The sequence below is a fragment of the Lactuca serriola genome, chromosome 1, assembly GCF_051521515.1.
Source record: "Lactuca serriola cultivar US96UC23 chromosome 1, Lser_US96UC23_V15, whole genome shotgun sequence".
NCBI lineage: Eukaryota > Viridiplantae > Streptophyta > Magnoliopsida > Asterales > Asteraceae > Lactuca > Lactuca serriola.
Genome location: NC_136408.1, coordinates 1,657,370 through 1,729,458, shown reverse-complemented (window position 1 = coordinate 1,729,458; position 72,089 = coordinate 1,657,370). Strand labels below are relative to the sequence as shown.

Genomic DNA, 72,089 nt, shown 5'->3' with positions numbered 1-72,089 from the left:
ATGGGTTGTAACATTGGTTTAGCCCAACCTAAAGAATCATGGATCATTGGTCCACACCATAAGAATGATGATTTACCAATCAATCCCCATATATTTATTTAGTCTCTTTTGATCACAAAATTAATTCTAAATTAATTATTGATCAATACTAATTAAATCATATGATTTCATATTAATATATTAGTACTTATAATATATTAACAAATGATAAATAACCTCTTCTCAAAAGGCCATCCTATCAAATTGTCATGGTGATATGCAACCTAAATGGACCATGCTACTCTCGGGTCAAGTACATACCAATTATAGTTATGGGCTTAGACACCTAATCCAACATGATCACCATCATCTTTAACACCATCACCCACCTCATCATCATTACCTTCAGCCCCATCACCATCATCAACATCTCCAGCACCATCCAAATCCATATCATCATCAGATTGGTGATCATTAATGAAATCATTCACAACCTAGTTTAAAAAAATACAATTAGATCATAAAAAAAGAACAAAACAATTGTTAGCTAAAAAAGGAAAGATATCTTACTAGCTTAACTGGTGGGGAATCATCCAATTCCAATTGTACCCCTGGCATGGCTTCTATTTTTGCAATCCTATAACCAGCTTCTAACGTATATACAATGTCTACAAGGCCCAATTGTATCTTCTTTAGGAGAATATCATCCTTTCTACCCTTAGTAAACTCAATCACATCATTATCTTCCACCATAATTTCACCATTAGTTGTATTTGACTGTGTTTTGTTTTTGTTTTGGAAGTTAACCACTTGTAAGATTACATCAATAGCTTGTTCAATTTCATCATGAATTGAGTTAAGCTCCCTAACAATACTGCATCCTAGTTTCCCAAAAGTATCACTACTTTGCATCACACTTTTTTGAGTAGTAGTAACACCTGTATTCATCATATTGTTATCCTGCACCACACCTTCTTCTACACCATTATCACCTTCTTGCATGACATTATCACCCACAGTAACACCTTCATGCTTCATATGATCATCCTAAACCACACCTTCTTGCATATCACCCATATTAGGAACCTCTACATTAATATCATCTTCGTGCATCACATTTTCACCCTCATCATCAACTAGAACATCTTGATTAGTAGCTGCAATAGGATTATCATTCACACTTTCTTGAGCACCTACAATTGGAGTAGCATTCCCACGTTTTGCCGTACCAATCCTCCCACCACCTCTCCTTGTGCACAACTTCTTCCTACCTACATCAATATTACTCTTCCTCACTATTTTAGAACCTGATTGCTGCTTGGGAACGTTATCAGTTGCTGTGGGAATGGGATGTTTTCTTGGACTCCTCCTCATTGTGTAAGAGCATGAAGGTTGACTTAGGGCATTTGGTTGAGTAGGGATATTTGGTTGATTAGGGCCTATAATAGCTGGTGGTTGGTTCAGAACAGATGCAGTTGAAGGGGAACAATATTTTTTCTTGGCCTTCCTGTCTTCTTTGGTGGGGGAGGAACTTATTCTTTTCTCTCATTCTTACATGCCCTCATGTTATGACTATATTCCAAATAATTGCCACATCGAGTAGTTCTTGGAACCTTCACTTTTGTTGTTGAAAACTTTCTCTCTTTCTCACTGGAATGCCTCCTTCTAATGGTAGCAAGCATACCATCCATCCTCCTAGATATTGGAAACAACGGTGTAATGTATCCAGTTTGGGCCCACAGATTGCTGCCATTAACAGGTTTTATGTTTGTTGAGTAGCATTGCCTAAATTTTTATTTAGAGAAATGTTAAAGGTCTAAACATTTGAGACTTATTGTTGTAACTGTCACACCCTCTTTTGGCCTCAAACACATGCCCTTGACTATGAATCATAAACCAAACCCTATAATCAAGTTTTTAGTTAGTAATAGTCATTGTAATGATTAAGACAAGTGTTAGAAAGCATAAAATGGCACCTAATATTTTTTTTACAAAGAGATTCATTTTCCTCAAAATTGTTGGCCAACATAAGAATTCCATATTTCACTTTCCTCATTCATGTGAGCAAACCTGTCCATGATATAAATCTGTATCACTTTAAGCATGGCGATCAACGGTTTTTTCTAGCATATAATATTATTGAGTTAAAGCACTCTGAGATCACATTCTTAACTGTTTCACATACATAGCCTAATCTGAAAAAGGCTCTACACCATGTCTTTGGCTCTTTTGACATCAAATACTCATATGCAGATGGGCTCAAAATCTTAATGATTTCTGACACGTGTGGAATGTACTAGTTTTAATCCTAACTAACTTAAGCACAAAAACACTCGGAAGGCAGCGGACCTATCGATTACCAGTTTAGTGAAGGTAAGTAGGGTATCGAACACAAGGAACGGTAAACAATTAAAGTTACTACTAATATTCTCTAATTTAAACAATGAATTAATGAGGGGTTTTCTCTAGTTTAACAAGACTAGAAACTTAAGCAATTACTTAAACACTTAGCAAGAACAATTAACGACTAGAAAGAAGAATAAAAGACAACTAGATTCATTAATATTACAGAGACTTCCGTTTAGATTCGATTCACTTATTCCTATGGTTGATTTCGTGGCAAGTGCAATGGATATATATATATATATATATATATATATATATATATCATCATCAATTACCGATTGCTAATGTAATTAGGTTCATGTTCATTATTACTAATCCTTTAGCACACAAATCAATTTAAGCAGTGATCAAGTGATTAAATTAGAGAGTTTACTAGTGTTTAATTTGAATCATGAAAGACTTGTAATAGTAGTTAATTAAATTGGTTTGTTCCATTAACTTATATATGGTTGGTCATTATATATAGATCACACATTAACTTACTTATTTTCTAGTTAACCCTAGGTTATTTTCACAACACTAGGCTTATAATCTTGTTTTCACAAAATCATAAGAGGTTAGAAATCAAGAAAGATGTTCATGCAATCTTAACAACTCATTAATCAACAGAAAATAATTGTCATTAACACATAAGGTTCTTTTAACAAGCTTAACATGATAAATAATCAAATTAATATAATCCAAAGCCACTAAATCAAACCATAATCATAAGTTCCTCTACTCTAAACGAAAGTAGGGTGTTTAACCCATGACTTTAGCAGAAACAATCATAAAAACAAAATTCATCAATGCAACCATAATGTAAACAAAGGAATTAAGTAATTTACTAATAATTTTTTGCCTTAGATCACTTCAATTCAAAGCCTTTAGTCGAATTCTAAAATCCACAGCTCCTAAGGATGTATCTGGCCTTCAAAAGTCGATAAAAACTCCAAGCATTTGTTGGGGTTTTGAACATAAACGATCCTTAAATAGATTATGAAAGTAGGCGCCACACGTCGTGCTAACAGACTCAACATGCCGTGTTGAACATTAAAAATACATGTACAACAAGGCACAATTTTATCGGGATTTTTCAATACAACACACAGTGTTAATGAGGGTAACACGCCATGTTCTTCTGCATTTTCATCTTCTTTCTTCAAATTCCAAGATCCAAGCTTCCAATCGCCAATTCGGCTTCCTTTTCCTCTTGAGTATGTCTTTGTTGCTGAAAATGAAATTTTAAACCAATTAAGTACCTTTTGTTCAATATTTAAAGACAAAAACAACATAAAGCATTAAAATAATGCATGAATTATATGACTAAATATGCCTATATCAAAATACCCCACATTTGACTTTTGCTTTCCCCCAAGCAAAACTGAATTTTAGCACAGTAATACCATATAAGACAATCCCAATTAAATCCAACCGTTATGCCAAGACCTCAACGCATGCATTTGTGTCTAAGTTTTCCTAAGGACCCCCTAACCCTAAATACTCACAATCTTCATAAACACTCGCCCACTTTTTCTGAACAAAGCTTATTTTATGCATCCCTCCGAGTCCATCCACATAAAGCGTTCTTAACCTCAAGGTACATTTGGTTAAACCCCCAAGCATACATATGGAAAAATAACCTATAAAAGAAAATTACATATAAAATAAAAATACAACTTTTGCTTTAAATCTTTGATAATTTGTAGCTCTTCTTCATATCTTCATACTTGTAGATTCTTTCAAACATTTCAACACTTTTTTTTCAAACACACTTTTTTTACTCAAATCTAAAACCTAGAAAAACATATGCTTACGCAAGGAGTTTTAACTTCAACATTTATTGATTAAAGGAATTAGTCTTAGTGTGTAATGACTTCTTAAGCTTTCCTGGATACATTTCAAGTACACGATTCTAAACATGTTGCGTCCCTCAAACTAAGCAAGTTTATGTTTTGTTCCATGATTTCACTAGAATAAAGGAGGCCACAAATGCATTATAACATATATTGGGTCAACTAAATATTTAGGTCCTCAAAGAATCATCAAACACAATACTAGCATGGAATCTTAATTGCTGTACCATAATTTTTTGAATTAACCTAACAATTTTTTTATGTTCAAAATTTTCAAAATTATACCTAGGATTCTAATGTAACTAATGTAACCAACCCCTACCGCACACTTATTTTATGAAATGTCCCCATTGCATGTTATGAAAAATAAAATAAAAAGTAAATAGGGAGAAAAGAAACGGACTCCCCTGGGATAGTAGTAGCGAGGTTGATAATTCTTCTTTTTAGCTCCTTTTTCAGCTGACTTTAGCATGGGCACAGTTTAACCATGCCTTGGGCGTCATACATCTCGTGTGGTTGACAACTCGTAACACAACTAGAAAAAGATTCTTGGAATGCCTAGAGATGGACTTCATAAATGTGGATAATTGCCACCTTGGATAGGATCAAATCAATGACTTGAGAAAATTGACTGGGGTAGCAACACGTCGAGTTGTAGTGGGAAACATGTCGTGTTGAATTTTAACTCAGACATAAATCGTGTTTTTCTTCTGGAACATGCCGTGTTGTGGTATGACCTTGACGTGTTTTAAGGTTCAGATCGTGATTTTTATTCTTTTCTGCTTCAACGCTGATTTTTTGATCAAATAGTGTATTAGCACAATACATCTCTTTATTTCTTCTGTAACGTAACTCCCTTTAGCAATCATAATCACCGGACTCAAAAATGTCGCTCAAAGTCTTCTAAACTCTTGTTAACCTCTCACTTGTTCCTTTCATGCTTTAAATAATTGTTCTATTCTCAACCAAACTTCTGCAAATATCAAAAACAAAAACTACATAATACAAGGAAAATAAACATTAATTTAAAGTTCCTAAATTATCCCTAATTACTATAAGTTTTAAAACAACCAAACTAAACAACCAAACAAAATAAAATAAAAAAAAATAAAATTGTCTTAAACACTTCAAACACAAATAAATAAAAAGGATAGCTAGTCTTCATCTTCTCCCCCAACTCCACTCCCTCCGGCTCCTCCTTGTCCCTCCAAAGATCTTCCCAACTCGGAATGTATGGATAAGCGGGATGAGTATAGTGCTGATGAAGATTCATTTGGAGCATCATGAACTCCAAATTCATGTTTGTATGATTCACACCACGGGACAAATTGTTTTGAAATTGCCTCATAGTCAACTTGTATGGGTCAATGGGCAATTCATCCTCAACGGAATGACCGACGGCTCCTCACGAACTTCCATGGGTTGTAGCCTAACTCTTCTTCCCGGGTGCTCCAGCATCAACACCTCATCATCATTAGGGATAGAAAAATTTCCCCCTCCGTTGTCCTCAAAGTTCCTAGCCTTTTGTAGAGAAGGGGGCTAAAGGGACGTGTGTGCATCACGGTCAAAAAAATTTCGGCCCGTGTCTCAAATAATCCATACGAATGAGCCAATTTAGTTACCAACATGCCACTACAAATGGGCGACCCCTTTCTATTTTTCTCCCCTCTCTCTGCCAAAAACTTCGCTAAACAATATCGTATGTTGCAAAAGACACATGGCGTAAGAACACTCCATAATAAGAACAAATCAAGGTTTGGAACCTTGTCATCATCCTTTTGCATGTTGATTGTGCTTGCAAGGAACCGGTGAATGAGTCGGTGGATTGGTGATCGGATATCACCTTCTTGAGCCACCAAAGATATGTGCACTCTGTTAGCAATTGTGGTCCATAAATTGGTTCCATTTATCCTATCCAGGAACTCCTTGTGACATTGCTCCAAAAATGTGCTAAATGCTTCGGTCATGGCCTCATATCTGTTGTAGATGCCAAACCTCCACACCAACTCAGCCACACTACATTCCCTTCTTACACCACCTAAACAAAAAGTAAAGCCTTTCGGGTCAAACGCATCATTTCCACCTATAAAGTGGACAGTAGCATAAAATTCCAAGCAAAGTTACTTGTAGACCGGTTCGTGCATTTGAAATAATCTCCTCCAACCGGTGCATGTTATTCTCACCCCCTCATTCATAAAAATCTTGGTGAGATACAGGTTCATAGCCTCAACTAATCCAACCTGCTCAAGCCATACCCAGTTTACTTCATTGGTGATGTAGAATTCCTTTCTTTTCATCTTTTCTAGTTTATTCCGCCATTCAGTAAGAACTCTCTGAGAAACAACCTCAGGAAAGTTATACCATGGAAAATCTCCTTGGTCTCTTGGAGCTTCTGGACCTCTTTTCCTTTTCCTCATTGTTTTTTCTGTACAAATAAACAACACAAGATCAAACAAATACCAAAAGAATTTAAAGATAACTTTTTTTAGCAAAACTGGGCTCTCTGAACACCAAACACGCCGTGTTGTATGAACAACACGTCGTGTTTGATGAGCACATCGAACAACACATTCTGGATTGAACCCATACAACCAAATAAACATCAAACAAGTACATGAGTTTGTTTATAACACTATACTATGCATATAATCACAAGAAATAATGGTTGAAACAACCTATAACATACAAAACTGGAACCCTAGAAATTTATGCAAAGTTCAAAAATATCCGATTTATCATTCAAATCAAACACAAAACCCATAAAAACCTTAACTTTAATAGATTTTGGGGTTAAAAGTTTTACCTTTGTTGAAGAAAATCAAAGTAGAACCGAAGGAGTAGAAATTTGGTGTTCTTGAGGGAAAACTTGGTGTGTTCTTGGGGTGGTGGGTGAAAAGTGAACGATTTCTTCCTTTTAGGGTTAAAGACCCATTTTTTACTGAGTTTAAAATTGCTAAAATTTCAGTAACTGAAAGTTAAACACGCCGTGTTGGGGCACCCCAACACGCCATGTTTAAATGTGTTTCGAAGAAAAATCGCAAAAACATGCCCAAACACGGCGTGGGAATAGCTTATACACACCGTGTTGGGTGTTCAGAACAAAAATTTTATGTTTTCCACAAAAGGTTTAACCACACCCCACACTTAAGTCTTTCTTTCCCTCAAGCAACACTTAAATTATTTGAAGACTAAGACTAAAAATCCTTAACAAAACACCAATAAATAAAGGAAATAAAAGACGAAAACGAAAAGAAAGAAAAAGGAAAAGAAAAGCAAACTCAAATGATGGGTTGCCTCTCACAAGCACTTACTTTTTTAGGAGCCTTGAGTTGGACTCCTTCCCGCTCTATGTTGTAGCGGTTTCCTCCAAATCTATGCCCTCTTCAATCCTCTCTTTGTTTGGCATCCCTTCTTCATAATGCTTGACTCGGTGCCCATTGACCTTAAAACTTCACCCATCTTTGTTCCAAATCTCAATTAATCCATAAGTATACAGTTGCTTGATTTTGAATGGCCCGGAACATCGTGTGCGCAAATTTCCAGGAAAAAGTTTCAACCTTGAGTTATAAAGGAGAACTTTTTGACCAAACTCAAATTCTTTGTTTCCTTTTAGCCTTGCATCATGCCACTTTTTTTTTTTTATCTTTGTAGATCAACGAGTTTGTGTATGACTCGTTTCTCAACTCCTCAAAGACATTCATTTGCAAGATCCGATTGGCACACAGTTCACTTGGTTAAAAGTTACAAGTCTTTAAGGCACAATATGCTTTGTGCTCAAGTTCCACCGGTAGATGACAGTTCTTCCCATAAACTAACCTATAAGGCTTAGTCTCAATGGGCGTCTTATGGAACGCCCAAAGTGCATCATCGAGTTTATCCACCCAATCTTTTTTATTGCTACCCACCGACCTTTCCAAGATTCTCTTCAAAGCTCTATTCATAATCTCGATTTGCCCATTCATTTGAGGATGATATGGTGTTGCAAGCCTTTGGTGTACACAATATTTTTGTAACACCTTTGCTAGTTGATCATTAGCAAAATGGGTTCCCCTGTCACTTCTAAGTGATATTGGCACTCCAAATCTAGAAAATTATATTTTCAAAAACTTCATAACTACCCATGCATCATTGGTGGGTAATACCTGTGCTTCAGCCCACTTGGAAATATAATCAACCGCTACAAGGATGTACTTGTTCCCTCTAGATGATGGGAATGGTCCCATAAAATCTATGCCCCATACATCAAACACCTCGCACACTTGGATGTTCCTTTGTGGCATCTCATTCCTTGAAGAAATATTCCCCGACCTTTGGCATGAGTCACACTCTCTCACATAGGTGTTAGCATCCTTGAAGATCGTTGGCCAGTAGAACCCTTCATCAAACACCTTCGTGGCCTTTTATTGAACTCCATGATGTCCTCCTACTGGCCAATTGTGACAATGCCCTAAAATATCATAAATCTCCCTTCCAAACACGCATCTTCTAATAATCCCATCTGTACAACTTCTAAAAAGATATGGCTCATCCCAAAAATGATATTTGATTTCAAAGAAGAGTTTTTTCTTCTGCTCGTGAGTGAGCCCTTTTGGAAGAAAGTTGCATGCCAAGAATTTTGCAATGTTGGCATACCAAGGTTCTTCTCCTACAATCAACATCAAATACTCTTTAGGAAAGCTATCCTTAATGCCCTTGTTGTCTATCTCGTCCCTCTCTGGATTTTCCAATCTTTATAGATAGTTGGCTGCTATGTTTTCCATCCCCTTCTTGTTCTTGATCTTGATGACAAATTCTTGAAGTAAAAGCACCCATCAGATCAGTCTCAGCTTCACATTCTGCTTGGGAAACAAATATTTAATAGCATAATGGTCAGTGAAAACAGTTGTTTTAGACAATATAAGGTTGGGGCGAAACTTGTCAAAGGCATAAACCATGGCCAAAAGTTCCTTTTCAGTAGTAGTATAATTTTCTTGGGTTGGGTTTAAAGTATTGCTTGCGTAGTAGATTTTTTGAAAGTTCTTATCAACCCTTTGACCAAGAACGGCTCCTTAGGCATAGTCACTGGCATCGCACATTATTTCAAAGGAAAAATTCTAATTTGGGCGATAATGGTCGGGCATTAGTTAATTTTTCTTTTAAAATCTCAAAATCTTCTAAGCATTCTTTAGAAAAATTGAAAGGTGCATCTTTTAGAAGTAGTTAAGTCAAAGGTCTCTTTATTTTAGAAAAGTATTTTATAGAACGGTGGTAAAAATCTGTGTGACCTAAAAACTCCTAACGCCCTTTCACATTAGTTGGTGGGGGTAACTTAGCAATAGTATCGATCTTTGCTCGATCCACCTCAATCCCTAATTTGAACACTTTATGACTTAAAACGATTCCTTCCTTCACAATGAGCTGACATTTTTCCCAGTTTAAAACTAAATTGGTCTTTTCACACCTAGCAAGCATCAAATCAAGGTTAGAAAGACAATCATTAAAAGAAGAGCCAAAGACATAAAAGTCGTCCATAAAAACTTCCATAAATGTTTCCACCATGTCATGGAATATAGCCGTTATGCATCGTTGAAAAGTAGCCGGTGCATTGCAAAGCCCAAAAGGCATGCATCGATATGCAAACAATCCACTTGGACAAGTGAATGTCGTCTTCTCTTGATCAATTTGGTTGATGGGAATTTGGATATAACCTGAAAATCCATCTAGAAAACAATATTAGAAATGACCAAACAATCGCTCAAGCATTTGAGCAATAAAAGGAAGAGGGAAATGGTCTTTGCTAATGGCACCGTTTAGCTTTCGGTAATCGATGCACACTCGCCAACCGGTTACCGTTCGTGAAGGTATAGACTCATTCTTCTCGTTCGTTATGACCGTCATCCCTCCTTTGTTTGGAACTAATTGAACCGGACTCAACCATTGACTGTCAGAGATGGATTATATGATCCCTGCATCTAAAATCTTGACAACTTCCTTCTTGACTACCTCTTTCATGTTTGGGTTTAGTCTTCTCTGATGTTGTACTACCAGTTTTGAGCCTTCTTCTAGGTTGATCTTGTGTGAGCAATAGGAAGAACTAATGACTTTAATGTCGGTTATTTTCCAATAAATGGCGCTCTTCCTCTTCTTTAGAACCTCAACGAGACTCTCTTTTTTGGTTGGTTGGAGGTCAGAAGCAATAATCACCGGCTTTTGGTCATCCTCTTCCAGAAAAGCATATTCCAAGTGTTCCGGCAAAGTTTTTAGCTCCAATTGTGTATTCTGAACATTGAACACAACGTATGTATCAACAGAATACGCCATGTGGTACTCATTTTCCCAGTCTGATCGCATTTTTTCCACCCGCCACGTCGTGTTGGTCTCCTCAACACGTCATGTTTGTTCTTCGGAATTTCTTGTGAGTTCTTCAAATTCTATTTCTTTAAGTAACCTATCTATCTATTTCAGATCTTTTTTAGCATCAAAGTCACCTTCTGAAAGGAACGTGAATCCACCCACCCTGTCTTCTTTCCATTCCTCCAACTCTTGTTCCAATAGTTCTTCAATCGTGTCCACTGAGAGACCGTGTCGACTCTAGAACTTGAATGTTTCATCGCCCAATCAACTCCAAAAGTGACTGCATCATCTCGTACCCGAAGAGTAAGTTTTGATTTCCTCACATCCACTGAAGCACAAGCGGTGCTTAAGAAAGGTCTTCCAAGAATAATAGGCACTTGATGGTCTTCTTCCATATCTAGCACTATAAAATTTGCGGGAAACATGAATTTGTTCATTTTTATCGAGAGATCCTCGCAAATTTCTCTCAGGAACGTCACCATCATGTTAGCTAGATGCATTGCCATACGAATGGGTCTTGGTTCCGATAGGTTCAATTTCTTGAAAAATGAATACAACATAAGTTTCACACTAGCTCCCGAATCGGCCAATACAAAACTTGTAGCCGAATTTCCGAATTAACAAGGCAAAGTTAAGCTCCCCGTCCCATTTTCTTCGGTAGTTTATTTAACATGGCGGCTAAGAAATCCTCATTTAGGACCACCTTCGATGCTTCTTCCATCTTTTTTCTATTTGTGAGAAGGTCTTTCAAGAACTTGGCATACTTGGGCATTTGAGCTACCACCTCGATGAATGGAATGATGATTTGGAGGGACTTTATATGTTCCAGAAACTTCTTGTAATCTTCATTCTACTTGTCTTGTCTAGCTCGACTTAGGAATGGCAATGGAGGCTGATATGACTTGATTGGAGAGTTTTTATTTTCTTTAGGTGGAAAACACGTCATGTTCTTCTCATGAACACGCCATGTTGAGTCGTTAGTTTGTGATTCTCAATTTTCTTTTCCTACTTCCCGCACCATTATAGGCATCTTCTTGATCCTTCTTATAAAATGGTATGCCATTCAGTTGAGCGAGTATGTGACCCTTCAATTCAAATTTTGTTGTCACTGGAATGGCGGGTTGAACAAGACATGGTCCAGTATCCTTACGCATCTTCTTCTTGTACTCCTCCATGGATATGTCAAAAATATTCACCATCTCTACTTCTGAGTTGGGTGACTTGGGTGTTTTGGGCTCGTGATCTGCTATCTTTTCTTCTTCAATTTTCTCTAAGCTTTCATAACCACTTAATTCCCCGATTGCTTTGCCTTTCTTTTTGCACAAGATTGATTATGGATCTTCCAATGGTGGCACTATTGTAGAATTAGAGCTCCGGGTCATAAACTAACTAAAACAAAACAGAAAATTACTCATAAAACGAAGAAAAATGATAAAAACAAAAACTAAAAATACATCAAACACGTCGTGTTCAGATTTGACCATGGCGTGTTCAATCACAAAACCGAAAAACAGATACGAAAATTAAAGCATAAAGCTGTAACTTTATATGAGATAAATCTCACGCAAAGGATCAATAACACTATAAAAGAAAATTAACTATTTAGAACTATTCCGCGGAAACGGCGCCAAAAACTTGATACGTGTGGAATGTACTAGTTTTAATCCTAACTAACTTAAACACAAAAACAAACAATTGGAAGGATGTGTATGTAACACCCCGAATCTCAGATATAAACTTTACAACATTATTTTCATTTTGAAAGGTCTACTCGACGAGTTAAATGCCCTGACTCGTCGAGTAGGAACGAATTTGGCCGCATGTGTTAAGTGATCAACTCGACGAGTTGGAGCTGGAGGATGAAACCCTAATTTTTATGGTTTGCACCCTATTTAAAGGACCTTATGTCCCTTCCTCCAGTCCTTCACCACCCCCTTAACGGCTGAGAGAAACCCTAACCAGTCTTGACACGCATGAACTCGACGAGTCAGTTAGGATTTTCCCGACAATTGGACACGCATGAATTGGACGAGTTGCCTGGGAACTCGACGAGTCAACTAGGATCTTCACGATTCTTTGAGTTCTGGAAGGAATCGACAAGTCAGTGAGCTAAACTCGACGAGTTGGGTCAACATGGACTGTTGACCTTGACTGTTGACTTTGCCTTTGACTAAGGGTTGACCAGTTTAACTTTTGGGGTTATTTTGGTAATTTGGGAATTTATGGAATGGGATCATTGATGGGTGTAGGTGGTGGTGTTGGAGCTGTATTTGGAGAAGGTTGATATTATCATTCCGAGCTACTTGAGAGGTGAGTTATCCTCACTATACTAAAGGGTTGAATGCACCAATGCCGACCCATTGGATCTGATATCCTAGTAGTTGGTGTTATGTTGAGTGTGAATTAGTTATGCATGCTAGTTGTTATGCCAGTTTGGTAGATCTGTAGGACTACCTGTGTTACTATCTGATTTTCTATATATGCATTAGTTATGTTATATGTCATCATGTTATGGGGGATGGTTTGAGGTTGTACTGCTCCGTGCGGTAGCCAACAAACCCCAAGAGCATTCCAGATACGAGCTGAGGGACGAGCAGGGCATGCCAGACTCGTACTGTGGCCTCAAGAGCATTCCAGATACAAGCTGAGGGCTGGGCAGGGCATACCTAACTTGTACTATGGGCTCAGTGGCAAGCCAGATGTGAGCTGTAGGCCCGGAAGGCAAGCCAGACTTACACTATGGGCCCAGGGGTAACCCAGTCTGTAAAGCTGTGGACCCATGACATGTTTATATATATATATATATATATATATATATATATATATATATATATATATATATATATATATATATGTTATTTGTTGTGTATCAGTATTTTGGGGGAACTCACTAAGCTTTGGGTTTACAGTTTCAGTTTTGGTTTCAGGTACCTCAGACGATCGCGTGAAGGCAAAGGCGTGATCGTATAGCTCCTCACATTTTAATACTATGTTTCTGGGATAGTCTGATATAGAACTGTTTTGAAAACAAATTTGTAATAACTGTTAGTTTCTAAATGTTTTAAAAAGTTTAAATTTGGTATGATTTTTATGGATGTTACCGTGTACGTATGTTCACAACACTAGGCTTATAATCTTGTTTTCACAAAATCATAAGAGGGTAGCAATGAAGAAAAATGTTCATGCAATCTAAATAACTTATTAATCAAAAGAAAATAATTGTCATCAACACATAAGGTTCTTTTAATAGGCTTAACATGATAAATAATGAAATTGATATAATCCAAATCCACTAAATCAAACCATAATCATAAGATCCTCTACTCTAAACAAAAGTAGGGTGTTTGGCCCATGACTTTAGCAGAAACAAGCATAAAAACGAAATTCATCAATGCAAACATGATGTAAACAAAGGAATTAAATGAGTTACTACTGATTTTTTGCCTTAGATCTCTTCAATTCAAAGCCTCTAGCCGAGTTTTGAAATCCACAGCTCCTAGGGATGTCTCTAGCCTCCAAAAGTCGATTAACTCCAAGCATTCGTTAGGGTTTTGAAAAAAAACGATCCTTAAGTAGATTATGAAAATAGGCGCAACGCATTGTCTTCACGGACTCAACACAACGTGTTTAACATTAAAAATGCGTGTATGGCAAGACACTATTTTATCGGGATCTTTCAATACAACACACTGTGTTGGTGAGGGTAACATGTCGTGTTCTTCTGCATTTTCATCTTCTTTCTTCAAAATCCAAGATCCAAGCTTCCAATCGCCAATTCTGCTTCCTTTTCCTTCCGAGCATGTCTTTGTTGCTGAAAATGAAACTTTAAACTAATTAAGTAACTTTCGTTCAATATTTGAGACAAAAACAACATAAAGTATTAAGATAATTCAGAATTATATGACTAAATATGCCCATATCACTTTCCATACGCCTCTTGAAGTCACCTTCCACACAACTCATAGAGGTAGCCGAAAACAACTTCTTGTACTCTAACCCTGTGAAGGACTTTCTAAAATTGGCATAAATGTGCCTAGCACATTGCCTATGCTCAACATGAGGCAATATATCTTTTACAGATTCATGTAGATCCTACAGGACAATGATTTAATTAGTTTAAGAGAGGACAAGTTTTTAATAAGATAATTATGCATATAAATAAAGGATAAGTATGTATACTGATACCTTGTCTTGGTATGATGTCACTACCAAACCTCTTCTACCGTCAAGCTCTAAATCATCCCTTAGAAGCACAAGAAACCATGTCCAACCTTTACATATAGCTTTGAGACCAATATAAAACCTATGAAAATAGTTTTTCCCTTATGGATTGACAGTTACAGACACCTTACATGTAGAGCCTGGATTGGATCTTAACAACTCTTGTACATAAACACATATTTTTGAATAATGTTAAGTCAATTTACCTTCAATTAGCTCTTTGGCCCATTTCTTTGCTCGATGAAGTTGGCCTATAGACAAAAGAACCTAAACCTTTGTTTAATGTCGGTAATCATCTCTTTTAGCTTCACCTTAGGTTTATTTGCAATTTATGTTACGTAGTGGCAACCTATCCATTTAGGAGTAACCACAGAGCCAAGTTTAAACCTCCTACCACAAAAATGATTAGCTTCTAATCTTTTGATCTCAACAGATCTTTCATTGAATATCCATGAGGCATATAGTCTAAAAGGGCAAGCATTATTCTTATTTCTCTTCCTACATCTTGCAACTATTCTGTTACTATCACACTTTTCAAAGTACAGTTGATACCTGTTGTGGACTCCATAGTTTTGGATACAAAACTTCAGCTGTGTAGTAGTCTCAAAAATTGTTGGGACACATATTTGTGTAGATTTGATGATGCAAAATATATAAATTATAGTTATAGTTTATCTGCTCATTGTAGACAGTCAGTCTTGTCTAAGTAAGTGTAAGTAGCACAACTTAAACAAACTGATCTATCAGAGCTTGTTTAGTTATGTTAATATGAAGATATGCTGATGGAACTTCATATATCAAAGACTAAAGATCATCCCCTGATGAGCTAAAGACACTGAAGGCACTATCAGCACCAAAGGAATTGAAAGTATTTTCAACATGAAGACACCATTCACTGAAGACTGATCAGTGTGTACAGACGTTGATGTTCTTACACTGATGAAAGATGCTGATAGCATGCACTAAAGATTGATGATAGATGTTGATGGTTATAGATGGTGATGGTTATACACTACTGTAGCTGAAGCTGTCTGAGCTGAAGCTGAAGTTGATCACCATGAAATTGATGTTGATGCTCTGATCAATTTCTGATGTTCTCGTGCTGATATTCAAATTTAGAACTAATCAGATTTACTTGGTGAAGACGTATTCTGGAGATCTTATCTGGTATGTTCCTTAAATACCATATAAGTTTATATTTAGATTAGATACAATCATTTTATATTGGGATTTACATTTAATAGATTAAAATCAATCCCTTGATTGACGAGATTCTCTAGAATATTTTAGTATATATTCTTGTATTAGGATTAAACCTTAATTATAGCTTTGTGCGTACTACTTTGTGTAGTCGCTTTCTGTGACCTTCTTTGTGACCTGCTTTGTGCACCTCGTTCTCTTTGTGAAGAACACTTTTCTTAGTGAAAAACCATCTTTGTGATAATATGTTGGTTCTTTTGGTCTTCATTATATCTTGTTTGTATCCAATCAAACAAACCTATGTGTGATATTAGAGTGGCTTTTATGATACATTCAAGATTCAAAAGTTCAAGCATTCTTCTGAAACTCAAAAATCGGATGATGATGATGATGATAAAGCAGAAGAAAAGAGTTCAGACATCTGAAGCTAATGTCTCTTTATCTAATCAAAAATTTTAAAAAGTGAGGTATGTTTCATCATCTAAATTTTTTAGGGTTCATAAGATCTCCTATTAATTCTAGAGATATAAGAGAGATGATAAACTTTGTCAAGTTTATTTTGGTACTTTCTCTCTTTTGGATGAAAGGTTTTATTTTTGGTCAACTTACTAATTTGCAAAAGATTTCTAGAGGTTTTATTTTGTAATGTTTTGTTATGTGACAACTCATTTAAAAGTAAAGGTTTTTCTTGTATGTGTCTCAATCATAGAATACAACAGGTACAACATGTGTCAAGAGTGCTAAATGATGGAGCTTTTATCAAAATGAAAGATAATGTTGACAATACTATGCTGGTATTTTTAATACTATAACTGGGTTTTTTTGAACAAAAACAAGGGTATTATTGTGCGTTTTTTAAAAGCGAATTGTCTTTTGAAAAGTGAATTCAGGTGTTTTGAATCCGTTGAAAGGAGATAACAGCTAGATACAAGTTTGTAAGGAATGGACATGTATGTTGAAAAGTGTCTTCATATGAGCTGTCAAGGAAAAATCTTTGCAGGTGTTTGGTAGCTAAAGTCAAGAAAATAGGTACAATCAAAGAAAACTCAACCACCATTTGCATCTCTTGAAGGGTGCCAGACTGGCCAAATCAAGATCATGACACCTCTTCAGCTTGTCCCAACGTCTCCATTCAAAAGACAATCATAGACTTCTATTTCACATTATGGTAACCTCTCTCTTTATCATGTAGTCTCCAACGAGTCCCCACCTTATATCCACAACCAAACGAACTTTTCCACCTCATCTCAAAAGTTCTTGATGACTTCCATTCACTGATGGGAGACTCTCACTGATTGGACTCTTATTGATGAGACTCACTGAAAATACTTATATTTGCATATGCTTTTCATGAGCTCACCATACTAAAGTTTCCCATGGATCAAGCGTCAAAAGGTGTCTCTCCAGAGAAATAGATTGGATCTTCGATGTGATGTTTTTCACGATTCTTCTTCACCAATCAGCTTCAGGAGCCTTACCAATGCAATTTCATGCAAATCTATGTCCTTTTAGCTTTTCGTATGTCACTCATGTCAATATCAAGATCTAAGATTTTTTTGGATGATTATCTCTCTCTCTCTCTCTCTCTCTCCCTCTCGCTCTCTCTCTACACTGGAATCATCTCACACGCTGCTTCCACTTTACACCTTAACCATTTGCTACCAAACCTTCATCTTCGATCATCTTTGTCCTTATATTACCTGATTACCTCCACCAACACATATCCATGATCGACCCACCTATAAAAACCTCGTACATCATCACCTTTGAGTTTCCTGCAACATCTTTCACTGTTGTGATATTGCTCTTCAGGGAATTGGTCATTTGTTGACGAGTTGATACTGGAGGTTTGCCTGAGAACACAACATAGAAGAGTCATTAGAGAACGACCGGGGGTTCTCTCAGGACTTCACTCTGACGATCAAGTTAGCTTTATTTATGATAGAGATTTGGGTCAAATTGTATATGGAAGAGGATCCTATCCTTCCTTGGGAAGGAAGGGATTCTTTTACACTTGTTGCTAGCGGAATGGGGTGATTATCCCCATGTGGGAGTAAGACATGGCACTTTCCTACCGGGAGAAGTACGCTCACGCCATCTAACAGCCAGGTGATGTCAGTTCTGGGCGTCATCCGAATCTTTGTCATGACCTGATTGGTCATGAGAGAATGAGAGGATTAGGAGGAATATTCTTCCTCATGGGGGAAAGTGAGTTGTCATTCTGGCACTGGATTGTCTAGGCTAAGATCGAGACTTGGCCAAGACCCTGGCGAGATAACGTCCCGTCAGTGCTTTCCATCAGGTTTAACGTGGTCGCATACGGTAACGTTAACAAGTCCCTTAGACCAGTAGGCTTCTGCATTGGGGACGTAGCAGAGTTGTTCTAGTCTAGTCATAGACACGTGGTAGACTGATATTGCTAATCTCTGCAGTTGACAAGACGGAGATGCCGTTGTTCGGCAGTTTCATCATGAGACGGTTCACTGCTCTTTTTGTAGCATTTAAAACCTTGTTTATGCCTTTCTCATTTTGCTTTTGTTGAGTTAAAAACTCTAAAGATCGAATAGATTCAAACAGGTAAAAAAAATCAAAGACAGAATATAAATCAAGAATATGTCAGACGATTAAAAATCACATCCTCAGAAGAGCTCGATTAAGAACTGCTACTGTAGAGGCTACATAGGGTTTACAATGACACGATTAACAAATACACGATACATGCATGCATCTTAAATAATAAAACCCTAATAAATAACTCACGACTGGACATGCCTAACTCAGTTACAAAATAGACTAAATAAAAAGCCCAAAAGATGCAACACTAAGGTGCTCTTTGTTTTTTCGGAGGCAAAATGTCTGCAGTCTGCGGACTACATCTGTAGACCTCTGTAGTAGAAGCGGTGAACCAAACGTCTGTAGTCTGAAAAAGAAGACTGTTTGTTTTTTAACATTTGTGGGCTACTAAAATAAACTGAAATCTAAACAAACTGATTTTTTTAAACTTCAAAGTGATTTTTTTAATATTTTTATGACTTTGTTATAAATAATTAACGAATCTAGATCAACTTTTATGTATTATTGTATAAAAAATAAAAATAAAAATGGTATGAATTAACGTATATATTTGATAAAAACCAACAACTTTGGTTGCAAAGTTATCACTAAACATTATAATTAGTGATCAAAGAATTTGATACATAAATGGATGGAAATAAACTTCGATTTTTTCAAGTAAATCCACTAAAAACGTACCATAAATATTTTCTCGAGAAATTGACGATACTGTATTAAATAATGTTTTACAAAATTTGGCAAAAAAATATAAGAATATATTATGATTTTTTTTTTCATTTTTATATAAACAACTTCAGCGACTATTATTGTAATAAATTTTTATTTATAAATTTGTCAAAAATATCATGTTTGTATCATTAAACGTTTTTTTTTGACTTTTGTAATTTTTTTTTTCAAATTGTATATCATTAGTAAATTTGGAAAAAATATAAATTAAAAAAAACTGAAAAAAAAACTAAGATATATATGTTTTTTTAGGCTAGACGATGTCTGAAGATGTTAGAAGACTCTAGTCCACATCTGCGCCAAGAAGAGGGCGCGCAAACATTTTTAGGTCTGCAGTCTTCAAAAAAACAAACAGCCTGCGAAGGCTAATGTCTGCACGTGGTCTGCGTGGCGCAGACAGAAAAGGCCACGCAGATCTGCAGACAAAAAACAAACACTACCTAAGTACCTAACAATCTCCCCCTTTGCATCGATTGAGGCGAGAGTTCATCATTGCTGAGTTCGCTTTTGCACTTCAAATACATTCAAAATGACGCTGAGCAGAACTTTGCAAACTTGGATATACCATTGAATCATATCCGAAAAGCACTTCTTACTGTCTTTGTTGTTCCATTTGTACTTGTTAACGAAGTCCAAGATATACTTCAGGCACGAAGTGGAGAACAAATGCTTATCAGTAAGAAAGAAGCCAGCTTTATGAAATTCCACTTCAATTCGTTCTTTCATCTGAAAGGACACACACCACCCTTCCTTTTGTACCTTCCCAGGTTTCATTTTATCAAAACCTTATGGGACTTCTTTGGCGAGTACACTTGGCTTCCTTCACAGCACAAAAACAATCTCAACATCCATCTTGCCAACCTCTTAAATGTATGAGATTAACATTTGCTTAAGGTGAGCAACAACGGGCTCATATTTCTATTCATCCCTTAGAAACATGTTGTATAGTATGATCCAGACATACGGGTTTAGGAATGGCAGATCAGTGAGAGTGAATTCGTAGACCTGACTCGACGAACCTCTAGCAACATTAAACTTCTCATTTGGGAAGCTATCGGTTTCAATTAGACCAGTAACCTTCACAACTATAATTTTGCTCGCACTCCACTTCTTGTACTGCGGCTTCATGTGCTTTAGGTAGAATGATAAAAGTAAGTGATTTTCACCGCTGTCTGTTGCTGGGACATTCGCAACTTTCACAAAGCTGTGGAACCTGAAGGCTTTCGGTGTGATCCGAAGATCCAGCTATGAATCTTGTGTATTTTGAAGGTCAAATGACACAACTAGTTCCAAACAATAAATGCTCAGCATATCCACAGCCTCACTAAGAATCCACTTCAAGTTCCATACTGGAAACAAAAGCTTTCGACATTCCAACATGACCGGAGCATCGCGTTCAATTTTTCTTTCTCATCAGCCTCACGAATGATTCTTTGGTGGTCGTCCATCTGAGCTTCATGATATTTTCTTCTTTCGTCAGGCTCTTCATCTTAATTGTTATCAATTAATTGTTCTTCACTGATCAACTTCTCTTTGCCTTTTGGTTCATTTTCGCTTTTAGGCATGACAGTGGGCTTGACTGAAGGTTTGGGGTTTTCCTTCTTGGATTGTTTCAATTCTTTTCTCCCTTGTTTTAGAATTGAGCTAGATTCCAGAACACCTTATAATCTGTGAAGCATTATGAATACTGGCCAGAGCTTTTCGGAGAGATGCTTCTTGACTGTTATCATGATCATCGAGTCATGAGTCTCAATGATGTCTGAAAGTAGCGCATTCACATCTGCTATACAACTTTGCATTACGGCCTTTTCGGAAAGCAGATCATCAATTCGTTTCTTAGCATTCTTTAAATTTACTGTTAATACTTTCACCTTTGTAGTCTTTACAGCGAGAGCATGCATTATCTTACTCTCAGTTACCAAGTCATTTTGAAGTTTCGTGAGCTTGGATGAAATAAAGGAGTTGAACTCAACATTGTCTGTTTGGAGGCCAGTGCGAACCTGTTCGAGTTTCGCCTTCTACGTTTGCATTGGCTGAGTTCCAGACTAATGCCAGGAGGAGAGAGATCGAGCTGGAGATTTAGAACAGGGAGCAGCAAGATCCTGAGGGGACGGACAGGAGACCAGTGTAGTTGCAGCCGGCGATGAAGCAGGCTAATCCTGCTGATTCGAGAGCAGGAGGCCAGAACTGCCGCACTTGTGGCAAGTGCGGCAAGAGTCATGAGGGATCTTGCCGAGCAGGGATTTGCTAAAAATATGGCAAAGAGGGGCATATGGCAAAGGACTGCCCCAAGGTATTTTTGGTTTGCTTTCATTGCAACCAGACGGGCCACCGGAAGGCCGAGTGTCCTCAGCTCACTCAGGGATTAGCCCATGCTACTACTCCTGCTGCTTTACGCGTTATTGCAGAGGAGGTTCGCGCATCACCTGATATTGTTGCTGGTACGTATCTCCTTATTCATGTTATTTTGAGATTGTTTATGCTTATACTGTGTTTCATATAGGTACTTTTCTTGTAAATTTTGTGCATGCCTTGGTGTTATTTGAATCGGGTGCGATTCAATCATTCATGTCTTTATTCTTTAGTCTCCATAATAGTGTTAGACGCGAGGCATTGAGTCAACCGCTAAGGGTTTCTATAGCCGATGAGCATGCGGTTTTTGCGACTGATGTATTCCGGGGATTTGTATTAGAGATTTTCGGTGTTGATTTTTTGATAGATCTGGTGCCGATAGCGATGGGTGATGTCTGTTTCACAGTGGGCATGGATTGGTTGAGTCGGTCTGGAGTCGTGATTGACTGTGAGCGTCAGATGGTGACCATATGAGACCCTAGTGGGGGAGTACTTACTGTGTATGGCGAGGGAACTAGATCGGGATCAGCTTTCTGCTCTGCCGCCAGGGCAAGGCAGAGTCTACAGCAGGAATGCATGGGCTTTTTAGAATACGTGATTGATATGGGAGTTGCCACTGTGAGGGCAAGTTCTATTTCCGATGTGCCAGTAGTATGTGAGTTCCCAGATGTTTTCCCCGAGGAATTGTCGGGTGTGCCTCGTGAGGAAAGGTGGAGTTCCGGATCGATCTGGTTTCGGAGGCGGCACCTGTTACCAAGGCACCTTATTTTCTTGCACCGCCCGAGATTCAAGAGTTTGATGGGTTTTGGTCATAAGAACATCCTATGTGCTCATACAAACCCTAATGCTTGGATCTAGGCTTCTCTATTGTACATGTAAGTTATCTAAGACTATAAACCCTAGATCTAGCATATGACAATCAATATAACATATAATTAGGGTTTAGATCATAACTTGATTGTTATGTAGCAATAACAATCTTAATTCCTCCTTGTATTGACTTTAGAAAGCTTAGAGTCACAAATGTCACCCCTCTAATGGTTCACAAACACCAAGAGCAAGAGGATGAAGAGGAGAGAGGATGGAGGCTGCCCTAAAACATGTGAAACCCTAGAAGGATGCTTAGCCATGTTTTTGGGTCATAAGGGATCTATATATATATATATATATATATATATATATATATATATATATATATATATATATATATATATATATATATATATAGGAGGCTATTAGGGTTATCTAACAAGGAAACCCTAATTTGGATGTGTAATCCCTAAGGAACCCATGGACTCCTTTCTTTAAGGCCTTGGACGATTTCCTCATGGGTTTCCCCATAGAATTCGTCCACTCCTTAATATAAGGCAATCCATGGCCCAAATTGCAATTATCTTATAATTACAATTCCAGTCCTTTAAGTTTAATTAATCTCTTTTTGTCACAAAACTAATTACCAATTAATTATTGAATAATATTAATTAAACAATATGATTTCTCCTTTAATATATTATTCTCATAATATATTAATAAATCATATTTAATCCTTTCTCTCCATAATTCATCCTATCAAGTTGCTTTGGTGAAGGCAACCCAAAAGGACCATGCACCATCGGGTCAAGTACATACCAAAATAGTTTTGGACTTAGACACTAATCCAACAGAGTTATCCTTGCAGATCCAAGAGTCGCTGGGGAAGGGTTTCATTAGATCGAGTAGGTCGCCGTGGGGATCACCGATCCTTTTTGTCAAGAAAAATGATGGTTCACACCAGATGTGCATTGACTACCGGGAGTTGAAAAAGCAGACGGTCAAGAACCGTTATCTACTACCGAGGATCGACGATTTGTTTAATCAGTTGCACAGAGCGTCTTGGTTTTCCAAGATTGATTTGAGATTTGGGTATCATTAGATGAGAGTCTGTGAGGAGGATATTTAGAAGGCTGCCTTTCAAACTCGTTATGGGCATTATGAGTTTGTGGTGATGCCTTTCGGGCTCACTAATGCACTGGCATCATTCATCGACCTCATGAACCGGGTGTGTAGGCCCATGTTGGATAGGTCGGTGATCGTATTCATCGATGACATTTTGGTGCACGTGAGGTCTAGGGAATAACATGAGAAGCATCTGCAAGAGATTATTGGGGTGTTGAGGATGGAGAGGCTTTATGCCAAATTCTCCAAGTGTGATTTCTGTTTACGGGAGGTCTAGCTTTTGGGACACCTTGTTAACCAGAATGAGATTTTGGTCGACCCGGACAAGATTGAGGCAGTTATGCGATGGGAAGTGCCGAGATCCCCATCCGAGATTAGGAGTTTTCTGGGACTGGTGGGTTACTATCAGAGGTTTATCAACGATTTCTCCAAAATTGTTGTTCCTCTTACCAGATTGACCAAAAAGGGTGTTGCTTTTGTTCGGGGGGCTGAGCAGCAGGCTTCATTCGAGAATCTTTGCCAAAGATTGTGCGAAGCTCCAGTATTAGGTCTTACAGAGGGAGTAGAGGACTTTGTAGTCTATTGTGATGCATCCATATCTGGGATGGGTGCCATGTTGATGTAGAGGGGACACGCGATAGCATATGCGTCGAGGCAGCTAAAGCCTCATGAGACGAAGTATCCTACCCATGATTTGGAGCTAGGTGGTGGTATTCACCCTCAAGATTTGGCACCACTATATGTATGGTGTCCAATGTACCATATACACGGACCATAAGAGCATGAAGTACCTTATGGATCAGCCGAACCTGAATATGAGACAGAGGAGGTGGCATGATGTAGTGAAAGACTATGACTGCGAGATTTTGTTTCACCATGGCAAGGCTAATGTGGTAGCCGATGCCCTAAGTCGTAGGGTCGCGAGTGCACCGATCCGAGATGTGTGTAGGAGGATGATGGTGTTGACTCCAGTCTTAGATACCATCCGAGAGGCCCAAGCGGTGGCCATGAGACCAGAGAACCATAAGAGAGAGTGGGTGATTGGGTAGATTTATGAGTTTAAGACTGATAGTCGGGGGCTTATGACCATCCGTGGCTGGATATGGGCGCTATATTCGGGTGGCGCTCGACGTATTTTGATGGAGGAGGCCCATAGGTCGAGATTCTCAATCCATCCTGGGGCCACCAAGATGTATTTGGACTTGAAAAAGGATTATTGGTGGCCCTATATGAAGAGAGATATGGCATGGGTAGTCGAGAGATGCTTGACTTGTCGTCAGGTCAAGGCAGAGCACCAACGTCCCCATGGCCAGTTGCAGCCTTTAGAGGTTCCCCTGCGGAAGTGGTAACAAATCACCATGGATTTTATTACCAAGTTACCAAGGACTGCGTGAGGTGCTGATTCGATATGGGTGATTGTAGATCGGTCAACGAAAAGTGCTCACTTCCTGGCTATAAGTGAGAGCTCTTATGCGGAGAAATTGGTTGAGGTCTACGATCGAGAGGTGTTGGCACGACATGGGGTGCCAACATCGATAGTTTCAGATCGGGATATGCGTTTTACTTCCAAGTTCTTGAAGAAATTTCAAGAGGGGTTGGGTACCCGACTGCATTTCAGCACCGCTTACCACCCACAGAGAGACACGCAGAGCGAATGGACAATTTAGACACTCGAGGACATGCCACACGCATGTGTTATGGATTTTGGTGGGAGTTGGGACACCTACTTGCTCTTGGCTGAGTTTTCATACAACAACAGCCATCACTCCAGTATCAGTATGCCTCCTTTTGAGTTTTTGTATGAGAGGAGGTGTCGGACTCCCATCTGTTGGGGAGAGGTAGGGCAGAGAGTAATGGGGAGCACTGAGATAGTGCTTAATATGAAAGAGAAAATCCAGTAGGTCAGACAGAGGTTACTGATGGCCTAGAGTCGTCAGAAGAGTTATGCAGACCGGAGACGTTCCGAGCTATAATTCGAGGTCGACGATCTTGTCCTCCTAAAGGTATCCCCATGGAAAGGGATGATCTGATTTAGGAAGCGGGCCAAGCTGGTCCCTAGATACATTGGTCCTTTTAGAGTGATTGCTCGAGTATGTAAGGTGGCTTATCGGTTAGAGCTGCCTGCAGAGTTGAGCCAGATCCATAACACCTTCCATGTGTCCCAGTTGATGAAATATGTGGTCGACAGTACGGAAGTGGTCCCTTTATAGGATATTCGGGTTGATAATCGCCTGAACTACATTTAGAAGTCTGTGGAGATTTTGGATAAGAATATGAAGGTCTTGAGGAATAAAGAGGTGCCCTTGGTTTAGGTCTAGTGGTAACATCGAAGGGGATCCGAATGGACTTGGGAGCCGGAGTCCGAGATGCGTGAGCAATACCCAGAGTTGTTTCCGGAGGATGACTTCGAGGTAGAAGTCTGATTCTAGTGCGGGAGAATTGTAACATCCCAACTCCCAGGTACCAATTTAAATCATTATATACTCATTTTGACAAGGCAACTCGACGAGTTGAAGGCCCCAACTCGTCGAGTAGAGATTGAGATAGCTGCTTGGTTTTTAGAATCTACTCGACGAGTCGGAGGACCTGACTCGACGACTAGGAGCTGAGTGTGAAAAACCTAATTTTCAGGGTTTGCACCCTATTTCAAGGACCTTAAGTCCTTTTCCCTGCCTCCCTCATTACCTTAGCACCCTGAGAGAAACCCTAATCGAGTTGTTATCATCTGTGTGTGTGTGAGAGAGAGAGAGAGAGAGGCTAAGAGTGTGTCTTTTGGTGCGTTATTTGAAGGAGCTTGAAGAGTAGAGGGCCTGGAATGAGAAGGAGGCTTTAGATCCTACATTTATTCAGTGGTAGCAGCCCTTTGAAGGTAAAAAGGCATTACCTTGACCAATTGTTTTTCAGATCTCTCCATTATAGAGTTTATGCTCATTTTGATATTCTCTTTGAGTCCTTTAGTTGTTTGAGCATGCCTTGAAGATGAGACTTCAGATCTGGACAATACTAGGTCCCTTAGGCCTAAAGGTTCAAGCTTTGGCCAACTTTCATGCCTTAAACCCTTTTTTGAGTTTTGTGTTGGCAACTTAGTTGTAGATGCTATGCATAGACGTAAAGCTTCCAGCTTTACGTGGTATTTCTACCTTAGAAGGCTATATCTAGAGTATGGGGCCTCAGTTCTGCTTAAAAGCGTCTGAATGAGAGAATGGTCTGAAGGAAATTGACGATTTGCTTAGCGAACTCGACGTGTTGCTTAGGGTTTTCCCCGATAGTCTAGATGCGTTACAAACTCGATGAGTTGGTGAGACAACTCATCGAGCTGAGTTGGATTTTCCCGATATTTTAGAGAAACGAAGGAACTTGATGAGTTGCATAGATCCACTCGACGAATTGGATCAACATGGACTGTTGACTCAAGTGTTGACTTCCGTTGACTTTTAGGGTTTGGTCAAGTTATGGATTATGGAGACGATGGTGGGGTAAAATGGTCTCTCACCCTTTCCGAGAGTTAGAAAAGGGGTTAGCTTAACATCTTTGGAGTTGTTGTTATAAATTGTTAATTAGAGATGATTATGACATGTAGGCAGAGTTTAGACCAATCGTTGAGTACGAGACCTACTTGCTTACTTACGAGGTGAGTCTTCTCACTATACTTACCTGAGTGGTAATATTGTGTGACCGGAGGGTCTTATGTGCTTATATTGAGTTATGTGATATCATGCATTTTGTCTTTGTGATTTATGTTGTATATTATTCTGTGCCTTATTGAGTTAGGACCAGAGGATCCAAGTCGAGTTGTGAGACCGGAGGGTCCTCACTGAGATACTAGACTGTAGGGTCCAACCCGAGTTGTGAGACCGAAGGGTCTTCATTGAGACATATGACCGGAGGGTCCTTATCGAGATATAGCCATGAGAGGCTAATTATTTGTGTGTGGTATTTTAGGGAACTCACTAAGCTTCGTACTTACAATGTTGTGTGAAATATGTTTCAAGTACCTCTCAGGATCTCGGGAAGGTGCTGGCATGATTGTACACACCAGCTAGAGATTATGTTTTGAGGATTCTTGGATATTGTCAAAAATTTTGTGTCTTGTTTTTTGAACAACTTATAAACTTGGGTTTGAGAAATGTGAAAATGTGTTTTGTGTGGTTTCAAAAATGAAAAATTTATTGGAAAAATTTAGAGTGTTACATTAATGATAATATTAAAAAGAAAATAACAATTAAGAAATGAGTATTTAAGGTATTAATAATGATTTTCTAGAATAGGGACTAAAATTGGCTGCTTTGTAACTTTTGGTGCAAAAAAAACGTGTTTGAGGGTAAAAACTGCTATTATGGTAAACTTTGAGGGCTAAAATGGAAATTTAGAATTTACAGCCTTGTGATCGATGGGTGTAGGCCAGATTTGGTCCCTATAAGCATGGACTCCATTCGTCGTCTGAATTTGCTTGATTACTGATTTCTTGAATATACATGTAGTTTTGGGGGTCAACACAATGTTGGTGCGAGTCACAAGTTTTTTGCTAGCCGTAGTAATAACACTCTTAAAAGTGTTTCAAAAAGTATTTTCTTAAAAGGTAAACCATATTTAAATAACCTTTGAAAAATCCAAACATATTTAACGTAAAAGTATCATTTGATATCAACATTTTAGTTTTTCAGATGCATTAACCAGCGCTGCAGTTGAGCAGTTTGATTTGGTTGTCAGTTTACACGTTTGAAAGTAAAGTTTCTTTTGAAATCATACAATAATTGAATTGAACTCATTTATATTTCATTATATGCACTAAAACTGAACAAGTTAAATTACAAACAAATTTACTGTAATTTAGTCATTTGAAATCTATGCCCTAAATTCCGAGATGTCACATTTATGAACAATTTGTATTTTTTTGATTTATAATGTATTGTCTTGTGTTTATTTGTTTTTATTTCATTTCGTTTATATTTATTTTTTCGTATATTAATGTCATTTTCATTATTGATTGTGTTTTGTTTAAAATGTATTCAAATTTATTTTCTATTTTATAAATCATAATTATATTAAGTGTCTTCAAATACATAAGATACATCAGATATTTATATATTTTATAAATTTATGAACAAGTTGTAGTTTTTAATTTATAATGTTTTGTCTTGTGTTTATTTGTTGTTATTGCATTTTGGTCATATTTATTTTTTCGTATATCAATGTCATTTTCATTATTGATTGTGCTTTTGTTTACAATGTATCCAAATTTATCTTCTATTTTATAAACTATATATATATATATATATATATATATATATATATATATATATATATATATATATATATATATATATATATATTGAATAATCAATACATTTTTTTTAAAATACTTAAATCTTATTATATTCTATAAATCTTTTACCCGTTAAAATTATAAAAGAGTTTGTCCCAATCCACCACTAAAACAAATCGGTAACAATTTTTTCTCTAAAATTAGTCGCCAATCCATGCCAAATTTGTGGATATTTGGTTTGTTTAGAAGTAGGATTATTGCTATTTTATTCCGTTGTTGAATATGAAAACATCTGTCACTAAATAGTGGCTAAAGTTTTGACATGCCATTTTATACGACAAATTAACATCTATTGCTTAATTTTACTATCACACACAAATTAGTTTGTGTCTGTTTCCCTATTTTCTAGTAGTGTTGTGAACCATGTGACATGTGATGAAGATTTTATAATCGAGGAAATGATGCTAATGAACAAGAAACATGTCATGTATGTATCTTAATTCGTTATAATGTTACATGGTAACTTGCATTAACGTTCATTTTATGCATTAGTGTTACTGTTACGTTGTGGGACTTCAGGTGCAACACTAATCCATAAATTCAAAACGGTGTAATCGGTAATTCATTAACTACAAGACTTTTTAGAACGACATTAACCACCGGTACCACTTCTAAATTTGCGACAAGAGAAAAAGTGCTGTTAAATAAATTCATTGGATGTGAAGTATTAAAATGCATAACTAATTCCTTAATAATGTTAACGATTTATCATATATGATTGATAAGTAACGCCATAATATTTTTATTTAGGATGTATACAATGTATTGTTTTTCACATTAAGAAATTTTGTTAACAATGGAACTACTAGGACCTTCTAAACGGATATAGTCATACATTACCCCTTGAAAATGAGTCTTATTGCTGGCTTGAGTTAAGTAGATAGAATTCAGTCCATGTGAGTATAGATGGGAGCCTGGTATTTTGATACTGAATAACCAATACAAGCCGTGTATTCCGTGCCTTGCAATTGCATTGTCTCCCCCAATGAATCCAGTTGAAAAGAGCGGATCATTTTTCAGATCGTTAATACGTACCTGAAAAATTAGAATTTTATTTATTGTTTATAATATTTTGCATCTGAATAAAATTTAATGACCAATTAAGTACCTGCAAGTTAGACTGATGTGCGGAAGCAAGAGCTAATCGGAGTACATATGCTCCGCTCTCATTCACATGGTCAAGACGAAAATTGATTGTCCATGTTGTTCTCTTGTAAGTTCCATCGTCGGCTTCCCTTCAAAATTCCAAAGTGACGTTATAAGCACTTGACATATCTTATACTTAATAAAACATGGCTAGAGATTTACCAAAGTTATCTATATATTAATCACCACCAACACCATATAGATAATAATAGTGTAAACGGTAATGTAACATACCTAAGAACATGGGCAAAAAAGAAATCTTTTCCATAATTACTCTCTCCAATTGTGTATACCAAATCTTGATTTGGATACAACTCTGAATATCTTTTCCATAATCCGTACTGTCTGAACCTGTTCAATCGATATATATATATATATATATATATATATATATATATATATATATATATATATATATATATATATATTCAAAATCAAATAAGAAGGAAAATTTTTGTAGGAAGGTAAGAAGTTTTTTTTTTACATATTTTTTTAGCGAACAAACAAAATGAATCATCACATGATTCATGTGTAAGATGATTCACAAAAAAAAAAATTCTCAAAAAAACATGTTAATGATTCATTTATACAATGATTTTGTTATTATTCACTAAAATTATCATAAAAATGAATATTTTCTTAAATTACTTAAAAATGAATCATGAAAATGTTTTTTTTTGAAATTTTTTTCTTGTGAATCATCTAGTGATTCATTCATTTTGTTCGTCAAAAAAATATATACAAAAGAAATTTCTTATCTTCCTACAAAAAAAATCTTACAGGATATATATATATATATATATATATATATATATATATATATATATATATATATATATATATATATAGGGCTTAGGGAATATGTGGTTGTTATGTAACCTAAGCTTATATATAAAACCCTCCAAAATATGTAGTTTTGATCCATTTATATCCAAACTAATCATGATATCTCTGTTATTATTCTTCCTTAATCATGTGACTTGCCAAATCGATCAAATTTATATTCTTTTTATTCATTGTGTCTAAGAACTTAAAGCATTAAAAGTCATGATCATTTAATCAAACCTACTAAATTTTTAAATGAAAACTAATACAACAAAACATGAAAGAAGCACATTCAATAACTCAATCAATCCTTTCACAAATCATTAAATATACTTTTTCAACTGATTGACAAAACGTTTGAGTTATATCTATTAAAAAAATATTGGTGTTTTTACTTTCGCTATAAACTTTAGTGATTTTTTTTTGAAATAAAAAAAAAATATAATTGATCTTTTTTAATTCATAATTTACTCAATTCAATGGTATTTTATTAAAACAAAATGAAGAGAAAATGAAATTGGATTTGTTTCGTTTAAAACTACGTCATTTAAAAGGTTCTATACCTAAGTTTAAATACATAACAACCACATATTCACTTTTCCCTATATATATATATATATATATATATATATATATATATATATATATATATATATATATATATATATATATATATCTGTGTGGGGTGTGTTTGTGTTCATTAATGAATTAGTACATGATATATACGAACCTATTAGGACCTTGGAGAAGAAAACTGTTGGCATATTTCGGTTGAGGATCAGGGATGTGAAATTCAGCTGCTGTGCGGTCAGGAAAGCCGATAGCCCATAAAGTTGGACCATATCTCGGTGGATGATATACAAGTTCACCCATGTTTAATCTAACACCTGTTGTTAAGTTATTGTGTATGTTAATTATATATATATATATATATATATATATATATATATATATATATATATATAGGGTTAGGTTAGTTTGTTTTCATTATCTATTGTGTGCATTTATGACTGATTCTGGACCAATCATTTTAGTTATTTTAAGAAAGTAATCAATACATATTACATGTTGAAGATATAATATGTATTAATTACATCTTCAACATTTAATATGAATTAATTACTTTCTTAAAATAACTAAAATGATTGGTCCAGAATCAATCATTCAGGCACACAATAGATACTGAAAACATTTGAACCTAACTATATATATATATATATATATATATATATATATATATATATATATATATATATATATATATATATATAGGTTCAGGTTTATTTGAGACCATTCTAATTTTGTGAAACCGTGAGACCAAATCTAAAAATAATTTTAAAATGCAAAATAAATGGAAAAATCCAAAAATACTTTTTTTTAAATATTATTTTCGGAACTTGAATTAACTAAAAAAAAATAAAATAAAAAAAATCCCGTTTTTTTTTTGAAAAATACGTGAAATATTCTAAATAGAATATTACACTGACATATTCTTAAAAATAATTTTAAATTGCAAAATAAATGGAAAAATCTAAAAATTCTTTTTTTAAATATTATTTTCAGAACTTGAGTTAACTAAAAAAAATAAAAATAATAAAACAAAAATTTTAAAAAAAATCCTATTTTTTTTGAAAAATCCGTGAAATATTCTAAATAGAATATTACACGGTGTCACAAAATTAGGCCGTCTCACATGAACCTAACCATATATATATATATATATATATATATATATATATATATATATATATATATATATATATATATATAGGGTTAGGTTATTTTGTTTTCACTATCTATTGTGTGCATGTATGACTGATTCTGGACCAATCATTTTAGTTATTTTAAGAAAATAATTAATGCATATTACATGTTGAAGATATATTAGGTATTAATTACATCTTCAACATTTAATATGCATTAATTACTTTCTTAAAATAACTAAAATGATTGGTCCAGAATCAATTATACGGGCACATAATAGATAGTGAAAACATTTGAACCTAACTCTCTCTCTCTCTCTCTCTCTCTCTCTCTCTCTCTCTCTCTATATATATATATATATATATATATATATATATATATATATATATATATATATATATATATATATATAGACTTAGGTTCAAATGTTTTTACTATCTATTGTGTACATGCATTATTCATTTTGGACTAATCTTTTTATATATATATATATATATATATATATATATATATATATATATATATATATAGACTTAGGTTTAAATGTTTTCACTATCTATTGTGTGCCCGTATGATTAATTCTGGACCAATCATTTTAGTTATTTTAAGAAAGTAATTAATGCATATTAAATGCTGAAAATGTAATTAATACCTATTATATCTTCAATATGTAATATGCATTAATTACTTTCTTAAAATAACTACAATGATTGGTCCAGAATCAGTCATACATGCACACAATAGATAGTGAAAACAAAATAACCTAACCCTATATATATATATATATATATATATATATATATATATATATATATATATATATATATATATATATATATATATATATAGGGTTAAGTTATTTTGTTTTTACTATGTATTGTGTGCATGTATGATTGATTCTGGACCAATCATTTTAGTTATCTTAAGAAAGTAAATAATGCATATTACATGTTGAAAATATAACGGATATTAATTACATCTTCAGTATTTAATATCATTAATTACTTTATTAAAATAACTAAAATGATTGGTTCATAATTAATCACATATGCAAACAATAGATAATGAAAACATTTGAACCTAACTATATATATATATATATATATATATATATATATATATATATATATATATATATATATATATATATATATATAGGTTTCAAAAGGGAAGAATTTAATTTGGCTAGTAATTAAGTTTCAATAGCTATATACGACCTGGAGTAATATTGATGATCTTAGAATTTTTATAATCGCCAATAAATCCGGGAACCCAAGCGTATAGATTGTATTCGCCGACGATGATGTTCTTTATGGTAAAATAACCTTCCTTATTCGTTTTGGTCCAAAATTGGTATTGCTGGTGAATAAAGCAATTCAAGTAAGTAGTATTGAACTTTTATAAAATTAATATGAGAAGTAAAAAAAATATTGATATTTATATTTATTTGCATTGTGGGATTCACCTTGGTTTCTCTTTGCCAGGATCCCACGTCTCCCGGTGGTGCTAGGCCAATGTAAGCGCCGTTTGCTGATATGTAACCATGGCTATTAATAAAGCTACATATACACAAATGTAAAATTAACTAATTAATAATGTATATATGTATATAGTGTCTATTGATCACTAGCTAGGAGGACTTAATTTACCTATCTTGGACAAGTAATCTACCCATAACTGTGCCCCGTTGGCCAGCAGATTGGAAGTCAGGTGAAGCAGGAAAGTCATATGGCCATCGATCGACTTCAATGGACATCTAAAATTTAATCAACAAGTTGGATTAAGAATAATATGATAAAATGAAAGAGCATGTTATATATATATATATATATATATATATATATATATATATATATATATATATATATATATATATGGTTAGTTTGTAAATGTAATAAACTAAACCTGGTGTTTCGCATCATTCCAAAGAGTATAAGGGTTTTTTCCATCAGGAATAGTATTGAGATATATAAAAATCGGGCCTAACACTTTCTTCCACGACTCATTTTCCTCAAATTTGATCACCATATCGTTTCCGCCATAATGAGCACTTGAAAAAATCTATATAATTCATATAAAATGTATAATCAAATTGCTTATATATTATGAAGCATGTACAATAACTAATTGAGTAATTGCTTATATATTATGAAGCATGTATAATAACTAATTGAGTATATGATGTTTTTACATAGAATATTTATTATGAAGACTTACCGAAAGAGTTGTAGGTCCAACATGAGAAGTTAGCTCCTGTTTAATCGGACCACCTACCCTAAACTCATTACTTGGTGTAATTTGCCAAAATCCTACAGCAGGATCCGTACAAATCCATCCATGGACTCGAAGATCCTTTAATTCACAAGTGTATTGATATTTATCATCTACCTGCATGCATTTTATATAAAGAGTATATATATATATATATATATATATATATATATATATATACATATATATATATATATATATATATATATATATATATATATATATATATATATAGGGTTAGGTTATTTTATTTTCACTATCTATTGTGTGTATGTATGACTGATTCTGGACCAATCATTTTAGTTATTTTAAGAAAGTAATTAATGCATATTACATATTGAAGATATAATAGGTATTAATTATATATTCAGCATTTAATAAGCATTAATTACTTTCTTAAATAACTAAAATGATTGGTCCAGAATCAATAATACAGACACATAATAGATAGTGAAAACATTTGAACCTAACTTCCACAGTACTTTAATTACATGCATATGGTGAAATTCGTGACAATTTCTTTACCTGTCCTTTGAACTTACGCTCTAATGGGTCAACAAGGAGAACTGCCTCCGGATAGTCTAATGTCTTACTCCTTTCAGGAAATCGATCTTCTGGCAAAGGCATATCCCTTTGTCGGTCATCGTTCGACATGGCCATATAATGAAATCTAAGCAACAAATGTCATGCCATCATAATCTAGATAAAAAAAATGGTTTCATTTCGATCTAAAATTAAGTAATCTTTATTAGGAATTAATGAAGTTAAATAATTACTTGTCTCTCCTGAGCTTGAAAGCAACTCTAGTGGCCTCAAGATCAAAACTTGGCCATCCTTTCACATGTTCAAAAATTGCATAAGTATAGAAGCCGGATGACCCACGGAGCATAATATACCTAACAATAATACATCACATTGTGTTCAATACTCATAATTATGAATTTTGGATACTTAAAGTTATGTTACCAGTGTAATTAACGAGAACCTTTTGTCAATTTTGAGAGGGACAGATTTTCCCTTGAGGGAAAAATTCCATGTTCTAGAAAATGAGACTTCTACTTGATCTTGAGTTTCTTTTATAACTTTACAAATTGTTCCTGTGACACTGTATAAGTATAACATAATAATCAACATCTCACAATCAAAACTAAATCTCTCGAAAGACAATATACATATCAGATTACCTTTCCAAGGTACCTTCGGTTCTTGTACTTCCTGGAGGACTCCAAACAACATCCCAATACCTAATATTCACCATCCAAAACATAGTATAAGTAACCCTAATCACGTATGTCATGAACCTTTGAAGTTTAAATAAACGAACAATGAAATGATATTATTACCCTCGACTAGATTCATTTTTCTGAACTTCTAGCAAATTGTCGATTCCCTTGTATTGTATGCGGGTGATATGACCTTCTGGATTTTGAAGCGTGACTTGGACTATGCCATTACTCATTACCACCTACAAAAAAACATGTTTTTTTACATCAAAATCTAATATATATATATATTATTTTCTTTGAAAATTACAATCGAGAAGATGATAATTTCCAACTACTTGGTGCTCATGGATAGTTTATCCTTCACAGGACATTGATGGTTTATCCGGTTTTAGTTTCCGGGGGCTGTTATGATAAAATAATGACTTTATAGCAACAAATTATGGTTATTGTACAAATTTGATCATCTACCTTTATTTTGTACACAATTACCATTAAAATATAATATATAAAAACAAACATTGTGATATTTTTTTAAAACTTTGTTTATATGTTATTCTTTTATTATGTTTTTATTTAATCGAACATATATAAATAAATACATAAAACATGGAATTTCTATTTATTTTTCTTTAAAATAACACATTTCTTTTACATTATATATTGAAAATTCTTTATTATTCTATTTTTTTTATCACAATATCACATTTTTATTTATTTCTTATACTATATACTTTATACTTGAACATTATTTCTAAAATATATTAGAATAAAAAAAAAAACAAAATATAACATTATTACGAACAAATCAATGAAAATAAATCCTTTAATCTTAAACCATCCATGGTGCATAATATTGATCTTCCGATTATATGACAGTACTTTTTTAATTATAATTACGAGGGAATACCAACCTCTCTCAAAGATGGTATCGAGTGCCATATGAACAAATATTTTATATATAACAAGTATCTGGCTATTTTTAATTAAATTATTTAATAAAATTTTAGCATGAATATATAATATTACAAGCATTAAACATTATTATGATAAATATAAAAAATATTGAAATTTAATTTAATTTATAAAAAAGTAAATCGATTCATTTAAGCGGCACACATCAAACTTACCTTAGACTTATCAAGTGGGAGCTAAAATGTGAAGTATCAACGATAATTTAGATGTGTAAGATTTGAACTTTAAAGCTCTTATATGAAATTAGGTGTGAAACTCATGTATTAAATGAGTTTATTTAAAATAAAAATTAAATATAAAATTCTAAACATTTAAAAAGTTTGAATCTATAAGAAAAATGAAAAAAATATTGAATTATAAAAATTCAAGTGTTTTTTTTTCTCTTTTAAATTTATAGAAATAATTTAGATAAATAATTAAAAGAAATTAATAAAACTTTAACTTGATAATTTTGAAATTAGAAGGAAAGTTCATAAATGAAATTGATATATGCATTTATTATTACATTTAATATTATGTGGAATTTAAGAAAATGGAAAAATAATAAAATGACACGTGGAATAAAAATTAATTTAAAATTACCACAAAATTACATGTGTGGCAAAATGAATGAGAATGTGACATGTGGCAAAAAGATCTTTATTTATTATAGTAGATTTCATACTTTAGCCAGAGGCTCCCTTCATTAAGGAAATTTTTTACAACATTAATTCGTATGTCTATATGTTAGAGTGCCTATATATATTTTAAGATATGTCAAATTTATTTTGTAAGAAAATAATATGAAATTTAGTTCAAAATTTTACATGTAAATACTAATAATTTCAATAATAACTTGTAAATAATTAATAAGCTAATAAATAAATTGGAAAAATAAAAAGATAATTATTTTTCTCATAACATGTGAGATCCAAATGCCTTCTCGCATAAGTAAAATTTGCATTTTTACCTCCATCATAGATCCAATTGCATCATAGGCATGGGGTTGAGGGAGACAAAATGAACAATTATATAAGACTCAGTTTATATATATATATATATATATATATATATATATATATATATATATATATATATATATATATATATATATAACTTACAATAGCGATATGGTCCTTTTTTTTGACACGACCAAAACATTTAAAGATATTTAAATTTTCAAGACCTGTCGTAATACGAAATGTAAGATTTGAGATCGGATGGTCTCACTTAAAAATAGAGATGGACTTTCATATAACCCTTTGCACTTGAAGACAAAAATAGGACGATGGACCCTTTACGATTTAAGCTTTCCAGCTTGTTTTAATTGTATTAGTAAAATATTTCTAGAAAAAACTCATTTCCAAATGAAATTTTCATCACAAAATCGTCACTAAACCGACAAATTTACAATACATTCACAATAAACAGACTTTATGATGAATTGCCAACAGACTAGTGCATATTTTCAACTAATTTGTGACGGACTTCCGAAAAACAATCACTAAATTTACTTTTGATGGGAAAATTTGAAGGGCAACCCCGGGCTACATAATAGCTCTGCCCTTCCGATCCCATCTACACACTCATAGGCGAAGGTGGTGGGTGTGGGTTTAAAAAATAAAATCAACATATTAAAATGTTAAAAAAATAGTAAAGATATAATAATTATTTTACATATGGAATGGACGAAAGCTGTAAAAAAAATACTATAAGGAAGGTCCCGATATATTGAAAAAATGCTAGAGATGAAACTTAAATGTTACCTCAAACCATGTGATTGATTTATGATTTACTCTATATATCATTAATATATTTTTTATATTATATACTCCTTCCGTCCCAAAATTATAGTCTATTTTTTTTTAGTTTGTTTCAAGATAATAGTCCAATTATAAAAATAAATAACATTTTTACCAAAATACTTTCTGATTATTACTTAACCAAATAAGTATTTAATGAAACATTAAATGCAAAGAAAGGACAAACCTGTCATTTTATTATATAAAGTTAGTGGTAATTAATGATTTTTTTAATGTGTGTTTTTTGTCTATGGACAATAATATAGGGACGAAGGGAGTATATATATATATATATATATATATATATATATATATATATATATATATATATATATATATATATATATATATATATATATATATATATGTTTAGGTTCATTTGAGACCATTCTAATTTTGTGAGACCGTGAGACCAAATCTAAAAATAATTTTAAAATACAAAATAAATGGAAAAATCCAAAAAATCTTTTTTTAAATATTATTTTCGGAACTTGAATTAACTAAAAAAAATTCTGTTTTTTTTTTTTTTTGAAAAATACGTGAAATATTCTAATAGAATATTACATTGACATATTCTAAAAAATAATTTTAAAATACAAAATAAATGGAAAAATCTAAAAATTCTTTTTTTAAATATTATTTTCGGAACTTGAATTTACTAAAAAAAATAAAAATAAATAAAAATAATCCCATTTTTTTTGAAAAATACGTGAAATATTCTAATAGAATATTACACTGTACATATTCTAAAAAATAATTTTAAAATGCAAAATAAATGAAAAAATCTAAAAATTCTTTTTTTAAATATTATTTTTGGAACTTGAATTAACTAAAAAAATAAAAAAAAATCCGGTTTTTTTTTAAATACGTGAAATGTTCTAGTAGAATATTACACTGTACATATTCTAAAAAATAATTTTAAAATGCAAAATAAATGGAAAAATCCAAAAATTCTTTTTTTAAATATTATTTCCGGAACTTGAAATAACTAAAAAAATAAAAAAATAAAAAAAATGCGTCTCACGGTCTCACAAAATATAGGTGGTCTCAAATGAACCTAATTATATATATATATATATATATATATATATATATATATATATATATATATATAGGAATGAGTTCTATGGAAAACAAATAACTAGGGCAACATTTATCGGAACCAATAATCAAATAACACGTGTCCATTTCTTTCTTCACAAGTAATGTATTGTGGAAGTTATTGTGGAAATGATGTGTTGTCATGTTTCATTGGTTCAAATATGTGTTGCCCTAATCAATAATTTTCCAAATAACTCTTCCCTATATATATATATATATATATATATATATATATATATATATATATATATATATATATATATATATAAATTCGGAAATGAAAGAAGTCAACCGAAAGCCTTGGTACTTGTCTGATCAATCACACTGTTCAATAGTTCACTTCAATTTTGATTGGGGGATTTCACCGGTTACTAATCCAGTATCGGTATAGTAGGCCTCCTTGGCCACTCCACTAGTGGCTCGGCTTCGTCCTAGAAGCTACTGCTTCCGAAGCTTGTTCTCGGTTCGTCGTTCCAAGCTTAGATTTGAGATAACTGTAAGAATTCCTGCATAGCAGGGTTACCGCAGCTAAGGAAGCCTTGCACTTAGAACCGAGGGATAAAGTCTCGAATATACAGAAAGACTCCTAGCTAGCTAATCCTTAAGCCGAGCTAGTTCTTAGTCTTGCATATATATATATATATATATATATATATATATATATATATATATATATATATATATATATATATATATATATATATATATGAAAATGATCAAGATAAACTGCAGAATTCAAAAATAAGTGTGGTTTTAATGACATGGCACTGCCTGCCATGTCACCAAAAGGAAATTGAAAAACAAAAAAGTAAACGATGTGGTTGTTTTTATATTTAACCCTTCAATAAATTATCCACATGCAACCACTAACAATAATAACAGAAGTATGTATAATTTTCAATTCAATAGGTACACTTATCAAATCAATTACGGTATTCTTTTAATAAATAAGTATTAACAAACTGTTTCATACGATTAGTAACTAAATGAGTTTTAACTAAAAAAATGATATATAAAACAAACGTGAGCCAATACAAATGTAGCTAGATTTTGAATTGAATCAAATTGTAATCATTTGGAGTAATATTTGGACATTGTTAGTTTATTTTTTCCTAGCCTAGTCGTCGGTTAATTAAAAAAAAATTAAATTGTTGTTCGTGAAAAAAGATGTGAACCGAGCTTGTTTTATATGGTTTTGTCATTTTCGGATATACCCAAACCTGACAACTGGTTTCTATCTGAAAAGTCAAAGCATATAAGACGATTGTGGTTAACTGTTAAGCAACTAAGAAAGCCGATCAAGCCACCCGTTCACAAAAAAGAGCTAGCAAACTATAAATTTGATAGATATAAAATATAAAGCCCATGTGAAATTTATTTAACTGGAGACTTATTTGCAAATTATAAGTAGATGTACATACATGTTTCTGAATAAAAGTCAAGTTTACCCCTGTAGTGGCAATCGACGATTTTTGAGCTCTTGTTATATATGAACATGTTGACAATAAGTAGAAGCTGAAAGCACTCAGAAAGAAAAGGCGAGGATGCATAATAATCTTCTTATTACACGAGTTGAATGAAGTTTCCTATATATACAGGGAGAGGTAAATACTACATACATAATGATTACGCCACAAGGCATGATTGGAGTTAATGCTTTAAACAATAAATGCATGCGTTATCATCTAAATACGAGAAAAAGAACTAAAGTATATGTACATAGAATTTTGCAATTATCCAATGTACTTATATATTAAAGTTCTTTTGACTTAGAACATAACGTATATAAGTGTATTGGAAATGTGTCCATATTCAAGTGGTTGGGGGTTTAAATATTATGATGGATAAATATATAGATTTAGAAATATGGTTAAATGAGTGTGAGAGTCAAATGTTATAAAAGAATCCGATAGACTTGATTGGTAGGCCCGACAATCGTGTTGCGTTCGGGTTGACGGGTCGTAAGTTGGCGGGTCAAAATATACCAACCTGAACATGACCCATTTAACTATATAAGTCATGGGTTGGTTGGTTTGTAATATAAACTCATATATGACCAATTAACCCATTAATTTATACGGGTTTACAGGTTGGCGGGTCCGTGGTTCAGATTTAGGTTCGTGTGTTCATGGGTTGGATCGCAACAAATTGATTGTCTGTTGCGTTGTGTTCGTCGTTTATGTTCTGACGTCAACGTCGTTCGATAATGATTCAATCATTCATGCCGCCGTTATTCGTGAGTTTATTATGTCGTTCATCATAAAGGGAAAAGCGAGAGAATGCTTATTCGATTTTGTTTGTGAGATACTAAGATTATTTAGGCAAACACCAAATGTCAAATGGTCAATGGTATCGGGTATCCTATCCTAGTATAAAGTATAAAATATAATGTATAATACTTAATAGATTTAAAAAAATATATAATTTTTTTAATTAAAATTCTAAACGGGTTGGCGGGTCAACCCGTATATTTTTTGAGAAACCTATATATGATTTGTTTAATAAACGGGTTAACGGGTTGAAAAACTCAACCCAAACTCATTTATTTCGTGTCGTGTCGCGGGTCATTTAACGGATCGTCTCGAAAATTGTCAAGCCTATTGGTAGGTAACAACAATTTTAAGGAAATTAAGTAAAATAACCATAATGTGATAGTATATTTCACGAAAATCAACAATTTTTTTTATATTTTTTTTGGGCAAAATAATCAACAAATCCACAATAGTGCATTTGTAGATCAACAAAAAAACTTTTTTTCTAACAAAATTCAAATTGACATTTCGGAGTTCGGCTTAAAATTCAAGGGTTTTTGTCATAAAAGCCCTCAAATTTACATAAAAAAAACTGGTTATGCCCAAAATCGATTTTTTTTCCACAGATGCCTAACATTTGCCCCCTCATGTTTCATTTCAATGTTTTTTACCGGTTCCCCTTAACTAACCGGTTACATCCCCATTTGTAACCGGTAACATCGTTAAGCCCGTCTCCTCCGTTTCTCCTCTGTTAACACTCTCTCAACATTGAGACACCTACCACCCTCCCATGCTAGTACTTCTTCAGACATAGGTAATAGGAACTCAAACGTTAAACTCCATTTTGGTGAAGCATTCTCATTGTCTGAAGCTAGGGTTTTTGAAGAGGTAAGAAATTACGGTCTGATCATGGTTTTTACGAGAAATCATCTCTATTAATTGCTTACTTTTCATGATAATGGTTGCGATTGTGCAGGGGTTAGAAATGGGTTCTTCAGGCGATGGTTACGACGACCCATTTGCTGGAATTTACAAGCCATTTTCTGGGTTAAATGAGATGGATTTTGAGCTGCACGGGATTTACATGGATCATGAAACACGACAGGAGTTTGTATCAAGGCTTGATAAATGTAAGGGTCATTTTCTTAACATTCTACTTTGTGATGTGAACATTAGAAATGCAAGTATGATTGATGAGATGAAAGATCGAGTGGACCATGATAATGATTTGCAAAATGATGAGGAGACAGAGGAAGAAGTGACTAACAAATACATAATACATGATCCAAATGTTAGGTGGGATAAGATGGAACCTAAGTTAGGGTACGTGTTCGAATCACCTGCACAACTGAAATTCTGTGTGACAAACTATGCAGTAAATGGAGGGTACCAAATATACTTTCAGAAGAGTTACAATAAAAGAATTGTTGCAAGATGTGGTAAGAGACATGAAGATAATAAATTCCCTTTTAGACTTTATGCAGCATGGATGTACAATGACAGAACCTTTCAGGTTAAAGCAATATATTCTGAGCATCTTTGTTCTAGAGTGTTTAAATTTAGGTCTATTGTTACCCCAGAATGGATTGGAAGACACTATGTAACTAAGATAGCAAATAAGCCCATACTTAAACTTAGGGAGATGATCAGTGACATCAAACAAAGATATAGATGTGTGGTATCTATAGGACAGGTTAGAAGGGCAAAACAGTGGGCAAAAGAACTGATTGAGGGTAAATTAAATGAACACTATGCAAGAATTTGGGATTATGCCCAAGAGTTATTGAGATCAAACCCTGGGTCTACATGAACACTATGAGGGTAAATTAAATGAACACTATGCAAGAATTTGGGATTATGCCCAAGAGTTATTGAGATCAAACCCTGGGTCTACATGCAAAGTTGGTGTTACTAACAATCCAGATGATAAGAATTATTTTAAAAGGTTTTACATATGTTTCAAATCTTTAAGTGTTTGCTGGAAAATAGGTAGAGATGCTAATAACCAAGTGTTCCCAATAGCTTGGGCTGTTGTTGATGTGGAAAACAAGGATAATTGGACCTGGTTTCTGGAGCTTCTGAAGGATGATCTTGACCTTGGTACTGGTATAGATTTGGTTGTTATTTCTGATCAACATAAATTAAGTTCCCTTATAATTATAGTATATTTCAATTTTATTATTTCAATATGGTTATAAATACTAAGATAATATGTCTGTTCACAGGGTTTTCTTGAATCTGTTAAGGTTATTTTGCCACATGTGGAGCACAGACAATGTGCTAGACACATTTATGCAAATTTCAATAAAGCTTTCTCTGGATTGGAGTTGAAGAAGCTGTTCTGGGCTTGTGCAATGAGTTGTGTTGAAGGTGACTTCTTGAGAAACATGGAAAAAATAAAGACCATAAGCCCTAGTGCATATGAGTATCTAATGTCAAAAGAACCCAAAACATGGTTTTTGTGAGGCAGTGGAGAATGGTATTTCAGAGTGTTTCAACTCCATAATTGTAGAAGCTTGGAAAAAACCTTTGATTACAATGCTTGAAGAGATAAGGATATACATAATGGACAGGTTTTCCTTTATGAATGATGAATGCAGTAAATGGAAAGGTAATATATGTCCAGAGGTGATTAAGAAGATGAATCTTTTTGGAAAGAACTTTAGGTAAGACACAAAATAATTGTTTCTTTTTCTAATTGTCATTATAGTTGATATATAATGACTAATACATACTCTTTTGTCTTCATGCAGGCTTTGGTTAGTAGTGCATAGCTTAGGAAATGTATTTGAAGTGAGAAGAGCATGTGCTAGTTACAAGGTAGATTTGGATGGTAGGGTTTGTTCTTGCAGATTATGGGATTTGTCTGGAATCCCTTGTGTACATGCGATAGCAGCCATTAATTATATCCATCAAACTCCAGATAGATATATTAGTGACTACTTTTCAGTGAATAAATTCAAGGAATGCTATTCAACAAACATCAGTCCTGTGAATGGGAGTAATATGTGGCCTCTAACTGGATACAACAAGCCTTTGCCACCTGTTGGTAGGAAAATGCCTGGTAGGCCCAGAACCAAATGAAGGAGGCATGCAAGTGAGAAAGAGAGTAAGTTTAGTTCCACTTCAAGGGTGAAACCCCCAAGGACAGTGAGATGTGCTAATTGTCTTGAGTATGGGCATAATAAAAAAGGCTGCAAGAATGAAAAAAGGTACCAGTTCCTATGCCACCAAAGAAGATTGGAAGGCCTAGGAAATGTGATGTAGCTGGATCCAATCCACATGTTTCTGTACCCACTCAATCTAGTCAGCAAGCAAGTCAACAGGGCAGTCAACCACTTGTGACATCAACTGTAACCACTCAACCTAGTCAACAAGCAAGTCAACAGGGCAGTCTGCATGCTTCAAGTTCTAACACTGGCAAGAAAATGAGGAAATTAGGTTTAAGAGGCCCAAGTTTCAGAGTTGGTGACATTTCAAGTGAAGTAACTTTCCCAGATGTTAGAAGGAAGAAATTGGCTGTAAGAAGGCCAAATAGGAAGTCAACAACCAAATTTCAGGATGAAGTCAACAACCAGGTTCGAAATGAGGTTGCTCAAGCTGTCGCTCTTAATGATGTTCCTTTAGTGAATGAGATGATAGAAGAGGAAGAAACTGAGGTGTCAGTGAAGGTGCCAGAGCCAATTTTTAAAGAAGTTTATTTGGTCAATAACCAAGTTCCAGTTGTTAATGATATTCCAAATAATGTTGCTCAACTTCCTGCTGTTAATGATGTTCCTTTGGTGAATGAGGTGATACAAGAGGAAGATGACATTATGTTGATAGAAGAAGAAGTAGTTGATGTTCCATTAAAGGTTGCCCAAGATCTAAAACAAAGTCTTGATTAAGTTGGAGATGCAATTGATCAAATTCTTGGTTCTGGAAATGCATCAGATGCATCTGATGTTCCATTGGTGAATGAACGTGGTGTAGAACCTAAATTCACTGAAGGACATGCATCATATGTTCTCCCAGATAAAATGAAGATAAGTGTTGAAGACGTAGCAAATTTACTTGAAGGGGGATATCCCATGGCTGAAATTGAAAGCATGGGGTGGTTAGAAATCGAACTTGATGACACTCCACCAGTTGAGATGGTAATTTATTAACCTTGTAACTTTAAATATACGTTATTTATTAACCTTGTTATTTCTTGCATCAGGACTTAAATGAGGATGAACCTGATGTTGATGAAGGTGAAGCTGACTTTATAAATGATGTTCTAAATGATGGTGGTGTGATTGAAGGTGAAGGTGAAGGTGTTGAAAATCAAGATGATGGTGATGTGATTGAAGGTGAAGGTGTTAATCATGGGAATGAGGCTGCTGGTGATGTTCTAAATAATGAGGTTGCTGATGATGAAGGTCATCTGATAGTGCCTAAGACAAGGAAAAGAAAGCCGTCAGAGAGGATCACTAAACTGAAGCTTAAAAAGGCAGTTTTTGATAAAGATGGGGGTGGTTCCATATGTTTAAATCCAGTGAATCTGGAGTAGTTAGTTATGTATATGGGGGATTTAGGTGGGAATGGTATACTTGGGCATTTGCACAGGAAGCCCTTTTTGGTACATTTTGTACATGTTAGTTTATACACCCACTAAGTGCACCTTTCATCCAGTTGTTTTCATGTACCTTTTGGGTTGCCTTTTTGGGATATATTTTTGGCAATTTGGTATAAATGGATGGATGGTACATGTTAGTTGATCTTTTGTAATCTTTTGTATTGGTACATGAATATGATGTAATGAATCCCCTCATTATGGTTATAATATGTTTGTTATGTTTGTTATTTTATATTATGTTTTTTTGATCCATACCATTGGCATATAGCAATTTAATGCATATTATGAACCATTAACAGATAATTTAATCCATACCATCCCCTCTTACCATTGTACTTTACCATTTAGCAATTTAATGCATATTATGAACCATATGTTTGTTATGTTTACCATTTACATTTCACAGATAATTTGTATTTTACCATTTCATAGAACTGTACCATTTCACAACATTGTACCATTTCATTGTACTTTACAATTTCACAACATTGTACCATTTCATAATTGTAGTTTACCATTTGCATTTCACAAATAATTTGTATGATCCATACCATTGGCATATATATTATGTATCATTTGTAACTACAGTTAGCCAATTTTAGCATTTTACTTTACCATTTAGCAATTTAATGTATATTATGAACAATAATTTGTAAGACCATTTACCATTTAGCAATTTAATCTTCATCCAAAACAACACTTACTAGCCAACTTCAACATTGTACTTCCATTTGCAACTAAAATCAATCCAAATATTCTACCAAAAGCCAAGTCAACCCAAACATTCTACCAAAAGCCAATCCAAAATGATTTACATCTTCAAAACAACTATTGTCACCATTACAAAAATAAGAACCAAAAGACCTACAATTATTTCTACCAAAGTCTTCAACTGTTCATGCCCCTGCCCCTGCCCCTGCTTCTGCTTTGTGTGAGTTGGGTCGATAATGTGGTCATCTTCTTCATTGTACCATTTGAAAAAACCACAATCCTCTTCTTCCACCTAGAAAAAACAATAATTTGTATGAATTACATACAAATTAGGGTAAATTTACAAATTAGGGCAAATTGTTTCAAGGTTTCTCAAGGTTTCTTCATTGTACCATTTCAAGGTTTCTCAAGAAATTTACAAATTAGGGCAAATTGTTTACCTTGTAATTAGGGCACCCGTAAAACTTCTTTCCATAGTTCTCAGGTGTTCGAGCAACAGATACCTTGCACACATTTCCACAGCCACATCTAACTATTCTTTTCTTTCTCAATGTTGGACCACCTTGGAAGCTTGATTTGGCAGGCGAAGTCGACATTTTACAGATACTTAGGGTAGAAGACGGGGGAGAGAATAAAAGACAGGGGAGGGAAAGACTTTGGATCGATGTTAACGGAAGACGATCATGTTTGGGGGTTAAAAAGGTGGATGTAACCGGTTGGTTAAGGGGAACCGGTAAAAAACATTGAAATGAAACATGAGGGGCAAATGTTAGGCATCTGTGGCAAAAAAAAAAACGATTTTGGGCATAACCGGTTTTTTTATGTAAATTTGGGGGCTTTTATGACAAAAACCCAAAATTCAATGTTTGAAGAAGAAAAACTATCAAGTTTCAAGAATATGTCTGAAATCTGATAAGACATACCAGAACTTTTAGTTTTTTTTTTTTTGTTTTTGCTAAATCTAACACAAAGATAAACAAATATAGTTAATGAGAAGTATATAGTAGACATAAAATAGAACATTTAATTGAAAAAATGTGATATTAAACACTTGAAATAAATATTTCAGACATAAGTGAAATATCTTAAAAAACATCAAGAATAAGAACTAAATTTAAAAACAAGTCCCAAATTTGACATTTGAGAAACTGATAATTTTCAGAAATTAAAAAGGTTGTTCTCTTTTCAAAAACTTAATTAGAAAGGTTGGTTTAGTGAATTTTATATGATTTAAAGTGAAAAATAAATATATCTGATTCTGATAATTATTTTCCAAGAGATAGTAAAAGAGAGCAAAATTTCTAAAATAAACGTTTTTTACACAAATAATTATTCTTTTGCATATGTCATCTATGAAAACGTGAAAATAACATTGATTTGTGTAGGAACGGGCTAAAAAATGGTCTCGATGGGCATGTATGTGTGGTCCCTATTTAACGTAATAAAAAAAACACTTTATCATTTGTTACATACTTATTTTGCATATTCTAAGAAACTACATGTGAAGAAAAAACAAGACTACGGTAATTATTTTATCATTTTTAAACACTTATTCTGGATCTGTTAGCTCAACAATAATATTAATAGTTAGAAGTTAGCGAGTTAGATGCGGAAAGTAAAGTAATGTAAATGACAGCAATTGTTATATCAAGAATACACGTAAGTTGATTCATAACTTGGAATGCATTCAAATCAATGTTAGTAAGTGAGATCAAACTTAGTGAATAAGTCACAAAGACTTGCTTCGAAGAGTGATTATAATCAGATATGTTTAAGTAAGAAGTGGAGAGTGAAGAGTGATAGAATGATAACCTTAGAAATTGTATTAAGATGAAATGCATAAGTTATCAGTGATTAGGAGAGGTGTTCAATACAAGAGAATAAGTCTCTATTTATAGAGACTTAGAGCTACACTAGATTACAACTCTATAAGCAGCCGTGCAAGGCATACTGGATAATAGAGTGTATTACATAAAAGACAAATAAAGTAATCTAGCTAATGACTGCGGTAGCTGACTCCGGGTGCTGATGCGGCTGCGGTAGAGAAATGGTTGCGGTAGCTAAGTTCAAGAGGGTCACTTTCATGATTCAACAATTTCCCCCTAAGTGACCTCTTTAACTTTGGTTCAGCTATCAAGTTTGAGGAACTTGATCAAAATCCACCAAAACTTCCTGACGTTTTCCAGCCATGTGATTTTGTAATCTCGAACTTGACTTCTGCGGTAGTATGCTTCGATCTTTCAACTGCGGTCTGGCAGATGTCAAGTTGTTTCTTGGGCAGGCGGTTCATGGCACTTATGGGAATAAAGTATTTGACATTGCCGATTTTCCTTTTGAAAATGATGCCAAGCTCTGGGAAGTTAGTTGCACCTACACACTCTATTGGGTGCCTTGCATCGACAAAACCCTCTACTTGACTCATGTAAACATCCTCAGCCAACTTTTTGTTAAGGAAAATGGTTTTGACATCCATCTGCCATATCTCATAGTCATGAAATGCAGCAATGGCTAGCATCACCCTTATAGACTTTATCTTCCCAACTGGTGAGAATGTCTCATCATAGTCCACTCTGATAGTTTGAGTAAAGCCCTTCGCAACCAATCGCGCCTTATAGGTGTCTAACTTCCCATCCATTTCGGTCTTCTTCTTGAAGATCCATTTGCACTCGACCGTCTTACGACCTGGCACATTGTCAACCAAATTCCAAACTTGGTTGTCATACATGGACTGAATCTCGCTGTCCATAGGCTCTTTCCATTTTGCAGACTCCGGGCTTGTCATGGCTTCCTTGTAGCTATTAGGTTCATCCAAATTTATTAGTGTACTATCACTAATAAACGTATCACCCTCACTTGTTATATGAAAACCATACAACACAGGTGAAACACTAACTCTACTGGAACGTCTAAGAGGTAAGGATTCGTCAATCGGTTCAAGCCGAGTTTCCTCCTCGGGTTGAGCGTCAGTGTTAGAGGTTCCTTCATCGCTCGACCCTTGAAGTTCTTCAAGATCAATTTGTCTCCCACTGTCCCCTTGGCTTATGAGTTCTTTCTCTCGGAAAACCCATATCCTCGCAACGAAGACAACATTGTCACTCGATCTATAGAAGAGATATCCAAAGGATTTATGTGGATAGCCGATGAAAGTACACTGCTCACTACGAGGTTCGAGCCTTTCATGAGTCTTTCGTATTACGAAATCCTCGCAACCCCAAACCTTGATATGTTCCAAAGATGGAGCTTTCCCTGTCCACATCTCATGAGGTGTTTTGGCAACCTTCTTTGTAGGGACTAAGTTAAGGATATGGGCGGCAGTCTCTAAGGCATACCCCTGAAATGAGATAGGTAATGAAGCACGAATCACATTGAACAAACCATATCCAATAAGGTTCGATTGCGCCTCTCAGCCACACCTTCAAATGCGGTGTCCTAGGTGGCGTCAATTGTGAAACGATTCCGCATTCCTTGAGGTTGTCATGGAATTCAAGACTTAGGTACTCTCCTCCTCGATCTGATCGAAGCATCTTGATTTTCCTGCCCAACTGATTCTCCACTTCTTGTTTAAACTCTTTGAACTTTTCAAAGGTTTCTGACTTGTGCTTGATTAAGTAGATATACCCATATCTGCTATAATCATCGGTGAAAGTCACATAGAAGTGGCTCACATCCTTTGTGGTGGATCTAAAGGGGATACACACATCAGTGTGTATGAGATCCAATAAACCCTCACCCCTTTCACAAGTGCCAGTGAAGGGTGACTTGGTCATCTTTCCAAGTAAAAAAGATTCGCACACGTCATCGTTCCTAAGGGCGAATGACTCCAACACTCCATCCTTTTGGAGTTGGGCTATGCGTTTATTGTTGACATGTCCAAGACGAAAATGCCACAAGCATTCTTTATACAAACTATTGGAACAATCGATACACAACACATCATTTCCTAAATTATCTACAACCATCATAGTTTCATATATTCCATTACAAGGCAATGCTTCAAAATAGAAAACACCATTAAGATAAGCATTAATAGAACCCTTTTTAATATCAAATAAATATCTAAATCCTTGTCTATACAAACCATGAAATGAAATGATGTTTCTTGCCATATCTAGCGAATAGAAAAAATTATTTAAATCTAGTCCTAATCCATTACTAAGCATTAAAGAGTAAATTCCAATCTTGGTGACAGGCGATCATCTTCTGTTCCCCATGATCAACTTTATCTTCCCATACTCCACATCCCCATTTCTTCTTAGGCCCTGCAAATCATAACAAATGTGAAACCACATCCTGTATCAAGAACCCAAGAAATGTATGTGATGAATCATTAGATTTAATAGTGTAAATACTTGTGAAGGACGGCTTGATCTTTCTATCCTTGATATCTTGCAAATACTTTGGGCAGCTTCATTTCCAATGCCCTATTTCATGGAAATGATGGCACTCTGCATCTTTGGGGCTGGAGTTGGGTTTAGCAGAACCAACCTTGGTTCCACTAGAAGAGGTGCCATCATGGGACTTTCCCTTATGGAGGCTCTTTGAGGGAGCCTTCCTCTTCTTACCCTTTCCTTTCCCAATTACCAAGACTGGGAAGCAGTAGGAGTAGGATTTTGTGCAACGGACTTGTCCTTGAGATTACTCTCGGCAGTCCTTAATAGACCTTTCAGCTTGTTCAACGTGACCTCTTCTTTGTTCATGTGGCAGGTCATGCGAAACTGGTTGAACCAGGGTGGCAGCGAATGAAGAATGATGCCAATCGCCAGCTCTTCATCGAAGTTAACATTTAACTTCAGCATGCGATCAACATACCTCTGCATCTTCTGTAGATGAGCAGTGACAGACTCTCCGTCTCTCCTCTTGGTCGTGATCATCGAAGTGATGATCTTGTACCTCTCCTGCGCGCACTTTGGTGATACCTTTCAACTAAGTCCTAATGCATTTTGTAGGGATAGAAGTCCTCGTAGGACTTTTGGAGTTCAGCAGTCATTGTCTCCAGCATGATGCAACGGACTTTCGTGGCATCTGTTGGATTAGTGTCTAAGTCCATAACTATTTTGGTATGTACTTGACCCGATGGTGCATGGTCCTTTTGGGTTGCCTTCACCAAAGCAACTTGATAGGATGAATTATGAAGAGAAAGGATTAAATATGATTTATTAATATATTATGAGAATAATATATTAAAGGAGAAATCATATTGTTTAATTAATATTAGTCAAGAATTAATAAGAATTAAGTTTGTGACTAAAAGAGATTAATTAAACTTAACGGACTGGAATTGTAATTATAAGATAATTGCAATTTGGGCTACAGATTGCCTTATATTAAGGAGTGGACGAATTCTATGGGGAATCCCATTAAAAATCGTCCAAGGCCTTTAAGGAAAGGATTCCATGGGTTGCTTAGGGCTTAAGCATCCAAATTAGGGTTTCCTTGTTAGATAACCCTAATAGCTTCACTATTTAAAGAGCCCTTATGCCCCAAAAACGTGGAAAAGCTTCCTTCTAGGGTTTCCACACGTTTTGGGCAGCCTCCTTCTCTTCTCCTCTTCATCCTCTTGCTCTTGGTGTTTGTGAACCATTAGAGGAGTGACATTTGTGACTCTAAGCTTTCTAAAGTCAACACAAGAAGGATTTGAGATTGTTATTGCTACATAACAATCAAGGTATGATCTAAACCCTAATTGTATGTTATATTGATTATCATATGCTAGATCTAGGGTTTATAGTCTTGGATAAATTGCATGTACAATAGAGAAACCTAGATCCAAGCATTAGGGTTTGTATGAGCACATAGGATGCTCTTATAGCCAAAACCCATCAGTGGTATCAGAGCCTAGATTCGTTTCTATTGTATTGATGCATTGTGTTGCTGAAAATCATTTTCTGGCCTTCTGTTCGACCTGACTCGGCGAGTCACTACCTGGACTCGGCGAGTTAGCCCTACTCGGCGAGTTCCAAAGTGTGACTCGGCGAGTCGGAGCGTCAGACAGAGGAAACTTCGGATTTTGTTGCTGTTTTGCTTAAAGATTATTACCATATTCGTTTTAAACCTATAAAATACGAATTTTATTGTTTCTTAATGAATATCCTTGCCAAAACACAAGATAATTACCAATTGATTAGATAAGAACTTCCTTATATGATAAAGATTGGATTATTTGTATTAATTGGGTAACTTATTTTGCAAGAAATTGAAATTATGTCAAATATAGATAACGATGAAATTAATTGTTTAATTTATATTATTTGTTATTTGATCCTTGTGTTATAAAAAGTTTCAATTTTCCCCTTTAGGTTTTATAGTTTAAATTTAAACTCAAAAGTTTTTTTTTGAAATTTAAATAGTTGAAACACTAATGTTTTGAAAAGGTTTCAAAACTTGCCCTCAAGTTTTTGAATTTAAATTTTGATTAAAACTTTAATTTTGATGTATATTTAAATTCTAAACCTAAATGGATTTGAAATGTTTCAAAACTTGCCCTCAAGTTTTGGAATTTAAAGGTTGATTAAAAGGTTTAATTTAGGAATGTTAAATTCTAAAACCCTAGTATTGTTTTGAAAAGTTCATATCACACCCTTATGGTTTTATTAATTGATTAAGGTGTATAATTAAAAGAGGTTTAATAAATCCATAAAAGTTTTGGTTTACATTTAATTGAATTAAAAATATTATCGTTAAATTTGACCACCTAGTATTTTAAAAGTGTAAAATACACCCTATACTATATATAACATTAAAAGTCTAACATTATATATATGTATGAGTAAAAGTCAGTCTTACCGTTAGTAGGCCTCATTCACGAAGCTGTTCTATAAGGGGTGTTTAAGGAAATTGCTTATAAAATGGCGATTGAATGGGTATCCACTCTTACCGACCGCACTCTCGACTAGTGGAGGGTCGTTAGCCGAACGGGTAGGACAGGACAAAACCTTCCATTATAAGTATAATGAAGTACAAAAGTAACTAAATGTTTTACAAATTCCCAATCTTAGTTACTTTGGCAAAAGTGAATTGATGCAATTCCATGAAATTACACTTTGTGCCCTTGCGAAGACGTTAGTGGAGCGTGTGTAGTTTACCGGCACACTAAATGGTTCTAAGCAAAGGTAGCAAAGGGTGACTCAATGTTTGTCATAGTTCGGTGGAGCGTGTGTGGTTTACCGGCACATCGAATAGGTGACCGTAACATGTGAGGGCACCATGTAAGTTTGCATGGTTATTCACACCCACTTTGTGATCCTCGGCATTCCAGTCACAAACAAGAGGGGCATATCGAGATTTAAACATGTCATTGAAATGTTCAATGAATCTCAAAGGATCTAGGAGTTTTCATAGATTTAAAACTTATTTTTTTTTTGTTTTTCATGGTGGAAATTAGTGAATCGTCATTCACTTACCTTCAAATATTTTGCAACTAGATTACGGCATCCCTTTTCTAGGTTGTAGCGTATTGTGTTGGGTCCTAGCCTTAGTATCTCATTTGGGTGATTTACTAATGACTCAATCGTTCAACTAACTTGAGTTTGTTTTCTCCCGTTTTGTAGATGTCAAAATTCGACAACTATGGTCTTCCCAAATCCCGTGGAACAAGCTTTCCACATGAAGATGATATTCCACGATTCGATCGAGGAACAAGAAATCACGCTTCACTTCCTCCACCTCCTCCAATTATTCTCCCTAACCCACAAGTTCGAAGACTTGAAAAGTTCAAACTCACTCAAGCCCTTTTGGCAAGTAAACATGAAGAGGGAAAGTCGGTGTGTGCACACGTCCTAGGGATGAAGTCACACATTAATAAGTTAAGAATGTTAGGATCCGTTGTCTGTGAGGAGATGGCTGTTGATTGGGTTCTTCAGTCACTTCCTAAGTCGTATAGTGAGTTCGTAAGAGAGTACTATATGATGAACTGCGACGTGACACTTATAGATCTCACCTATATGCTTGTTGCTGCTGAATGAGCAATGGTTTGGCGCAATAGAAAAGAAAAGTTGATTGGTGAATCTGCCTTCAAGACCTCTATGGATATAGACAATGGCAACGAAAGACATTCTATGATCGAAAAGTTTGATCATAAGAGAAAGGCAATGTCTGAAGTAGTTCCATGTACTGTTCCAAAAGAGTCAATTTGCTTTTATTGCCAAGAGAATGGGCATTGGAGACGAAGCTGCCCTATTTACCTAAGAGATCTAAGAGATGGGAGAGTCAAAACGTATGGCTTTGCTCTAGGTAAAATCCATTGACTAACTCTTTTAAGCTCCTATTCTAGATTCTTAATAGATAATGTGATAAGATTACAATTGATGTTTTGTAGGATCGAAGAAAAGAGAGGAAGCTTAAGGGAAGAAGTGAGCAGAATCTAACCGTGAAGAAATGGATTTCGATCGCATTACTTGAAGATTAGATTCTTGAGCTACTACTTAGAGTTAGAATTAGATTGCTAAGATAGATGTATTAGCATAGTTTTCAATGAATTGCATTGTAAGGACAAATTTTTCCGCAATAAAATAAATTTTGATTTTTATATTATTTATTTATCCTTGCAATGACATATATGAAAAATTGATGTTTGGATGTTTCTATTATTAGCAATAATGGATTTGATTCTTAATTATATTATTTGTGGAAATGTCGAGAATTTACCAAATAGGGAGAGTTTCTCATCACCCAAGTTTCAATTGGACAGAAACTTGGAATCATGCAACTTGGTTACATGATGAATGAGAAATTTCATATTTGGAAATTAGACTAATTCATTTACAAAGTGTCAAGTGAAGGACTAAGAGATCGAGTACACAAAGTTTTGTGCTGATCAAGTCCACCACAAGATAACAAAGATATTCTTCATGATTTACTAAAGGTTTAGTAAATATGATTAAGTATAATTCTGAATTGATTGAAAAAGTTTAAATTAATAGCAGAACGAATAAGAAGAATCAAGTAGGCAGAAAGATAAAAGTTTCTCCATTCTAAGAAGAAGGGAGAGTCCCTTTTATGCTTTATGATAGGTCTTAATGATTGAGAACCATATCTCAATTGATCATCTAAGTGAGTCTTAGTACAATTGCATGTCTAATAAGAGGAATCAAGAATTAAAGAAATGGTTAAATCAAGAAGTCAATCATACTTCGTTCCAAAACAACTCTTACAGTTAAGATTGTGAAATTGAGTGATAAGTATTAAGAAGGTTTATAATATTCATCAAATGTGGAAAGTTGTGATGTCTTGGATAAGACAAAGACCAACTAGGACCAATTTATGAAGTGTTTTGATAAAAATTACACTAACTCTTGAATATTTGTTTGTCAAGAAATGTTTATTGACAAGAGAATCTTATATGTCAAGGAGTCAGTGGGAGTTTTAATGGTCTTGAAAGGTTTCAAGAACAAATCAAAATAAACCTTATCGATCATCACTAGCACACGAGTTGAGGTTTACAACCTATCGTGTTGACACTATTTTCTTTCTATGCCATTCCAATTGAGTCAATTATGCATGTGAGTTCTATGAGTTCTCATTTGAACGCATAAAAGGAAGACACCTTGATCAATGGAAATTACATTGATAGGAAAGGGTGAGCTGCTTAACTACTTGGAAGACATGGTGCGTAGCTGTGTTACCATAAGGCAAGAAATCAAGATTAAGAAAGTTCGGTCCATATGAGTTTGAATTTGTCGTAAACTTTGGTTTTGACAAATTCACATGGATAGGAACACATACACCATTAAAATCTAAGTGTCATAAGATTCCCTCCTTCATGAAAATGACTGTGAGGAAATGCTTTCACTAAGAGAGATTTTAAAAAGGATAGTAATTGTGAAAATTGTATTCTCGAATTCGATTATGGTTACGGTATCCCTTTCCATGATTCGAATTGTGAGGTTTGGCAATTAGTCTGAATTGTTTAGACACACATATGAGATATCTAAAGGAAAGGTGTATAAGCTTAGATAAAGGATTATCAAAGCATTAGGTATTAGAAAACATGAACTTAAGAAATTCAATAGGTATTGTTTTTCTAAAAGTTAAGCTGTTTCTGAATACATGTCAAAGCTAGTGGGAGCATAAGTGTTATGTTTATCATCATGATAGTGGGAGCATAAATGTATGATTATTAAGCCAAGTATTGCAAGTTAGCAATATTAATTATATAAAACAAGAGTCATACTTTGCAAAGTTGTAAGGTTGTAAAGTTGTTTTGCTATAATTAAGGGAGATAATATTATGCTTTATTTCAAATCTAAAAGCTTAGGTTGTGGAATGTTAATAAATTTAGTCAAGGATCAATAGTGTGTTCTCGAATTTCAATTATGATTACGGCATTCCTCTTCATAGTTCGAATTTTGAGAACGTAGCACATGAAATATTATGGCAAAAGATTGATAAAGTATCAAAATCTTTATGTAAGACATTATGCATCGTGTCCCATACGCTTCGGGTATAGGATCGATTGCAAATGCTATAATAGTTGACCATTCTAAAATTTTCCAAATGACTAGTGCATTTAGAGGGAAAAGGACAAGAATCGGTTTTGACTAAGATAATTCAACAACTATCAAAGGACAATCCAAAGTTCGCCGAGGATTGGTCGCTTGTGAGTAGTTGGAAGTATAGTATTGGATGGACCATATCTACATTATTATGAATAGAAAATATTCTATTAAGAATGAGTTGTCATATGGAAAACATGGAAACGTTTCCATATTGGGAGTTGGATATTGAAAATCTATGTCTAGATTAGAAACTTTTATGCAAAAGGATGTTCAAAGCAATGTACTTTGAGTGAGAGACATCACATCTATGGAATTGTCTTGTAACAATCTCTGATAGACGACTTTGTAATTTCATTGGCAATAATCATTGTGACTTTAGTGTAGTGATATTACGAAAGGATCATTGCATAAAATGTTAGAATCTAGCATATTCTATAAGTGGCAAGAATTTGATATTCTTTCACTTATGAAAAAGGATTAGGAGTTGTGAAACGAGTATGATTGGAAATGTGTTCATTTGATCTATTTCACAAAGTAAGAACCATAGGTAAACATTGTGTGCATGCTAAGAGCATGGGACAAGTGTTGTAATAATTCAAGTAAGAAGTTGATTACCCGAAACAACAAATAATGAGTAATCGATATGGTGATAAATAAAAGGTGTTTTATTTATACTCAAAGGTTTGAGGCCATATGGGATTAGTATTATTCTTGTGTTTCACTTTGCATGTTTTGACTGCCTGAATAATTTAATTGGTTTAGAACAGTCAAATTATTCGAACGGGCCACAGTCGTTCATATGTTGGAATTAGGTATGAATGAAGACTGTCGTGAATTGGTGTGTGGATTGTCTGAAGAGTATTAGACATAAGCAAATGTTTGATGCAACGTTCATGAGTGATTATGAATATGATTTGAGCATTGGATTAAACCCACGCTCACTTGGATCACTCCATGAATTGTATCACGAGTGATTGGTGAGACGATAACATCTTATATTCTTGAAACCGAGATGTATGATTTGTATCTTGCAAATCGGTTGCACATTGATAATATGTAAACGCACCAGTAACTTGGTGTTATAAAACATATTGTTGTGTATGATTCGGTGAGTAAGTGCAAGCGAGCATTGAATCAAAGTTTATCCGTTCCTTTTATCCAAAGTAGGATAAAAGCGATATCTTTGGGCCCCTCAATGATTTAGTGATGTCAAACGTAAATGCTCGGCCAGGCTAGGGCTAATTTGATTTGTTCAATTAGTCAGTCGTCCTAAATCGGAAGTCGAGAAATAGTACAGAGAGCATGATTAGAAATCATGTCTTACGATATCTAGAATGGAGGAATATATGATCCCTTATCTAAAGGACACGCGTATCTGATATGATCAGAGTTGACAACGGCTTTGGAAAGCTAGGATTGCAGATCAGGATCTAAAGTCATACGCAGTATAGTTATTAGACTTATCCAAGTGGGAGACTGTTGGATTAGTGTCTAAGTCCATAACTATTTTGGTATGTACTTTACCCGATGGTGCATGGTCCTTTTGTGTTGCCTTCACCAAAACAACTTGATAGGATGAATTATGAAGTGAAAGGATTAAATATGATTTATTAATATATTATGAGAATAATATATTAAAGGAGAAATCATATTGTTTAATTCATATTAGTCAAGAATTAATAAGAATTAAGTTTGTGACTAAAAGAGATTAATTAAACTTAAGGGACTGGAATTGTAATTATAAGATAATTGCAATTTGGGCTATGGATTGCCTTATATTAAGGAGTGGACGAATTCTATAGGGAACCCCATTAGAAATCGTCCAATGCCTTTAAGGAAAGGAGTCCATGGGTTGCTTAGGGCTTAGGCATCCAAATTAGGGTTTCCTTGTTAGATAACCCTAATAGCCTCACTATTTAAAGAGCCCTTATGCCCCAAAAACATGGACAAGCTTCCTTTTAGGGTTTCCACACGTTTTGGGCAGCCTCCTTCTCTTCTCCTCTTCATCCTCTTGGTCTTGGTGTTTGTGAACCATTAGAGGAGTGACATTTGTGACTCTAAGCTTTCTAAAGTCAATAAAAGAAGGATTTGAGACTGTTATTGCTACATAACAATCAAGGTATGATCTAAACCCTAATTGTATTTTATATTGATTATCATATGCTAGATCTAGGGTTTATAGTCTTGGATAAATTGCATGTACAATAGAGAAACCTAGATCCAAGCATTAGGGTTTGTATGAGCACATAGGATGTTCTTATAGCCAAAACCCATCAGCATCATGCTCATGGGCCTCGAAAGAAGCGATCTCTTCGGGAGTGGCAATGTTCATGTCCACCTCTTTCAGCTCCTTTTTGAGGACATATTCTTTGTCCTCGTAGTGGGTGACCAACCTTATGTTGCGGATCCAATCGTTGAAATTGTTTCCGTCGAAGATGACCCTCCCATACAAGTTCATGAGTGAGAATGAGCCGGAGGCGTTTGAGCCGGAAGCTCCTAGATCTAAACAACAAATAATTTGAAGGTAAGTGAATGACGATTCACTAATTTCCACCATGAAAAACAAATTAAAATTAAATTTTAAATGTATTGAAAACTCCTAGATCTTTTGAGATTCATTGAACTTTTCAATGGCATTTTTTAAATCTCGATATGCTCCTCAAGTTTGTGACTGGGATGCCGAGGATCACAAACCGGGTGTGAATAACCATGCAAATGTACATGGTGCCCCCAATGTTACAATCACCTATTCGGTGTGCCGGTTAGCCACACACGCTCCATTGAACTATGACAAACATCGAGTCACCCTTTCCCACCTTTGCTTAGATCCCAATTAGTGTGTCGGTTAACCACACACGCTCCACTAACGTCTTAGCAAGAGTATAAAGTGTAATTTCATGGAATTGCATCAAATTCACTTTTGCCTAAAGTAACTAAGATTGGGAATTTAAAATTTTAGTTACTTTATAAATTCATTATACTTTTAATGAGGTGAGGGTTGCCCTATCCTACCCGTTCGGCTAACGACCCTCCACCAATCAAGGAAGCGGTGGGTGAGAGTGGACACCCATTAAACGGCCATTTTATAGGCCATAACCTTATATCCCCCTTATAGATCGGCTTCGTGAATGAGACCTAATAACAGTAAGACTAGCATTTAAGTTTTACATACATAATAATTACTCTTATAATATTATAGTAGTATAGGGTGAATTTTAAACTTTTAAAACTCTAGGGTTTGAAATTTAATAATTTTCAAAATTAAACTTTTAATACAAAAAACTAAATTCCAAAACTTGAGGGCAAGTTTTGAAACATTTTAAAACTAAATAGGTCAAAATTAAAATAAATAATTAAACAATTAATTATGGTGTTTATCTAATTTTGACATAATCCAATTTCATGCAAGATATCATTCAAATAAATTCAAATAATTAACATTTATCATATAAGGAAGTGATTATTCAATTAATTTGACAATATCTTCTATTTTGGCAAGGATAACCACCTAATATTAATAAAATTCGTAATCTTCTAAATAAAGCGATTTGGTAATTATCTCATAGCAAAATAAGCACAAAATCCTGAAAATCTTTTTGTCTGGCAGCCTGACTCGCCGAGTCCCCTTATGGACTCGTCGAGTTCATCCTACTCGTCGAGCCCACTTTGGGACTCGCCGAGTCTGTTAGGAAAAACACCAAAAAACGAATTTTTCAAGCAAGAATGAAACACAAAGCATCAAATACAATAGAAGCCAATCAAGTCTCTGATACTACTGATGGGTTTTATACAAAAGAACAATCCTATATGCTCATACAAAACCCTAAAGCTTGGATCTAGGCTTCTCTATTGTACATGGAATTCATCCAAGACTTGAAACCCTAATCTAGCATACATAGAAATCAAAAACTATAATAAACTAGTTTAGATGATACCTTTCAATGTTTGCAAGAATCCTTTGATCTTCAAGAAGCTTAGTATCACAAGTGTAACACCTCTAATGGCTTACAAACACCACAAGCAAGAGAATGATGTATAGGAGAGAGGATGAGAGACAAAAGTCGGCTCCAAGCTTCAAAGGTATCAAGTGGCCGATTTTGCTAGCCCTAGGGGTCATTATATACTTGAGCTTCTAAGGTTTCAGTCAAAGCCCTAATTGGATGACTTAGGCTCTAAGTAACTTGAGAACATTATGGAATAAGGCCTCCTTAAACGAATTCAAGATGGACTCATCCTAAAATTCATCCATGCCCAAGGATTCTCAGCCCAATATCAATTATCACACAATTGACAGTTCTAGTCCCCTTTATTTAATTAATGTCTTTTAGCCACATAATTAATTCTTAATTGATTCATGTCTAATATTAATTAAACTATGTGATTTCTCTTTTAATATATTATTCATATAATATATTAATAAACCATAATAACCTGTCTCTTCATGAATCATCCTATCAAGTTGCTTTGGTGAAGGCAACCCAAAAGGACCATGCACAACCGGGTCAAGTACATACCAAATATAGTTATGGGCTTAGACACTAATCCAACATATAGGAAGGGACCATACCATTTAATTAGTCAAAAGCATGGGATCAAAGGACAAGTATCATACTCAAAGGACAATTATGGAGCTTAAATGGAAGACCACAGGAAATCTTATTCCTATTGTGTGTACCTACATATTTGGTGACAAAAGTCAAGAACAAAATGTGTTACGCACTTAATCTCATAACCAGTTAGTTACATAAACTAAGTGGTTACTTAAAGTGCTCAAAAGTTTATACATAACAATTATATTCATACATTATGAATATATAACTAGTTTTGTTATCATTTCCTATAAACAATACTTTCCCAATTAGTTGTTAAATATTATTTTCATAAAATAGTAATTCTCTTATTGAATACAAGTGTTGATAATTTTTATTAATAATCAAATTACTTTAATAAATAATGAATAAGTAGTAACTTGCTATTAGGCATGACTATATAGGATCATATGTCATTAAAAAAATATAATTCTATATGGAATCTTGGGCATAAAGATCTTTCAACCTACCAATTATACAAGACTTATCATAGATTGTTATAGACGGTGATGAACGTCTACCAACATTTCATTTCCCCAATAACATACAACAAAGAATGTTATTCATCAACATCCAATTCCCAAAAGATCAAAGCTACAGTTGATGTATAAGGTAAGTTTATAAGTTATATACATCCCTTTGAACATGAGACTTGGATCGTAATCAATTTCATTTGGTGTTTAACTTTGAGTAATGTGCCTTAGATGTTTAACTCTCAACAGATAAGAGGAACAAATCCCATATTGACTACATAACCTTTGCATAGTTCACACCACATAAGATAATAACCTTTATAACTACCCAGTTAAGGATCATCATTTAACCACATCAAATCGTATCACTCTTGATACTTAAGTCTCACTATGTATCTCGGGTATTAAGGATACATAGATAGTACCTTTTTATCAAGTACCACTCATGATAACGATCCATGAGGTGATCTTGATGTAGGTCCATTTAATACCAGTTATATGACAAGTACATATGAATCTTGGTTAAAAGTTATTGCCTACTTTCATCTTGTGAGAGTCAACCAATCCAATTCATATTAGTCTTACTCATAATTGCTCCCATAATTATAACTGTGACATCCCCATTTTCACGGACAGAAAAGACCGATTTTTTTTATGCTTTGTTTGAAAATTAGAGTAACATTTTAAATAAAAGTGTTGCTGAATTTGTCCCAAAACAAAATATGATAAAGATTTATCAAAAGCATTTCCAAGGAAATGTATTTCATTAAAATACTTGAGATGTCATGTTTGATACAGATCAAAAGCATAAACAGTACAATATAAGCCTTACTACATTATTTCGTATCTACAGGTCTATATCCATAATCCCTCATCCCAAAACATCACATCTATGCTCATGCGCCACTACCTGTAATACAAGAAACTGAGTGGGTCAGGCTGGGGAGCCTGGTGAGCACATAGGGTTTTCAACCCACAATAAATAAGTTTATTAATTTCATCAATCAACAATAACCCGATTACAAGTTCCCGTTATCCTCACTTTACGTCCCTAAACACCTATCATAAGGGGCCTAGCCTAAGGATCATCATCGGGATGGACACTACTGCTGAGGGTATTCCTCAGCAATAAATGTCCTAAAGGAAACCATGTGGGGGATGGAGTACACCGGTGAACACATCGTTCACAAACACCTACAGGTTGCAAGCCTGCTAGCGTTCCACTGGACTGTCTAGAAGAGTCCGTGGTTGTCATCCATACTCCGCTAGATGACAGAATCAACAACATCAACATCGAGGCCTCTCATCATTATATCACACATCACCTATTACATCTACCCATGTTTTACCCCAAAATTTTCGTAGATATAAAATACATATACAGTTTAAATCATAGAAAACATGTATAACAATGTTCATCCAGCATAGATAGCAAGTATTCAAGTAATATGCACACATAGCACGTAATTTATATAAAATACTTCATATCTATGTGTAACCTGAAAGTAACTATGCACTCACTTGAAAGGTGGTGACTCAGCACTCGGACAACACTTCGATACTCTCAAAACAATTTTCCTTCGATAAAACCTAGTACTAATACCACTAAGGTTTATTCTAACGATAACCGCGACAATTTAATTTAGTCTGACTATTATTATTATATAAGCGTTAATAACACTCAATATAACTCATAATAATAGCCCAAATAATTATTTTAAGGACCTAATAACATTCCTATAATTATTTGAAAGCTATATTAAAAATTGTGTTAGCGTAGCTCACTTACAACAGATTGTAACGAAAACCGGAACTTTATTTGGAGCAACGTTTTGAAACCGAAAAGCTCTTTTTCTCGGGACTCCGGGAGCCTCGGGGCTTCCTTAGGGTGCTAGGGGTTTTACCTAGGGCTTAGGGGGGTTTAGAGCACTTAGTGAGAGAATTATGAGAAATGGTGTGAAAATGGAGGCAACCCTCGTAGCTATTTATAGGCGCGAAGCCTCGGATTTACGTTGGGCGTACTCCTCGGATAAGGATGCCAGCCGAAGCCAGCTGTCTCGCACTCATCTCGGAAGGATCAAACCAAAGTTACGTGGGGCGTAATAGCGAGGGTGACTCGTCAAGATCCAAAGAGAAGCCTTGGTCAGCAAGCAACGACTGAGATTTGGCCACGTCATCTCAGTTCGCAATTTTTCCTTCTCGACTTCTAAAAATCATAACTTTCGCATACGAGCTCTGTTTTCGTCGTTCTTTATACCCACGCGAAGGTGGGAACGTACTCTACAACTCTCGTTTAGACTTCGTCGGCTAATTTTGACTCGATTTTAAATTTTATATTATTAAGAGGCCGGGACATGATTGGTCCGTTAAATCCTCATAACTTCTTCATCCAACGTTCGTTTTCACCCATCTTTTTCTCGTTACACTAATCTTAACGAGATCTTTGATTCTCGTTTAGGTCGTGTCGGCTAAATATATTCGAATTTCGAGCTGTACACTGCTAATCCGAAACTTCGAAAAATCATAACTTCTTCATACGAAGTCAGATTTGGGCGTTCTTTTTTATCGATGTTCTTAGTTTAACATATTCTATGACTTTCATTTAGATCGCTAAGGCTAAATCTCGCTCTATCGTAAATTCATTATTTACGCTTCCCGGTATCATGCCGGTTCTTTCGCGAAACTTCGATGGGTCATAACTTCTTCGTTATAACTTGGATTTCGATGTTCTTTATATCCCCATAATCCTTGTTTCGACCACTACAACTTTATGTAGAGATATCGGGCTTATCTCACACTTTGATTTTGACGCTTGTTTTTATTCTTTATTAGTTATACATTTTTAATTAAATAAGAAGCACATAAATATACATAATTCACATAATACTTAAATATTTCATCTTTATTACTTCAAAAAGAGTTACAATAGTTGACCTAGACTATTACATTGACAAAAATGCTTAGCCCCGAAAACCGAGCGTTACAATTCTCTCCCCTTAGGATGATTCCATCCCGGAATCATGCATCAGCAAACAGATGTGGATAGCGACTCATCATGTCATCCTCTGTTTCCCAAGTGAGATTCGGCCCATTCGAATGTTTCCATCGGACTATCACCAAGTCGACCATCTTGCATCATAACTTCTTAGTCTTACGGTCAACAATTGCCTCGGGCTCTTCGATTAGCCTTTTGTTCTCATCCATCCTTAAATCTGAGATTGGAATTATATCGGGAACATCTCCCGTGAATTTCCTCAAATAACACACTTGGAAGGTGTTATGAATACCATTGAGTTCTTCGGGAAATTCCGGCTTGTTAGCTTGGTTCCCAATCTTCTAAAGAACTTTGAACGGTCCAATAAACCTTGGACTCAACTTTCCTCGTTTCCCAAATCGTATAAGTCCCTTCCACGGTGAGACTTTTAGCAAAACCGAATCCCCAACTTCGAAGGTTATCGGTCGTCTTTTCTTGTCAGCATAGCTCTTTTGACGATCCTGGGCTGCTAACATTCTTTCCCTAATCACCTTCAACTTCTCAACAGTCTCATGGACTATCTCGGAGCCCATAAAATGCTTCTCTCAGGCTTCAAGCCAACAAGACGGTGTACTACATTTCTGTCCATACAAGGATTGATAAGGTCCCATCTTGATGCTCGAGTGGAAACTGTTGTTGTAGGAGAATTCTACCAGAGGTAAGTGCTCGTCCTAGTTCCCTTGGAACTCGAGGGTACGTGCTCTAAGCATATCTTCCAGTGTCTGAATCGTTGTTTCGCTCTAACCACCAGTTTGCGGATGGTAAGCCGTACTCAAACATAATTTCGTACCCAATTCCTCTTGTAAACTCCTCCAAAACCTCGATGTGAAACAACTATCACGATCTGATACAATCGTAAGAGGAACACCGTGAAGTCTTACAGTTTCCTTCACGTAAGCATTTGCGAGCTTATCCATAGACCACTTCTCGTTGGCTGCTATGAAGTGTGCACTCTTGGTGAAACGATCCATGACTACCCAAATCATGTCATGTCCGTTCTTCGTCCTGGGTAGTTTAGTCACAAAATTCATGGTGATGTCTTCCGATTTACCCATGGGTACAGGTAAAGGTTCTAAACTCCCGTACGGTTTCTGATGTTGTGCCTTAACTCTCGCACATGTCACACACTCGGCCACGTACTTCGCAACATCGAGCTTCATCGTCGGCCACCAGTAATAGGGTTTTAGGTCCCTATACATTTTAGTGCTACCAGGATGAATTGAGTACATGGTTGTGACAACCCAAATTTTATTCTGTTATATAATTCCGTTTTCGCTAACGGAATATGTTGCTTTATAAAAAGTTCCATAATTTGGAGTCGTCAAAGAAATAAATATTTATTTATTTATTTATATTTATTTTGTATGATTATTATTTTAGTAAAAATAAATATAACTCGTTATTGTTAGTTCCGTTTAACGAAATAAAGTTATATTATTTTTCAACCACTTAACCCGGGTAAAAAGTTTAAACCCCGTTAAACTTTAGCATCGGGGTAGTCGTGTACCGGGTGCAATACCCGAGGCATATATAAGGAGAGTGAACACCTCTTTGAACTCTTTTACCACTCAAACACTCTCTCTCTCTCTCACTACTTTCTCTCTCTAGACTCGTTTTCGACTCCAAAATCGCAAATTCCGCCTTACAAACGTAAGATCTTCCTCCCTAACTTGTTCTAAACATGCATCATAGTAGTTATAGCTCAAAAAATCATATGAATGAGACATGAACAAGGATTTTACGGCCTAAGAACCTCCTTAGGCCGTAAACACCCAAAATGTGCCAAAAGTCCCAAATTTCCTTCTTTTAAGTTTGGATACTAGTTAGGGGTTTCACCTAGGAGTGTTTGAGCATCAAAACCATAAGTTTTAGGGCATTAAGGAGGGTTTACGGCCCAAGCACATGCTTAGGCCGTAAACACCCTTTTTCCATGTAAAAAGGCCGCAAACACTCTTCCAACCCATTTTAAACTTGAGATATGACCTAGGGAGTTTCCACATCAAGTTTAGGACCATCAAACAACATGATTTAGGGGGTAAACTAGAGTTTACAGCCCAAGCAGATGCTTAGACCATAAACTCCCCCAAACCTCACCAAATGAGGGTTTAAACCCCCTAATTAGCCCTAGACGTTCACTAGAAAATTAAAGGGATTGATTTAAGGGCTTTAACATCAAAATTGGGGAGTGAACAAGAGTTCACAGCCAAGCCATGAGGCTTCCGGCCGTAAACTCCCAAGGAGTGGCCTTTGGGCCGTAAACTCCAAGGGAGTAAACTCTTGGACCCCCCTTAGTACCCCTTTTGGCCTTATACAATCCCCGAGAACCCCTTCTAATCCATAAGACCTCGAATCAATCTACATATGTAAAAGTCTTTAAATAAAAGTATAAGTGGCTAATTTCTTGTAAAACATATATATCTCATGTTATTAGGGACTTAAAAGGTGTACAAGTCCTAAATTGACACCAAACGCGCAACCGACACTTTCACCCGATTTATCCGATTTACTCGCTTTCAGGTGAGTTCATACCCCTTAATGAACCTTTCTAATGTTTTCATATGTTTTAGGGGGGGGGGGATAAAAGTCGAATATACATTTTTATGGAAATCAATCACATGTGATTTACTATCCGTAGTTCAAATCACATGTGATTTATCACTATGCTTTATAAAAGAACTTTACGCTTTCAAAACTACTTTGGAAAAATAAACTATTTTTTAAATGCTTTCTTTTGTCAAGATTTTTATTAAATTACTTTTCTTATAAAATGTATCTACACTAATATATTTATATAAGTAAGACTTGAAGGGCTTAGGACTGATAACTCGCCTTATTTCCTGTTCTTGTTTGATGTGGGCTTAGGGTATTTGTTATGTGTCCGACTGTCGTTGATTTCTTAGTTATATATCATGTATATCGGTGTTAGATACGAGCATTTTCATCTCATTCGTTGCCTATATTACTTAATTGCCAAGAACCATACACACTAAGTTAACTATAATAGGTATAGTTAAGGTCACTACTACTTGTTACCGCTACTACTATACATACTATAATTCATACTATTACAAAATGATACACTAATAATAGAACACACTATGAACTACATAAAAGACTACTACACTATATTACAAGAGAAAACACTAATCCGGAAGATAACACACTAACTCTCCACAAGATACTCTACACGCTACATATTGTGATCAGAGCTTTTCGGAAGGAAGGCAACGCTACATGTATAGATCTATACGGAGCAGACACTATTAGATCCCGACTATTAACTTCAGTCCGAGCCGAGCAGGCCCAGGGATGACACTACTTCACTACACTGTGCATGACCGGGAAGGTCATGGGATCCTCTATTACTCACGTTATTGGTCACATAAAAAGGAATACACTATATCCACACTAAAATACTAAAACTAAAGTCTCAGTTAATATCTCGAAGTAAAATAAGTATCTATTACTAATGGAAGTTCGCACCACTATCACTGTCAACAGGCATAACTTTTCTTTTACCTACACTACATACTGGAGATTTAGTACCCCGCTTTTACAATAAACAGTTTTCAATGATAAAACTTACATGCAACTTAGAGTCTTTCAATTACGATGTATTTTCTGGAAAATATAGGATTTTCTAGAGTTTTCTACTACTTATAAATGTAAATTGCAGTTTTTCACACTATACCTTCTAACACATTTTATAGAAAATTCACACTAAATTCTTATGAACTCACCAGCTTTATGCTGATACTCGTTGTCAAAATAACTTGTATCCCCAGGTCAAAGATAGATAGGTACAGGTGCAGCCTTTTGGATAAGATGGAGCATACAAGATCCATCTCTTATTTTTGTATTACTTTTGGTGTCTATTGAAACTTTACAGAACACACTTGTAATTAAACTCACTATGTAATGAAATGGTTGTATGTTTCTTGTTTTTACTATTATGCAATTGTGATGATACTGTACATAACATCCTCTACCCCGAAACGTATTCCGCCGTTATCGGTTTTGGGGTGCGACAATGGTCTTGTGTGCTTCTTCCATCTGAAGGTCTCTTATTCCTCCCGTCTTAGGTACCCAAATCCGATCTTGGAATATCTTCAGTCCTCGACTGTTTGTACCGAACACTAACATTTTGCCCAAACGTTCTTCCTTTCGATCATTCTTCTCTAAAGCTTCTTTTTGAGCTTTCCTAATACTTTCCACAATCATCGAGATGACTTCGATTCTCAATGCTCTTGGCCTTTTCCTTTCAAGGTTGACTTTCCAACTGAGAGCATCAGCAACAACATTTGCTTTACCTGGGTGGTAAAGTATCCCACAGTCGTAGTCCTTGAGTAACTCTAACCAGCGTCGTTGCCTCATGTTAAATTCTTTTTTATTAAAGAGATACTGGAGACTCTTCTGATCAGTGAACAACTTGCACTTCGTGCCGTAGAGGTAATGCCTCCATATCTTCAAGGCAAATACTACCGCTGCCAACTCCAGATCATGACTGGGGTAGTTCTTTTTGTGCTCTTTCAATTGTCGAGATGCACATGCTATCACCTTTTCTCTTTGGGTCAGAACACAACCCAACCCGACTCCAGAAGCGTCACTATAAACCGCGAAATCTTCAACTCCATCAGGTAGAGAAAGTATCGGTGTTTCACATAACTTCTTCTTTAGCTTCTCGAATGCCTCATCGTGTTTCTCACTCCATGTATATGTAGCTCCTTTATGGGTCAAAGCTGTTAATGGAGCAGCTATTGAAGAAAAGCCTTGGATAAGTCGTCGATAATATCCAGCTAATTCTAGAAAGCTTCGAATCTCCGTGGGACTCTTTGGACGTTCCCACTTCATTACAACTTTGATTTTTGCTAGGTCAACCATTATCCCTTCTTGGTTAACCACATGACCCAAGAATTGGACTTCTCGGATCCAAAAATCACACTTGGAGAACTTAGCGTAAAGCTTCTCCTTCTTTAACACTTCCATCACTTCCCGTAGATGTTTTCCATGCTCCTCTTGGCTTTTCGAGTAGATGAGAATGTCGTCGATGAACACTATCACGGATTTATCGAGGAATGGTTTACAGACCTTGTTCATCAAATCCATGAATGCTGTTGGAGCATTGGTTAGTCCGAATGACATAACCAAGAACTCGTAGTGTCTATATTTCGTTCTGAATGCAGTCTTCTCAATATCCTGCTCTCTTACCTTTAGCTGATGATATCCTGACCTAAGATCGATCTTTGAGAAGTAGCTCGAACCTTGCAGCTGATCGAATAGGTCATCAATCCTCGGCAAGGGATACTTGTTCTTCATTGTTGCCTTATTCAGCTCTTGGTAGTCTATACACATTCTCATGCTTCCATCCTTCTTCTTCACGAATAACACCGGAGCTCCCCAGGATGATGAACTAGGTCGAATGAAACCGCTGTCCAACAGCTCCTAAAATTTCGTCGTAAGCTCCTTCATCTCCGTCGGCGCTAATCGGTATGGTGCTTTCGCTATCGGTGTTGTTCCTGGCAATAGTCTATACGAAATTCTACTTGTCTATCCGACGGTAATCCGGGAAGATCATCGGGAAAGACTTCCGGATAATCAGACACCACCGGTATATTCTGCTCCTCTTTCTTCTCCTTCTTAGCATCGATTACGAATGCCAAGTACGATGCACATCCTTTGGACAAACATTTCCTGGCTTTCATCAGGGAGATGATTCCAGAATTCACTCTGCGTTTGTCCCAGTACACCATAAATGATTCCCTTCCGAGTGGGTTCACCCTTACTATCTTCTTTCGGCATTGAATCTCAACATTGTTGGCGCTAAGCCAATCCATACCCAAAACGATGTCGAAACCGTTTAACTCTATGGGTAATATCTCCTCATGGAATTTGTTTCCGTTTAGGTCAATGACGATGTTCCTAATACGATTACTAACAGGTACGAATTTGCCACTGGCAACTTCTACAATCAGGGCATTATCAAGTTTTTCTACAGGCAATGCTAATTTCCCACCAAATTTATGC

General features: G+C 35.2%; 2 protein-coding genes across 2 annotated transcripts; one reads left to right on the top strand and one right to left on the bottom strand.

Annotated features, from left to right (window-relative positions):
• Positions 1–29,631: 29,631 nt before the first annotated feature.
• Positions 29,632–41,463, bottom strand: LOC145067296 (uncharacterized). Its single transcript, XM_079014472.1, has 15 exons — positions 41,335–41,463; positions 36,177–36,298; positions 36,018–36,077; positions 35,819–35,938; positions 35,610–35,729; positions 35,359–35,503; positions 34,780–34,950; positions 34,468–34,623; positions 34,212–34,318; positions 34,028–34,121; positions 33,780–33,921; positions 31,589–31,745; positions 30,268–30,384; positions 29,996–30,122; positions 29,632–29,922 (listed from the first exon to the last, which is right to left on the bottom strand). Exons 1-15 carry the CDS (start codon positions 41,461–41,463, stop codon positions 29,665–29,667), a joined length of 2,025 nt encoding a protein of 674 aa, XP_078870598.1. The 3' UTR covers positions 29,632–29,664.
• A 1,687-nt stretch (positions 41,464–43,150) lies between these two features.
• Positions 43,151–45,249, top strand: LOC145049664 (uncharacterized). The gene is made up of 5 exons (XM_078998043.1): positions 43,151–43,898; positions 44,155–44,282; positions 44,391–44,535; positions 44,636–44,831; positions 44,919–45,249. Exons 1-5 carry the CDS (start codon positions 43,151–43,153, stop codon positions 45,247–45,249), a joined length of 1,548 nt encoding a protein of 515 aa, XP_078854169.1.
• Positions 45,250–72,089: the final 26,840 nt, after the last annotated feature.

Coding starts and splice junctions, on each gene's coding strand:
- LOC145067296 (XM_079014472.1), bottom strand. CDS start 41,463: ATGCATCCTCGCCTTTTCTTTCTGAGTGCTTTCAGCTTCTACTTATTG. Junction 36,299..41,334: donor TGACTTTTATTCAGAAACAT/GTATGTACATCT, acceptor GTTTTTTTGTAG/GTGGTAATGAGTAATGGCAT. Junction 36,078..36,176: donor AAAAATGAATCTAGTCGAGG/GTAATAATATCA, acceptor GGTGAATATTAG/GTATTGGGATGTTGTTTGGA.
- LOC145049664 (XM_078998043.1), top strand. CDS start 43,151: ATGGGTTCTTCAGGCGATGGTTACGACGACCCATTTGCTGGAATTTAC. Junction 44,283..44,390: donor TTGGTACTGGTATAGATTTG/GTTGTTATTTCT, acceptor GTCTGTTCACAG/GGTTTTCTTGAATCTGTTAA. Junction 44,536..44,635: donor TGCAATGAGTTGTGTTGAAG/GTGACTTCTTGA, acceptor TTTGTGAGGCAG/TGGAGAATGGTATTTCAGAG.